Here is a 72,089-nt window from a genome sequence, read left to right as displayed (position 1 = left end):
GAAAAACTGAGAGCTTTTCCCCTAAGGTCAGGAACATGGCAGGGATGTCCACTCTCACCACTGTTGTTCAACATAGTTCTAGAAGTCCTAGCCTCAGCAGTCAGACAACAAAAAGAAATAAAAGGCATCTGAATCAGCAAAGAAGAAGTCAAACTCTCACTCCTCATAGATGACATGATAAACCACATGGAAAACCCGAAAGACTCCACCCCAAAATTGCTAGAACTCATACAATAATTCAGCAAATTGGCAGAATATAAAATCAGTGCACAGAAATCAGTTGCATTTCTATACACTAACAATGAGACACAAGAAAGAGAAGTTAAGGAGTTGATCCCATTAACAATTGCACCCAAAGCCATAGGATACCTAGGAATAAATGTAACCAAAAGGCAAAGGATCTGTCCTCAGAAAACTATAGAACACTCATGAAAGAAATTGAGGAAGACACAAAGAAATGGAAAAACTTTCCATGCTCATGGATTGGAAGAACAAATACTTTTAAAATGTCTATGCTACCTAGAGCAATCTATACATTCAGTTCAATCCCTATCAAAATACCATTAACTTTTTTTCACAGAGCTGGAACAAATAATCCTAAAATTTGTAGGGAGCCAGAAAAGGCCTGAATAGCCAAAGGAATATTAAAAAAAAAAAAAATCAAAGCCGGTAGCATCACAATTCCTGATGTCAAGCTATACTACAAAGCAGTAACGGTACTGACACAAAAACAGACGCATAGACCAATGGAACAGAATAATGAACCCAGATATGGACCCTCAACTCTAGGGTCAACTAGTCTTTACAAAGCAGGAAAGAATATTCAATGGAAACAAGACAGTCTCTTCAACAGATGTTATTAGGAAAATTGGAAAAATTGGACAGCCACATGCAAAAGAATAAAACTGGACCATGTCCTTATACCATACACAAATATAGACTCAAAATGGTTGAAAGACCTACATGTGAGACAGGAATCCATTAAAATCCTAGAGAAGAACACAGGCAGCAACCTCTGTGACATCAGCAGAAGCAACTTCTTGCTAGACCCATCTCCAAAGGCAAGGGAAACAAAGGCAAAAATGAACTATTGGGACTTCATCAAGATAAACATCTTTTGCACACTTAAGGAAACAGTCAACAAAACCAAAAGACAAACAACAGAATGGGAGAAGATATTTGTAAATGACATATCAGATAAAGGGCTAGTATCCAAGATCTATAAAGAACTTATCAAACTCAACACCCAAAAAAAGATCTAGTCAAGAAATGGCCAGAAAACATGAACAGACATTTCTTCAAAGAAGACATACAAATGGCCGACAGACACACAAAAAAAGCTCAATATCGCTCAGCATCAGGGAATACAAATCAAAACCACAATGAGATACCACCTCACACCAGTCAGAATGGCTAAAATTAACCACCCAGGAAACAACAGATGTTGGCAAGGATGCAGAGAAAGGGGAACCCTCTTATCCTGTTGGTGGGAATGCTAACTGGTGCAGCCACTCTGAAAAACAGTATGAAGGTTAATCAAAAAGTTGAATATAGAGTTATCCTTGACCCAGCAATTGCTCTAGAAGGGATTTACCCCAAAGATAAAAATGTAGTGATCTAAAGGGGCACCTACACCCCAGTGTTTATAGCAGCAATGTCCACAATAGCCAAACTATGGAAAAAGCCCAGATGTCAATTGACAGATGAATGGATAAAAAGCTTTGGTACATATATACAATGGAATATTACTCAGCTATGAAAAAATGCATTCTTGACATTTGCAATGACGTGGATAGAACTATAGGGTATTATGGTAAGCGAAATAAGTCACAGAAAATCAATTATCTTATGATCTCACTCATGTGGAATTTAAGAAACAAAACAGAGGATCATAGGGGGAAAGAGGAAAAAAATAAAAGAAGATGAAGTCAGAGGGGGAGACAAACTATAAGAGGCTCTTAATCATAGGAAACAATCTGAGGGTTGCTAGATGGGAGGGGAAGTGGGTGGGTGGAGTAACTGGGTGATAGACATTAATGAGGGAATGTGATGTAATGAGTACTGGGTATTATATAAGACTGATGAATCACTGACCTCTACCTCTGAAACTAATAATACATTATATGTTAATTAATTGAATTTAAATTAAAAAATTAAAATTTAAAAAAATTAAGAAGAAATAATAGATTACAAAGGAATATAGAACTGTTGGATTAAAAGAACATTATTGGAAACAAATTCAAAAAAACAAAAATTTCAATAAACATAAATGTATTGAATTTGCCATTTATAAGACAGTAGTCTCCACATTATAATTTATAAATATCTGAAGGTGTGCTATTTAGAATATACAGGAGTTGAGAGTAAACTTATTCAAAGCATATAATTAAAATCAATCTATTAATAATAAAATTAATATAATTTTTTTTAAAAAGTAACTTGGTCATTAATATCAAAGTGGTCTTTAACAAAACATTATTATGGGGGTGCCTGGATGGCTCAGTCAGTTATGTGTCTCTTCAGCTCAAGTTATGAACCTGGAGTCCCAGGATGGAGCCCTGCATCACACTCCCTGCTCTGCTTCTCCCTCTGCTCTTCTGCTCGCTCTCTCTCTCAAATAAATAAATAAAATCCTAAAAAATTAAAAAATAAAAAAAAATTATGGATAGAGAGTCACAATGTAATGATAAAACAATTCACAGGGAATACAAATGAATTTTAAAGTTGAATTATTATTTTATGGATTAAAATACTTTAATCAAATGATTTAATTATAAGCATAAATTTTAAAAATTTCAATCATAGTTTGGGGGTTCCAGGGACCACATTCAATCATTTATAGGTTAGGTAGAAAAAAATTAATAAAGCTTTATAATAATGTTTGAACAATATTTGATAAACTGGATTGAAAGAACATAAGCATACTATGTATACATATGTATATTATTCTAATAATATGTACATATATATAGTTTGTGTATTCAATTTAATTTATTAAATATGTTGTTCAAACATATTTCATGTTTAAGCTTTAGGTTATGTCTGTCCTATCTATCTACCTACCTATCTACCTATAATTAGCAATGAAGAAATGGGAAATGAAATGAAAAAATAATACTGCTATTATTAGACATAAATAATTTGCATTAATTAACTGTTGTACAAGAGTTAAAGATCGCATATTCTTCTCAACTGTGTGTTCAATATCTGTATAAGCTGGCTACTCCTCAATAATGAAGAGGAAAAAAAGACAGACAGAAAGAATACAAATTGCAGTTAAGCTGGAAGTAATAAAAATATAAATTAAATTATCTCCATGCATTTGTTAATGTAAATAAATGCTTTCGAATGACTCATGTTTGAAAATAAGATCATAAAAGAAATCTAAAATATTTTGATACAAGGATACAAAGTCATTAAACAAAAATAACTTTTTACATACTAAGGATGAACAATTGGAAAATGAAATAGGAAGCTAACCATGTACAGTAGAATCATAAGTATTTTGTAAGAAATACTTAGGAATATATTTAATGTAAATGTTTAGTAACAAATTATGTAATTGCTGTATATTACATCTTGGGAAATTGATCTGAAGGGATATTAAGTAGAAATTTATAGCACCAAATAGTGAGTTAAAGGTAAGTCAGTCTGAAAATTAAATGAAGTAGCATCCTTTTTGAGCAGTGAGGAAACCAAAAACACAGAAAAATAAATTTATAAGTCTATGGAAAAATAAGGTAAAATAATGATAGCATTAGAAAGTAAAAGTGAAAGAAAGGACAGCATAGAGGACAAAAAAGCAAGCTTGTATTTTGAAGAGTCCAGTAAAATTAGCAAACCATCTATAAGGTTCATGAAGAAAAAGCAGAAAACAGAAATCATCTTAAAATCACTAAATGGGAAAAAAAATTATACAATTCAGTGGAGGCTGTTATTATTAAATTTATTCCAATTATTTTGGACCCTTAGAATGGTCAAATACATAGGAAATGAAAATTTATTAAAGCAAAATTATTTAATAACATGCACACATCAATGTTCTTAGAACTGTTAAGAAATAGAAGAAGTAATTTGAAAGACGTTGTGGGAAAACCCTGCCTGGGTCCAGATGGTTTTATAGGCAAATTCTACACAATTTCAGTGAACAGATAATTTTAAGTACATGAAACAAACAAGCTAGAACACTTCACGATCATTTCCATTAAGCCAGTATAATCTTGATTCCAAATCTAGACAATGGTAGACAATGATAAGAAAACTGATTTGCAGGCCAATCTTGCTGTGAATATAGATCAAAACTCTTTATATTCAGAAGCCAAATCCTACAGTGCAAAAAATTATATCAATCATAAGCAAGTTGAATTTATCCCATGATTTAAGTTTGGATTAACATTAGAAAATTTGTGATGTTAATCTACCACATCAAAAGATTAAAGGAAGAGAAATATGTGATAATCACCATATGATAAATTTAAAAGAGGCAAAAAAATTTGACAATAATCAACAACTATTCATCATTAAATCTCTTAACAAGTAATCCATTAGAGATATCCACTAAAAAACCACAGCAAATACATTCTCAACTGAAAATATTTGAAGCATTTCCTCCAAAATAAGACAGAAGAAAGAAAGATGTCATTATCACTACTTTTATTTAATTGTATACTAAATGTTCCAGCCAGCACAGAAAAAAATTTTGAAAAAATGAAATAAATGCAGGCAAATGATTAGAATAAGAAGAAACACAGTAAATGCTATGATTGTTTGTATATACAACCCAGAATTGTTTACAGTCAAATTATTAGTAATAAGAGTATCTACAAATCCTTAAAATAAACATACAAAAATCTATGGAAGTTCTATTCAATAGTAACAAAAAACAAATAAAATTTGAAAATAAGTATAACTTACAATTAAAACAAAGACCAATGAATTCCTAGGAATAAATCTTAGGAAAGCCATACTGAAATTTTTGTGGAGAATTTTATAAAATACATTGGAAAGCACTAATAAGACAAATAAATGGAGATACAAATCAAGTTAATGAACAGAAGATTTCAATGTAGTAAAAATTAAATTTTTGCCAAACTGATACCTATTTACATAAAGATTGAGAACTAATTATAAATAAGTGTTAAAGATACATTTTAAAACTTAAGTAGATAATATAGGTAAGTTTTTCTATTATTTGAGGATAGGGAAGAATTTCTTAAATATACACCTGTATAACCATAAAGGGAAGTATTAGTAAGCTTGACCTCCTTAAGTTGAAAAAATTCTGTTCAACCAGAGCTGTCAAGAATAAAGTGAAAACAGGGATGCCTGGGTGACTCAGTCAGTTGAGCATTTGTTGAGCATCAGACTCTTGATTTCAGCTCAGGTCTTGATCTCATGGGCCAAGGGTGCGATTGAGCCCCAGGTTGAGCTTTGCACTGGGAGTCGGCTTGGGGATTCTCTCCCTCTGCCCCTCCTCCCACTGTGTGTCTCTCTCTTTCTTTCTCTCTCATAAATGAATAAATCTTTTAAAAAAGAATAAAGTGAAAACACAAGCATAAAAAGGGTAATCATATTTGTAATAATATAAATGAAATTAATTTATATCTGAAATATAAAAGACCTATAAGTCAAAAAAATGAAAAAGACAACCACTCAATTTTAAAATGATAAAAGATATAAACAGGTATTTTGGAGAAGAGGAAACACAAATGGCCAATAAACATAGGATAAAACACACAAACTCATTAGTGTTAAGGCAGTTGTCAATTATAATTATAAACAAAATTGATTGTAAAATTAAGAAATCTAAGAATATTAAATGTGACTTATTAGGAATTCCTGCAGTATTTGGCAAACAAGGAATATTCTATATGTAAATGTCAGATAATGAATAAAATGCAAATTACTACCAGACAAAAAAAGATTACCAATGCCGTACTAAATTTATTTGCCCTATAGATACTAAATGTTTGGGAAAATGATGTTAATATTAACAAAAAGAAGAGTCAGGAGAAAAGTCAAAGTTTAGATAATTGTCATGTTAGACATGTTAAGTTTGGGTTGATGTCATAATATATTGGAAAGTATAGAGGAGAAGTCTTTGGAAACTCAAGTCTGGCATTTGATAGAATTATGGCTCTGATTCATTCAATTGTACTCTAGTTATTTTAATTGAGTTGCTATAGGCCCCATTTTCCTGCACGATAGTCACAGATACATGACATCCTGTCTGGATACCATCTCCTTTGCTTTCAAAAGTGTCCCTTTTGGGGGGGAGGGAAAGAGTGTCCTTTTTGGGTGAAAAATTATATTGCCACCCTATATAAATTAACTCTGTTTCAGTTTTACTGTGCCATATTTTGATAAGGGCTTATAGATTCTGAAAACTGATATATGAGATCCTCAAAAGATTAGACAGAACACCTAGAATTAATCGGAAACAAAGCCAGACAATTTTGAAATGAAATGCCCAAGGGATAGTCACAATAGATACTTACCATGTTACTAATGATGCAGTATGTGACTTTTTCACTTGGATAATGATTTGCAATAACTCTTATAATTAATTGTGTGCAAACAGAGAGTGGAAAATTCTACCCTCTTTATCCAGAGAAAGCCTTGGTTTAGTTCTACTGTTGGAATAGATGAATATTTCAGAATGAAGATCGTGTGCTACAAGTTTCACTTGAAAGAAACATAGCTATAATATGCCATTCCAACATGTTATGGAATTTTGCTAAACTCTCCACATCCATTAACTATGGATTATTGTGTTGTAATGTATGATCCCATATTTGCTGGTATGTACTATAAAGACTTTTATATTAAGCGGTCCCATTGATTAACATGGACAGGAGGAGAAGGAGGTATTCTGACTGGACAGATTCCATCTTTTGAAGCCTTGAGTATTTGGCCCAATTTTCAATGTCAAGTGTAGACTGTAATTTATCCAGACTTGGCTTTTGTTCTTTCCCACCCCCAACCTTAAAAACTACAGGGTAATATAGGCATTTGAATTTATTAGCATTCATCAAAGAGTATTTTTGGCAGCATTGTATCACAAAGGCTGACATTGGCATATATAAAACAAAACATGTGCTAGCCTGCAAAGAAAGGAAATTTGCAGAGAATGTCCATTATATAACTTAAGCTGTTTTTTCTGGATCAAATAAAATTATAGAGGCGCCATGCATAGTACTGTTGCTGAAGGCCATCATAAACCCTGGTTTTCATGGGGTTATATGGTCTTTTCACCATGAAAAAAATTCTTTCTGTATTTAAGTTGCCAAAGTACTGAGGCAGTCTGGGAAAGGGGAGACTTTATTATTTTTTTTCCAATTAAAAAGAGTACCTACAAAATAAGTTCTTTGAAGACAGACAAAACTAAAATTTAGATGCCTTGATGACTATTCTTAGACCATGATTTATTTTCTTTTTGTAGTAAAGGTGTATTACGTGATTATAGTTGTCTCTAGTTAATGTGTTTGAAAAGCAAGGAGAGATATCTGTCTGATAACACTAATATATTTTTCAAATATTTTTATAAAAGTTAATATGCAATTTTCCAGGGCATGATAACAAATTGGTGAGCACTGTGTCACTTGTCCATTGCCTAGGATTCAAAACCGAAGTTTACTTTTATGTGAGGAGGAAAACTAATCTCAAAAATCATATGATTTGCAATTATATATTTGAAGCTTTTAAAAAAATAACAATCCAGGGAAATTGAAAGTTTGAGTCACACCTGGATTGATGTCCTATAGGGAACATCTGCATATTCAGAAATATCTAAATGTTTTACTAAAACTTTCAGTCAGAGAGGCAGATTTTGAATTAGAAAGGCGTTTTGTTTCTCCTGTAATTGTGAATCAGACAACATATACATGCCATCACAACAAAATAAGCATAATAAATTAAATCAGCTAGTTGTCCCATCTCTGAGAAACTTCTCAGACTCTGTTATGCTGTTGGCAATTGCAAAATAGATTAAAGTTCTTTCTTGAACCTGTTATTCAATTGATGCTATGTCCTTTCACATCAGAGGGCATATGATGACAGTTTGTCCCATTATTGGTGATGTTAAGTTTAATTATTTGGCTCAGGTAATCCACAAGATTTCTCCACTCACTATTTTCTTTTTATGTTAGTATGAAATCTATGGAATGATACAGTGAGACTATTTGAGTTGCCTGTTTATCAACAGTCTTTTACCAACAGTTTTAGCATCCATAGGTAGTTTTCATTTAAAGTAATCATCCCTATATTTGTGGTAATATGATGGTTTTCTATCATTTATTTCTTCCACATATATTAGTAGAAAGTGATCTATTAGGAAAAGCCTCCCACCTCATGTCACCTATTTTAATTATGTTTTTTTTTTAATTTTTTAAAAGATTTTATTTATTTATTTTAGGGAGTGAGAGAGAGAGAGAGAGAGAGAGCACGAGCACAGGAGCCGGGGTAGAAGGAAAGGGAGTGGGAGAAACAGACTCCCCTGCCAAGTAGGGAGCCCCATGCAGGGCTCCATCCCAGGACCCTGGGATCATGACCTGAGCCAAAGGCAGACACTTAACCAACTGAGCCACCCAGGTGCCCCAATTATTTGTTTTTGGTATCAGTGATGACTCATGGATCCTTTGCTTAATGAATGGTTTATATCTATTTCTGTCAATATTTGTTTTAGGGAAAGTTGTCTTTAATTTGGCCAAGGAAATAGTGTCACTTCTGGATGATTCCTATGTTCTTTAGCATTACAAAATGGTTTTGAGCACTTCTTCAGTTCCTAACATGAAAGAAGTAACTAAGTTTAAAGAATGACACCAGGTTAGATCCTTGGCTAAAGAAGAAAAAAGAAAAACCCAGCTGTAAAAGGCATTATTGGGACAATTAGGAAAATTCGAATATTGACTAAAAACACATATATATAAAATACAAGTACGTATTAATGTTAATTCTTCTTACTGTGAAAATGTAACTTTTTTCATATAGGATAATACTATTGTTCTTAGGAGACATATGCTTAAATATTGAGGAGTAAAATATCACCATGTTTAAGTAACTCAAATGTCTCAACAAATACTATAAAATGTTAACAGTTGGTGGGCCTAGGTAAAGACTACTTTTTGGAGTTGGAAGTATTTCTAAATTAAAGTTAGGGCAAAAAATATAGAAATTATATTTAGATAATCCTGAATGAGGATAAAAGCATAAACTTAACCAAGCAAATGGAAAACAGTGGATAGCTTTAAAAATTTTTTCACTAATGAGGACAAATAAGGACTTCAAGTTAGGAAACCCAGCTGCTTACTTTAGTCGATAAAGATTCAGTCCTAACACAGCTAAAATTGACACTGCTTAAAAGTGTAAAGTTGAACAAAAATCAAAAGGGCTGCATTAATGCTTCAGCGAAGCTGGATTTTAAAGTAACCTTTTTCCTCTCTTCTGGAAACTTACCCTTTTCCCTTCTTAGCCTTTTGCTTCAGGAACCAGGAACCACCCAGAAAACATGACAAATGAGGGTGGCAGCACACACAATTCCTGTCGAAACCCGTTAGATCATGTATTTTCCTGTAAAATCCTCTGGAGCCTTCCTTCAGGGGGGCTTGCAGTTTTTTGGAATCCATAGCCTGCTGTAGCCTACTTTGCCCTACAAAGCAATAAAGCTATTGTTCCTCTTTATCCCAAACTCTGTCTTAGAGTTCTGTTTTGGCTTCAAAGCACAAAAGTTGGTTATTGACAACAAAATCACATGTGTAAGACCAAAAAATAAGCTACTAACCAGATGGAAAAAGAAAAAATATGATTAATTGAATTTTTAGGTAGAAAATCCGTTTATTTAAAAATCGTATTACTATATTTGTAAAATTGTTAATAATAATCCCTGTCATTGTATTATCTGTATCTTTTCCTAACATATTAACTATATATGTGAAATACTATTGAACTTCTGTAATGAAGATCTAGATGATTCAGCTAAATATGTACATCATAAAAAAAGCTAAGAGAGTTTGTGTATTATCAGGTGTCTGTCTCATAACATTAGAATTCAAGGGCACAAAGATTTTGGGTAGCAGGTGCTAGTCAATTAAGGTGTCACTCAGTAATGTCAGCCATATATTATCAAGGACTGTTTAGCAAATAAAAAGACTTGAACATAGAAAAAATAACCCAAATATGCTGTTTTTAAAAGGTAAATTCATGCAATTTTCAAGTCATCTGTGGTTTTCTTCTAGAAGGAAAGCCTCGATTTCTATATAATGTACAGGAGATACTATTTATCTAGATGACTAAACTGCTTCCATCTGGTCAAGGGCAAGTAATCTAGCACATTCATTTAACAGGAAGAGCAAGCGCTACAAGATGCATTAAATTGTTTGGAAATATGTGAGGTGGGAAAAAGGAATTTATGAGCACTTATTATTATAATGCTCACTACTATTGAAAGTAGTCTGAAAAAGTTGTTTTTGGAATTCTAAGTCTTCCATTTCAGAAGCATTGATTAAATTAAATTTATTTAAATGAATCATTGTAAAGGTTGACTTTTTTAATTACAAAGATTTATAATTAAGGAGGTAAAGACAACAGGTTAGCAGTGCATATTGGATGTGCTGGAAATCAGAATGCATATGGAAATGAAAAAAATCAGACTAAGCTGTGCATGCCAATAAGTGGCATACTATTAGCACTTGTAAAGCTTCCCCTTTGTAAATCCAGCTAAACTATATTTAGACTTCTAAACAAGGAAATCTCTTCCTAGGGCATTGCTGTTTTGGTTGTTTTACTTTTTTATTTCTCTTTTTTACTGGGTGATTCTTGTTTAAAAAGCAAAGTCATGTTGTTAACTAATTTTTAAATTGTTTGATATTTCACAAAATGCTTAAATCTTTTACCTATGCATGTTTTTACATGATGGTTGGACATCATTCCTAAATATATGATGTAGTAAGTAATGAATAGCAGGAAAGAACGTGTTCAAAGGAGTAATTAATATAAAATTAACATTTGGACTTCTAGTGCAGATAGTTTACTAACTGCAATATAAAAATTGAATAGACACCTAACATTTGGTTTTTAGATCATCCCATTACCTAGGGTGTACATACAGCCTAGATACCATGGTAGTGTAAGTTATGCAAAATGTATGAACTCTTACTGTTGAATATTTTATACACACACACCCATATGTTTTGGATTGGCACAGTTCTTGCAGAATATTCCTGTTATTACTCAATTATATGTTTCTTAAAATATAGAAAAATATAATCTAAAAAAAATGATATTATAATGATGCACTTTGTAACACAATAAAAGACCATAACGATTTATTATTTTTTTCAAATAAATTAGAAAAAAAAAAGGACTAAAATATTTATGTAGTTTAACTCAGAAACTTTATCTCTTAAAATGAGTTCAGTGAAATTAAATGGTGATTTAAATATCTCCTCCTTTACGGTATTTTGCTAGTGATATACATATATAGGTATATATACACATATGATACGTATAGGATAGTATATGCATTTATTATATAAAATAAATCATATACATTAGAGTGTCTGATAAATAATAATCAATTCTAGAATTTGACCCAATTTATTAATTCCATTGGATTTAATAGTTACGTTTCATAACGATTTAATAGGTAATATGATAATATCTTAGGCTAACATTATCACAAACATATGAAAAGAAATATAATGACAGGTCAGATGATTTACTCTATATTCAGAACAAAAGTCAGAGTCATAACTAGGCAGAAGCTTAAAGATCTTATTGGAAGGCCCTGCTGTTCTTTGAAGTGAAAAGGTCATTATGCATTGTCTTCCACTGTTTGGCATTACAAAAGACTTGACTTTGTGAAACATTGCCAAATATTATTTGGTAAATATTTCCCAAATTTTCTCATTGTCATTCCACTGTTTACTCAGTTCCTGATTTCTGATTGGCACAAGTTAGCAGGAAATGAAATGTTACTTCTTTACCATCATACCAATTGTCCAGTTTTAACTAATCTTTAGGAGGTCTCAGGGTAATGAATCAGAGTATATGGGTTATGTGAAAAGTGACTAAGGGACTAAAACAGTGATTGATATTACATGGGTATTCCTTCATGTGGGAAGTTGAAAGATGGGGTGGTGGCTTTTGGTGTTGGGACCTATGTATTTCAGTGTATTTGCTAATGATGAAGAGGACAACATAAACAGGGAGACGGTGAAATATTCTGACAACACTAAACTATTTTGGTTAGTTAAAAACTAATGAGGTTTGGGAGATGCTCCAGATGGCTGTAATCATACTGGAGAATTGGGCAGCCCAGTGGCAGATGAAATTCGTTTTTGATAAATGTACAGGAAGGAATATTGAAAAATTATAATCTAAACTCTCCATGTATACCATGAGATTTTGAACTTGCAAATTCTCTGAGGAGCAAGACATTTACTGCTACCATTGCTGGTTCAATGAAGGTGTCCCCCAGGGCACATCTTTTTGGAAACAGCTGAGTAGATGCACGATGTGTTTAGAAAAAGGTTTGAAAATGCAAATAATAGGGAAAGCTGTTTTGAGACAGATAAAGAATGTTTTACCCATTGCAGCAGGATGGATTTCTTCTGGGTAACAAGTGAGAAGTGACAGAAACAAGAAAGTCACAGAAGCTTGTGGAAAGAGTGACTTATTCCTGAAGTAAGATTGAAAGACAGGCTGACAACTGGAGAACACATTTACATATGCCCAAACCTGTTAGTACTATAAAGCTTTTCAATTTTGAGCAAGATTGGAACCATGGAGAATTTGATCTCATTAACGGGGCAGCAACTGTGGGGCCCTGACAATTAATACATGAGTTTGAAGATTTGGCACATGAAAGTTAAAAACTCAAGGCTTAGCTCTATTTGGTACTTGTTGGTAGTAGATAAATCCTGACTATGTATAGTCACAGCCTCTTTGTAATGTTTATACCCAAGAAAAGAAAAGAGTAATTGTATTAGCATATCAAAAGGCCATGCTTCCAATTCACAGCTGCTTGAGTAAGAAATAGGTAAAAATAGTGAGGAAAGTATTAGATGCATAACAGAGATTGCCTTCAAACACAGGTAGTCAATAACAAATTGCTCACACTGTATTTTTTTAGTTTGTTCCAAGTGGGTAATCAGAAAACTGTCTCAAACTGTTACTGACTCACACCTGTTAAAGAAAAAAAAAAATAGAAGACAGGCCCCAAATAGAGTCACTTGTGCTAAGCTCCACATCAGTAAATCAAGACTTAATATCTACCCAATTGTAGTTTCAGCATCTCCCCAGAGTGTGATCTTTAACTAGTTGGTCTGGAATTACCTGGCCAGCACTGGTGAAGTAATCCATCTGATAGATCCCTGCTGTCCCCCAAAGAAAGATGAGGTAATTCTCTCTTTCTTTGTCCCACCCCCTTTTACCTATAAAAGTCTCCCATTTTGTTTTTTTCTTTGGAGTGCATTTCTGCTCCCTAGATGGGATGCTGCCTGATTCATGAATCACTGATTGAAGCTAATTTGATCTTTAAATTTGCTCAGTTGAATTTTGTTTTTAACCTACCCAACTACAATGGGGAGAAGCATTTTATAAGTTAAAGGTTCATCAGTGAATTTAACAGCTTTTTCTTTTAACTTAATGAAACCATTTACTTTGTTTAGTAAAGGAAATGTGAAAATATGTATTATTTTCTCAAGGGATTGCAACAAAGTCTTTTGATCTGTTAAAGATAAGTGAAAAGTGCCAGGATAAGTATTCCATAAATACAATTTAAGAATTCATGAGAAACTAGCCAAAAAGCCATGCTTTGCATGACATAGAAATAAAATTAGTCCTAAGAAATATAAATCAGGGGTACCTGAGTGGCTCAGCCGGTTAAGCAGCTGCCTCAGGTCATGATCCAGGGGTCCCGGGATCAAATCCTGCATCGGGCTCCCTGCTCAGCCGGGAGTCTGCTTCTCCCTCTGGCCTTCACCCCACTTGTGCTCTCTTTCTGTCTCTCAAATAAATAAATAAAATCTTTATTTTAGTCATATAAATTTAAAGTAATATAAATCAGCAGGTATTTAAAATTATAATAGATTTCATAACCACTGAACATGATTAAAGAAGTTGAACTTAAATATGACAAATAAACCTAATAGCAATTAAATACTATGTAATTATATATGTTTATATATAATGTATTTTAGTATGCATATTTCTTTATTATAATTGTGTAAATATAAAACTAGACTACAGTGTATATATCACTGTATGTGTGTCACTAGTTTTTATTCATAATTAGAATTTGCTCTAAGTCTCCTGTTCTTCTGATACATGATTCCTACAGGAAGTATCCAATAAAGTCTTCTTTTTGCTTTCCACTGGAGCAACACTGGGAATATAATATCTTGGTGGTGAAATTGTTTTCTTTTGGGAAGGAACTTTATTTGGGAAGCAGAATTCAAGAGGCATGCTTCCTAACGTCGTTATGTACCAGATGTGCACAAATCTATGTAAGGTTCTCCATATTTTAAAATAATTTTTTCAGTGAAACACAACCTGAACATTTGATTACAGACATGCTAAACAACTCTTTGGATTATTTTAGATATTTGCATAAGATTTTAGGGAAACTGCTTAAGAATTCGTTTGGATCCACGTTAGAACAATACTACCTATATGATGGTTTAGAGATCTAGGAGTGATTTCAAAATGCTGACATGTTGAAAATTGGCCAGGGAGGTGAAGTGAACCTGCTAGTTGCTGAAACAGTAGCAATGAGAAATGAATGAAACAGTAAGGAGGAAAGGGGCTGTTCAATAACACTTCATATCCTAAGCATGTCCCTCTGAATGCCACATGTTCTCTCAAGATGTTGAACAGACGGCTTCTATGGGGATGCCCCAGTCATCAAGAGTGTAGTGAAGGAAGGCACCTGAAACTGTGATTGAATCCTTCTGCATGCATCTGCATCGCCCTCTGGCTCTCAGCATTCCTAGAACTCAACCCTTCCTAGCAATAAATCTCTTCCAGCACACTATGCTGAAAATTCACTATTCAAACATGCTGTTTTCCTTTTACTGAATAATTTGTATAAGTGAAAATGAATAATATTGGTCACAGGAGTTACAAACAAAAGTGGTTCCATGTGTGCTTCGACAGGCAATTCACTTCTGCAAAGGGGCCCCAGGATTGTCTAACTCCACTGGCACTCTAAGAAAGCTATGCTGATCCTAATTCTCCAGATGAAGGGCCTGATTACAGATGGTGTTAGTTTGAAGTTGTAATTTGTTGATCAAACCTCTTGCAAAGTAATTGTTTCTAAGGGAGAGGACAAAAACCACTGAGTACAACAACCACAACAGTAACAGTTTGGGATACCTTTTTTATGTTATAGGATGTAGAGATTCATGGACACACTTTCAGAAGCAAGCCAAGTTTTTACTCTTTTTCCTTTTTTTTTCTTAACTTTTAATTCTTCCAGGAGCCCTGAGTTCGGGAAATGCGTAAGGAAATGGCTGTTTGATCTACTCAGTGGATTCTATTACCAAAGGAATAACCTCACTCTCTTATTTGGTTTTCCATGAAGTGAGCAGAATCTTAGTTTCAGGACATGTAGTTTGAGGGCAAAATGTAGCATGTTACATGTGAATGAATGAATAAATAAAATTTCACTGTCTAACAATGAAACGACAGTTAAAGAAATAGGCTTGGCAGAATCAGAGGAAAAATAAGACTCTGTTGAGCTTGAATGAGGTCTACAGTGAAAAGGAATGGAATTGAGAAATATTGCAACATCTTCAAAATCATTGCTTCTTTGGTTTGGGTCTCCTGCAGCATTTGCTTGTCATTAGATAATAAATTACTATGGATTTACCATCCTGCTTTCCCATGGCACACATTTATGAGAAAGAGTTCACCTATCCATGAGAACAGGAGTTTTCTGTCTTTAATTTTTATGATTGTACACAGTATCTAGCATATACCTTACCAGAAAGTATATGGCTAATTAATAAGCAAATTTATGAGCAAATGAATGAGTAAATGAATTATTTTAACGAAGGAGATATAGAGCGAGCATTAGATATGTGTGATGTAAGGGGAAAATATCATGGTGAGAGTCTGAGGGTGTGAAAATGGAGGCACCTCTAATTGCTCCCTTCAAAACTGCAGTATTTCAGGGCACCTGGCTGGCTCTGTCAGTAGATCATGTGACTCTTGTTCTCAAAGCTGTGAGTTCGAGCCTCATGTTGGGTGTAGAGATCACTTAAAATCTTTTTTTAAAAATGAAACATTTCAAGGAGTCTGTGTTACAATATTCTACCAAGTTATATATTTTCTCACAGCCATCAACCTATGTGTTTTTTTTGTTTTTTGTTTTGGTTTGGTTTGGTTTGGTTTGGTTTTTTAATGAGAGAGAATATAGAAGCTCTCTTGTAATTCCTGGTTCCTAGAGATAAGAATACAGCACGGTATAAGGTAAGGGCTCTATCATTGCTTGTTTGAAATGAAACTTTCTCATCTTTTGATATTCTTGATGTTGTCTTCCTTGATTCTCCACCAAATTTCATGACCACTCATATAACTCCTCTTCCTCCCATAAAAAGAGATATTCCCCAAAGCCGAGTTTGTGTCTATCTTCCCTGTTTCTTATCAAGCAGTAGCTTGAGCTCTCATATTTATACAAATGGCTCATCAGTCATTATATCAAGCTCTGACCTCTCTTTCATTATTCAAATCCTACATTGCCAATAAAGAATCAAATTCCTTATGCCCAAAATTGATGTCTTCTGTCTTATTCTCCCATTCCTACTTTTTCTTCTCAGTACCATATTTCCTCTCAATATCTTTTTTACCAAGGGTTGAAACATTGATAGCCATTAAATGGGTATCAGATATACCCAATCAATTCAACCTCCCTAACAACCACCCCCCACCTCAGCTTTTATTTCTTCACTTCACAGTTTTTCTGGCCATCGGCAGTTTTTACTCCCTTATCCCACATCAGTACTCTCCACTTTTGAATCAACTTTTTTTGCTTTCATGTATATTTCTACAATTACCCTGATTCCTTACAGTGAGATGTCAATGGATAGTATTCTCCCACCTAAAAACCTTTGATCATTTACTCAAATCTAGATAACTCAATATAAATTTTACCTCCCTAAATCCAAATGGTAGGATGCTCATATTTACCTACCCCTTATGCCATTCCTGTACACTAATTCTAGAAGGAAGAGGGGTTTGAGAATGAGACTTGAATTTGAAATTTAAGCCTCTCATACACTAGTAACTTTGGATGGCAAAGATAACCTCTTTTTGTTTGATTCATTATTATAAAATGGCCATTGGAAGTTAACCTCTAAAACATTAAGATAAAATTAGAGGAAGTATGCAAACACACGGAGTTTTTAGGATCACACTTCGTGGGCTTTCTCAAAAACAGCTCCCCTTTTTGACTGTTAAATTACTTGAATGTAGGAACAATTAATTAACCACAGTGGTGTAGATAGGAACAAGATTTTGCTGACAGAGGATAAGAAGTTTGAAACTGTCACTCACTAGTGTTGAGAAATTCAGCTTATTTATCAGAATGGCAGTTGTTCCATCTGTAAAACAATTCCTACTTCTCAAAAGTATCCTCAGGACCTCCTGTACATAGAAGCACGAATGTGAAACTTTTCCTACAAAGAACAAAGTTAAGTGTTTTCCTCCTTTCTCAGTGTTTATTATAGCGCATAGTGAGTTCTCATAGAAAATGATGGAAAAAAATATCAATCAGTGATCATTGGTTTAATTAATTGCGTTACAGCATTATTAAATGTGGCTTTTAGATCTATTCATTGGTCTACTTTAGGAATGAAAAAAAAAACACTTTACCCACTGGAATAATTTATTACTTATGGTTTTCCTTTCTGGATTATGGTTTCAGAGATTTCTAAAGCACCTTACCCTTTGTGACTCAGAAATAGTCAATAAAGGTTGATCCTTCAAACATTGGAATCTGATTTCCATTTCCTGGGCTTGATTGTGTTGTTGGATATGTTTTTATGAGTGAAATTACTAAAAAAAATCAGTCAACATAAAAAAAAAGATCTTTTACATCCAATTTCCAAACTCATAATAATGTGTGTCCACCATTACTTGAAATACGCAAATGTTGCATTTCATTTAAGCCACTGACATTATGTATAGTCAGAGTGGATGGGTTTAGTGAATTCCGACATGCAGTACTGTGGGAAACAGAAGGAAAGTTAATCATTATTCAGCATTTATTTCTCCACATATTTAATTTGCCGTAGATTAGGGAAATGTCTTCATTATAGGTATTTAGACTAGATCAGTAAATTCATTTGTGCTGATTGAGTCCACACTGATCTGTGATATTTGGCGCTCCATGTCTACATCTGCTTTGAGACCGAGGTGTTAGAGGCTTACTTCGCCGGAGCTGTCTTTGTGTTATAATTGCATGCCACGGGCTTACTACACTGGGCTATGTGTACGTTACTGCAATTGAACTAAAATGGGTCTGTTTTTCACCAAGCACAGTTTAGTCATGCATCAATACATTTTTAATTAAAAGTGTGTGACAGGTACAATAGTGGAACACACCAAATAATTTTCTCAAACGTTCCGTTTCTTCAAAGATAGGCAATCAGAATCTTGTCTCTGGCAGCCAGTGTGAGTGTATTTTTTATCTAGATGTTTGATTAAATATCTAAAAACTTTATGCTAAGCCACTGCATTTTGGTTGTAAGTACTCTACCACAGATACTTTATGCTGTTACATCAAAATAAAGCATTTGGTCCTGACAGAACTAAAATAAGTGTCAAACAATCTGATGGCGTTTTTATTTTTATTTTTAATGTTCATAATGAAGAGATGAGGAGTCAGCAGTGATATGAATAGTGGAATCAATTAGAAGTGGTTGTTTTAGGAAGGAAATCACAATAAAAAGGTTAGTCACAGAAAGAACAACTTCAGGATGCTTGTACTAAGATCCATGATTAACATGACAGAATTGCGATGTTGATATAGAGATTTTATACAAAGACTAATCTCTCTAAATGAATTGTACACATGAAAGTTGGGAGACTGACACACACTACAATTCCTTGAATTCTTTGCATATATCACAGTGCAAATTCCCCCAGAACAATAACTTAAATATAAGGTGGCAAATTCAATTTTGCTGAAAATAGTAGATGTAGTGGTTTAATCACTGATAGAACAAATTTAGGGCCTTTATAAAAAGAGATTCGGTTTTCTTTAATGGTCATGTATTTTCAGATTTGAATTTTTTTTACCTCAGTATTTTATATTTAAATAGTCCATTAGCTATTACAAACTCAAAATAAATTACGCTCTTGTAGTGACATTTGGCTTTGATGTTAACTCCATGTGAATTGAGGCCATGTAGAAATTGGTGTTCTCAATACTACCACATGATTCTGTAGAAGACAACTTTCACAACATATGAAGTGAACAGAAAACAGAAAGCTTTGGCTAACCCAGTGAAACTTGATGAACTTATTTGTACCGGTTGTGTGTTTAAAAGTTGTCTGACTCCTAAAAATACGAAATATATTTCTATATGAGATTTTTAAGAAATCATTTTTTATATATTCTATATTACCTTGTAATTACAAAGTTTATCACATTATGTTGGACTGTTATGGCCAATGTTTTTAAATATAACAATAAAATATTAAGGAAAACTATGGAAATTAAGGAAAAGTTAAGGAAAAATAAAAAAATACAAAGGAGATTTCTGAATTTTATTTTAATCTATTATATAATGACATTGCTAAGATTGAAGCACTAAACAGAATTAATGGCATTAAATAAAGAGATGGCATGGTGCATATTCTGAAAAAAAAAACCATGTAATTTTGTTTGGAAAACAATAATTTTACAAAGAATGCCACTGTAGAATAATGTTAGATATAAAACCATGCAAAAGGAATCTCAGTTTATTGGAAAAAAAGTAAAATTTAAATTGGAACACTTAGTGATTATATGTTGTCCCTTTACCTACTGTCAGTAATGTGGAACATTATAAACTTACTTAACTTCAATTTCTCATATATACATTAGAGTAAAATTGTAGCCAATCACATAGGATTACTGAGAAGAGCTAATTAAATTGTGCCCATTTCAAGAGTTTTATTAGTTGAAAAACTATACATCCATGATGTTTCATTCTTTCAAAAAATTTATTAAGCATTTGAGTTTATCACATTTAAACTGAGAATTGAAGAGTGGGTGGAGATAGTTAAGTAAAGGGAGAAAGATGCCTGGAAATATCAAGCACAGAATATATCTTATGTCATGGTCTTCACATACACAACTCCAGAGTGAGGGGGCAGGTATTGGCCAAGAAAATTCTATTTACGTGATACTGGAGTTATGCCGTATACTAACCTGAGTGACTATATACAGTAGTTCTGGTGAAACCAGGAAGAGCTTGGCAATTTTTAAAAGTGAAATAAGCCCACTTTAGTTTGACTTTGTAAATCTTGAGAATGTTGTACTTTCATCCTAGGAGCAAGGGGAACATTATGGTTTGAAAGAAAAACTCAGAGTTGTGTTATAAAAAGAATACTTTTGACTATGGTCTGGTGAATGGATCTGATGGGTGAAGTCTCTAGCTATGACAAATTATAGTATATTAGTTCAAAATAATGGTGTCCTTGGTTAGGGATGTGAAGATTGAGCAAAGTACAAATTGTGAAGAAAAACTGCGGACGTTATAAACAGGATTGATAGAAACAATGGTTAGCACTATTTAGACTATGTTGTATGAATTCTGCCTCAATAAATTATTAAAAAATAAACAAAAAATATGAACTGATGTTTAGGTATGTGCAGAGCTGCTATTCTTCAATTATGAATCCAACACAATATTTCCCAATCTATGTAACAGCTCAGAGAGTAACTCTAACGTGAATTATTATTTCTCCTGTAGCACGGTTGTCTGTGGTACACAGCACAAAAAGTAGCTGCACCCTTTTCCTCATACATATACTAAACAGCAGAAAACTCATCCCACTACAAAGGAAATTGCCAAAATAAACAGTTGAATTTAATTGGTAATCCCTGTTTGAAGACATTGATATCATGCAGTGTCCAATATAATAATCTGATTTTTTAAACGATGGCTTGGTTTGCTTTCTAAGAGTGAATTTTCACATCTCATTGATAAGTGGTATCTAATATTGGATGACATCTTTCTAGTTGTGTGATTTTTCCTGTCTTGGAAAGTAAATTTAATCAATTCTATGAAATTTTTCACTTGTTGCCTATTTTCTAAAATGATTTTGACTTATCAGAGAGGTCCCTATACTTTATTCAAAACACTGCAAAGTCTTCTATGACTTCCTGTCACTATTGTGTAAATTTGCAATTGGTGGTATATTGGCTTTAAAGGCAATGAGAAACAAATTGATCAGCTTTCTAATAAAAATCAATTTTCAGATATTTATCAATTTAATTACTATTTGCCTTAATGAACTACTTTTGAATGTTGATCTATTTTAATGAATTGCAGCTACAATGAAACATGATTAGAATAACCAAACATGCAAATTTAAAACTACAACATACAAACAAAATGTTAAGTAAAAGATTTTTTCCTATTAACTTGAATATTAGTTGAGACACACTAATTCAGGAGACATACTCATGAATAAAGTAGTTGTTTGAAAATATGGAAGTTTTTATGAAAATGAAAACCAATCTCGCTTTTCAAATATATGAAATGTATATAAACAAAAACAAGTATTGATTTTTTTCTTCTGAACATGATAAGCCTGGGAGCCTCACAATATGACTTCTAAGGCTGTCAGTGACTTATTGGCCATATTTCGAAAATTATTTTCCTAAATGACTTATGTGTTTTATAGAAAGTATAGGCAGGTTTTACTATTGCTATCAAATTTGGATTCCTCCAGTTCCTTACATGCTGCAGTTACAGACACCATGGACTTCCTACTACACATAAATGATTACCTTCTGATTCTGAGTAATTTTGTTTGTTGTTGTTGTTTTTAATAAGACTTTTGTTGAAAGAGAGAGCAGATTTCAGAAGTACTTACTCTGGAACATTTCAGTCTTTATGCATACTTCTCAAGATTCCCAGTGGCCCTTGTATCTCAAATGTATACTGGGAAATTTGATTAAAGAGAATCTTCATTTGACTTCTACAGTCTAGAACACTAAGTCGTATTTACTGAGCAAAGATAAATTGTTGCAGCAAAACCACCCTATTTAGTGACTCAACAGAACTTTTAGGTAAATTGACCTCCACCAAATCGGTGGCATTGAGTATGCATTCTATAAATGTATTTTTGTGCTTACCATGTGATGTGCCTTGTAATAACCATTCAGAATAGCAAGAGTGAAAATTATCAAACACTGATACGACTTTTCCAAAATCCCTAGGCTAAATTGACCTACAGTGTTGTCACCTGCAAAATCTCTTCCACTTCTTCTGACTTAATAACTATTTAAGTTTATAGTAATCACTTATTTATGTCTACAACTATAAATGAAGTCTGGGGGTCAGGCACAGCACTGCCTTATCCACAGCTAAATCCCCAAGACCCAACAGAATGCTGACTCAATGTAGATGCTCAAGAACTCATTGTTGAATAAAAAAACAGACTCAAAGAGTAAAATTGGGGGCGCCTGGGTGGCTCAGTTGTTCAGCGTCTGTCTTCGGCTCAGGGCGTGATCCCAGAGTCCCGGGATTGAGCCCCACATCGTGCTCCTCCGCTGGGAGCCTGCTTCTTCCTCTCCCACTCCCCTGCTTGTGTTCCTTCTCTCACTGGCTGTCTCTCTCTGTCAAATAAATAAATAAAAATCTTTAAAAAAAAAGAGTAAAATTGAATCAATTTTGACTTTTCTTCCACTTTGGGGTTTAAAGAGAGAGATGAGTCTAGATAGTAAAATAAATTAATTAATTTAGAATATGATAAAGGAAAATCAAGATTTTTCATTTTAATCCTTCACATCTAATCAACTCCTTGCCTTAATATCCCTGTGATTCATTGTTAATTTTCTATGATAAGGTCAATAGGTGCTGTATATCTATATCTAAGTATATATAATATTCTCGTTAAGTCAAGTGATGTCCTCATAGTTACGTTCTGTCTTAAAATATGTCAAATCCCTTATTAAATTAGCTGTCCAGACGATGTTTATACTATATGTGCTTGAATTTAGTTAGAGCAAGTGAATGAATCATAATAGTGTTAAAGCAGTTGAAAACCCTGAGGCACACAAAAAGTCAAATGGAACTATGTATATAGTAATTTTAATTTTATATTGAAACACGCACTCATGTTTCTAAAATGTAATAAATTATTTAGCTACTAATCTTATACTACACTTTTAGTGCTATTTCTGATATTCTTCCTAATAAGAAAATAAAGAGTTCAAAAATTATTTAGATTATTTTCAACTCAATTGTTTTCCTGTTCTAAGTTAAGATATGGAGCTAACCTCCCATTTCACTAGTCTATATTTCAGTTATAATCTAATAATGCAATATTGTATATCTTTTATCAGGGAAATAATTAGAATTAGGCAGAGAGGGCAAACAAAAATACAATTTCTAGATTATCTTTAGCTCAAGTTTATTTTTGGATGAGATTAGTTTTGAAATAACGAGGCTCAGAAGGGGGGAGAAGTAACCCTGAATATTGAATGAATCAGAATGACGAAGCCAGAAAATTATGTTTCTACCTACCCTTGATTACCTGTTAACCCAAGGATATGTTTGAGTCTGAAGTGCAAATCAACTACAATTTGGATAATTTTCAGTTTATACTGTTTTATAACAGAAAAAAGAAGGGGGCTCCATTTCTAAGAGGGTATAGAATGCTGCAAGAGAATATTACTCATTCTCTGAAGGAGAAAAGCCAAATAACCTACAAAATTATTCTACTTTTTGAGGTTGTAAGGTCACCAAAAGTACTGAGTCCAAAAAGTGACAAGCCCCTCTGAAGACACTTGGAACAAATGGACCCTTTAATCTTTGGCAGAGATGGGAAAAGAAGGTGACTGTTTTGTAAGTGAGTTGGAACAAAACATCTAAAATTATTAATTAATCCTTAAATATCAAGTATGGTCTAGTGTGACAGACTAGGAGCCCCGGAAGTTTGCAACACAAGGTTGAATTGGCACTCATTTCCATGCTCTTTCACGCTGGCCTCCACTGATAGTTATTAGGAAAGATTAGGGCAGAGTAGGAGACTGGGGAGAGCCACACCCAGGGTAAGTCATAGACATGAATTTGCACATCTCTTCTAGATCCTTCTGTCATACAAAGAAAAGCATTAAGCTGCTGTAGGAGAGTTGGGAAATCTGTCAGTCCTCATGCCCAGAAAAAGATCCTTGGCTTCTAGTTGGTGGGAGTAAACGCAAAGGTCTCTGCCTTGGAGGAGGTACAGAAAATCTGCTTGGGCCGAAAATCTGCATTAATTTGAGGCAGGGGACTGCTTCCACTGGGCAAGGAGCAGAATCTGCACTATTACAAGGCAGGGACTGCTCTAAAGTCCTTAGAAAAATACTAGTAAAACAAATCCAGAAACATAAAAAAGACAGTTCGTTATGTCTAAATTGTATTTTTCCCAGGAATTCTAAGGTCACTCAATACATAAAAATTAATCAATATAATTTCTTATATCAAGAGGCTAAAATAACAACTTCATATATTCATCTCAATAGCTTTAGAAAATCATTTGGCAATATTTAAAATCTATTCCTGACTTATGGGACACGTGGGTGGCTCAATTGGTTAAGCATCCGACTCTTGATTTTGGCTCAGGTCATGATCTTAGTGTCATGAGATTGAGCCCCATGTCAGGCTCAGTCCTGGGCATGAAGCCTGAATAAGATTCTCTCTCTCCCTCTCCACCTGCCCCTCCCCACCTCTATCCCTCTCTCTCTCTCAAATAAATAAGTAAATAAGTAAAATCTATTCATGATTTAAAAGAAAGGAAGAGTAGAAAAAGAAAAGAATAGGGATGCCTGGGTGGCTCCGTAGGTTAAGTGTCTGCCTTCGGCTCAGATCATGATCCCAGGGTCCTGGGATGGAGCCCCCCATCAGTCTACCTGTTCAGCAGGGAGTCTGCATCTCCCTCTCCCTCTGACTGCTGTTCCCCCTGCTTGTGCTCTCTCTCTCTCTCTCTCTGTCATATAAATAAATAAAACTTAAACAAAGAAAGAAATAGAAAAGAATAGAATATAAAAGAACTCCCTCAACTTCATAAAAGACATTGATGAAAAACTAGAGCAAATGTCTTACTTAATGGTAAAAGATTGAACAGTTTCTCTTTAAGATTGGGATTAAGGCAAGCATGATTTCAATATTTCTACTCAATGTTGCATCGGAGGTTCTAACCAGTGAAGTTAGACAAGAGAAAGAAATGAAGCATTATTACTGGAAAGAAAGAAATGAAACTATCTTTATTTGAAGTCAACACAGTTGCCTTTAAAAATGTACCATGAAAGAAAATTTAAAAAGTAAAAAGTAAAAAAAATAATTTCCCATGATAGCAATTCAATATGTTGTACACCTTAAACTTACACAACATTATATGTCAATTATATCTTAAAAAGATGTACCATGGAATCTTCAACATTTATTAGAACTCTTGTGTGGTTTTACCAAGGTTTCACAATACGAGATCATATACAAAAAACAACTTTATTACAATGCACTACAGCACACATGTGGAGATTGAAATAAAAATAATACAAAATTGAATAAAAATGAAAACTTAAATATATTATAAAACATCAAATTTGTATAAATCTAACAAAACATGTGCTAGTGTTGGTATACTAAGAACCGTATAACTTTGCTGATGGAATTAAAGGAGACATAAATAAAGGAAGAAATATACCATTTTCAGAGATCAAAATGTTTATTATTAGGAAATTAATTGCCTACTTGACCGATATATTAAATGCAAATGAGTAAAAAAAATCAAGCAGATTTTAAGTAGAAATTAACAAGCTGCTTATAAAATCTAGGCAAATAACCTAGGAGAGGTAAATAATACTGAAAAGAAAAAACAAGTTGAAGGACTTATATTACCTGATATCAGGATGTACTATACAGCTATAGTAATCAAGACAGTGTGAATAGACATATAAGAAATGAAGCAAAATAGAAAGTAAAAAAATAGGCCTATCAATATGTGGTCAGTTATTTGTGAAAAAGGTGCCAAAATCGGGCACCTGGGTGGCACAGTGAGTTAAGCGTCTGCCTTCAGCTCAGATCAGGATCCCATGGTATTGCGATCAAGACCTGCACTGGGCTCCCTGCTCTTTGGTGAGTCTGCTTCTCCCTCTCCTTCTGTCTGTGTGCTCTCTCTGTCTCTCTCTCTGTCACATAAATAAATAAAATGTTAAAAAAAAAAAGAAGGTGCCAACATGGGGAAAGGATTTCCTTTTCTTCAAATGATGCAAAAATTAGACATTCATTATGTGAGAAAAAATATTCCTCTACTTTCTTTTACCTCAAACCACATACAAAAATTAACTTGAACAAGATCATAAACCTAAATATAAGAACAAAACAAACTATAAGAAAAAAATTCCAGGAAAATATCTTTGTGACATCTGACTAGATAAAGTTTTCTCATCTAGGCACTAAAAATCACAAATCATAAAAGAAAAAAATGAACTTTATTAAAATTAAAAATTTCTGCACTTTAAAATGCATTGCTTAATGTTAACAAGTTGGATAATGTCAGATGAAATGGGCAGATTCCTAGGAAAAACACAATCTACCAAGACTGAATCATGAAGAAATAGAAATTCCGAGACCTGTAACTAGCAAGGAGATTGAATTAGTAATCAAAAATCTCCAAACAAAGAAAAGCTCAGGACCAGATGGCTTCACTGAAGAATTCTGCACAACATTTAAAGAAGACCTGACACCATTCTTCCTGAAATTCTTCCAAAAAAATTAAAGAAGAGGAAACACAAATTTATTCTACGTGCACATTATCTGATACCAAAGTCAAACACAGACAGTTCAAGGGAACTATAGACAAATATTCCTGGTGGATATTAACACAAAAAAAACCCCACAAAAAATAACAGAATATTAGTAAACAGGTGTTCCACATCCATATTAAAATAATTACATGCCAAAAACCAAGTGGGATTTATTTCTGGAACACAAAGATGGTTCAACATATGAAAATCAATCAATGTAATAATACAACATTACCAGTATGAAGAGAAAAACACTCAAACACATGATCATCTCACCTGATTAAGAAAAGCATTGACAAAATTCAACAATTTTTCATTATAAAACATTAAATAAACTAAGAATAGAAGGAAACTACCTTTACATAATAAAAACCATATATGCAAATTTCACAGCTATTATTATACTCAATTGTGAAAGATGGAAACCTTTCTGTCTAAGATCAGGAACAAGACAAGCATGCTCACTTTCACCACTTGCATTTAACATAGGAGTAGAGAAATTAGGGAAGAAAAAAATAAAAAGCATCCAAAATAGAAAGGAAGAAGTAAAGTCTCAGGAACCATATGATCCTCTCAATTGATGCAGAAAAAGCATTTGACAAAATACAGCATCCTTTCCTGATTAAAACCCTTCAGAGTGTAGGAATAGAGGGTACATTTCTCAATCTCATAAAAGCCATCTATGAAAAGCCTACTGCAAGCATTATTCTCAATGGGGAAAAGCTGGAAGCCTTTCCCTTAAGATCAGGAACACGACAAGGATGCCCACTCTCGCCACTATTATTCAACATAGTACTAGAAGTCCTTGCAACAGCAATCAGAAGACAAAAAGGGATCAAAGGTATCCAAATCGGCAAAGAAGAAGTCAAACTGTCTCTCTTTGCAGATGACATGATACTCTATATGGAAAACCCAAAAGAATCTACTCCCAAACTATTAGAAGTTATAGAGCAATTCAGTAATGTGGTGGGATACAAAATCAATGCCCAGAAATCAGTTGCATTTCTATACACGAATAACGAGACTGAAGAAAGAGAAATTAGGGAATCCATCCCATTTACAATAACACCAAAAACCATGCGTTACCTTGGAATTAACTTAACCAGAGACGTAAAGGACCTATATGCTAGAAACTATAGATCACTTTTGAAAGATATTGAGGAAGACATAAAAAGATGGAAAAATATTCCATGCTCATGGATTGGAAGAATTAACATAGTTAAAATGTCCATACTACCCAGAGCAATCTACACTTTCAATGCTATCCCGATCAAAATACCGAGGACATTTTTCAAAGAACTGGAACAAATAGTCCTTAAATTTGTATGGAANAGACACATGAAAAAATGTTCAAAATCATTAGCCATCAGGGAAATTCAAATCAAAACCACACTGAGATACCACCTTACGCCAGTTAGAATGGCAAAGATAGACAAGGCAAGAAACAACAATTGTTGGAGAGGATGTGGAGAAAGGGGATCCCTCCTACATTGTTGGTGGGAATGCAAGTTGGTACAGCCACTCTGGAAAACAGTGTGGAGGTCCCTTAAAAAGTTAAAAATTGAACTACCCTATGACCCAGCCATTGCACTACTGGGTGTTTACCCCAAAGATACAGACGTAGTAAAGAGAAGGGCCATATGCACCCCAATGTTCATAGCTGCATTGTCCACAATAGCCAAATCATGGAAGGAGCCGAGATGCCCTTCAACAGATGACTGGATTAAGAAGCTGTGGTCCATATATACAATGGAATATTACTCAGCTATCAGAAAGAACGAATTCTCAACATTTGCTGCAACATGGACGGCACTGGAGGAGATAATGCTAAGTGAAATAAGTCAAGCAGAGAAAGACAATTATCATATGATTTCTCTCATCTATGGAACATAAGAACTAGGATGATCGGTAGGGGAAGAAAGGGATAAAGAAAGGGGGAGTAATCAGAAGGGGGAATGAAACATGAGAGACTATGGACTCTGAGAAACAAACTGAGGGCCTCAGAGGGGAGGGGTGTGGGGAAATGGGATAGACCGGTGACGGGTAGTAAGAAGGGCATGTATTGCATGGTGCACTGGGTGTTATATGCAAGTAATGAATCATCAAACTTTACATTGGAAACCGGGGATGTACTGTATGGTGACTAACATAATATAATAAAAAATCATTAAAAAAAAAAGAAAGGAAGAAGTAAAAATATCTCCCTTCACAGATCACACACACACACACACACACACACACACACACACTGTTAGAACTAATAAAAAAATTAGCAAATTTGCAAGATACAAAGCAACACACAGAAATCAGTTAATCAACACACAGTAGTAATCAGTTGCACTTCTCTATACTAACAATGAATAATACAAAAGGGAAATTAAGAAAACATTTCCATTTACAATAAATAAAACCACTTAGGAACAAACTTATCCAATGATGCAAACACACTTACACACTTAAAAATAGTACTGAAAGAAATTAAAGAAGACACCAGTAAAAGAAAATACATTCTATGTTTTCAGATTAGATGACATAGATGTCAATACTAACAGAGCAATCTACCCATTCAGAGCAATCCCTATTGAAATCCCCATGATGTTTTTTGACGAGATAGAAACATCCATTCTAATATTCATATGGAATCTCAAGAAACCCCAAACAGCCAATACAATCTTGGAAAAAGAAGAAAGTTGGAGTCTCGTACTTCCCAATTTCAAGCTTACTACAAAACTGCAGTAATCAACACAAAACGTTACTGGCATAAAGACAGAACTATAGGCCAATGGAATAGAATAGAGAGGCCAGAAATAATCCTTCCATATATGATTAAATCATTTTTGATAAGGGTGCCAAGAGCATCTAATGGGGAAAGGGAACTCTTTTAATCAAATGGTTTGAGGAATACTGAATATTCACATGCAAAAGACTGGAGTTGGACTCTTACTTTATATCATATAGAAGAATTAACTCAAAATGGATCAAAGATCTAAATGGCAAACCTGAAACTATAAAACTTTTAGGGAAAAAAAAACATAGGAAAATAAACTTCATGACATTGGATTTCTTTCATATAACGCCAAAACTACAGGGAACAAATGAAAAAGTAGATAAATTGGGCTATATCAAACTGAAACTTATATGCATCAAAGGATACAATAGAGTGAAAAGGCAACCAATGGAATAGGAGAAATATTTGCAAATATTCTCCTAAGGAGTTAATATGCAGAATATATAGAACTCCTCCAACTCAACAATAAAAAAAAACAAACCAATCTAAAAAGTGATCAGAGCTTAAATACACATTTTTTCAAAGAAGATATATAAATAGTCAATAAGCACATTAAAGGATGTTCAAAATCACTCATAATTAGAAAAATGCAACTCAAAATTACAATGAGATACCTCATACCTCTCAGGATGGCTGCAATCAAAATAACAGAAAATAACTGGTGTTGGCAAGATTGTAGAGAAACTAGAACCCTTGTGCACTATTGGTTAGATTATAAAATGGTGTTACTGCCATGAAAAATAGCACGGCAGTTCCTCAAAATATTAAAAATATGATCTGGCAATTCCACTGTGGGTACATATCCAAAAGAATTGAAAACAGACATGGATGGGTATTTGTATACCTAAATTCATGGCGGCATTATTCATAATAGCCAGAGGTGGAATGTTTATCTATGGATGTCTCTCGGATGTCTATCTCTGGATGATGAGTAAATAAAATGTAGCATATACATACAATGGGATGTTTTTCAGCCTTGAAAAGGAGGGAAATTCTGACACATGATAAAACATAGATGAACCTTGAGGACATTATGCTAAGTGTATAAAGTTAGTCACAAAGGAAAAAATACTGTATGATTCCTCTTAGATGAGGTACTTAGAGTTGTCAAATTCTTAGAGACAGTAGAAGGATAGTTGCTAGGGGCTGGGGTCCTCCCCAGGAAATGGTGAGTTGTATTCGATGGGTATAGAGCTTCAGTTTTTCAAAGTATAAAAAGTTTTGGAGCTATATAGTAGTGATGGTCACACAACAATGCGAATGTACTTAATGCCACTGAAATGTACACTTAAAATGATCCAGATAGTAAATTGTGTAAGTATTTTGTACTAATTAAAAATAATGAGTACAAAGGAAGAAAATTAAAAGGCACATTAGAAGAAGATCTTTGCAAAACATCTGATAAAGGATTTGCAACCGGATTACATAAGAATTCCTGCAATCCAATTTTATGAAAACAAACAATCCAATTTTTAAAATGGAGAAAAAGTTTGAATAGATACTTCACCAAAGAAGATGTACAGATGGTAATTAGAAGATGCTTAAAGCATTAGTCTTTTGGAAATTGCAAGTTAAAATCACAATGGAATATTATTACATGCATACAAAAATGTCTGTAAAATAAATAAAACAAAAAACCCAACCTGACAATACCAAGTATTGCCAAGGATGCAAAGCAATTGGAAATCTTATATATCCTTGGTGAGAATTTAAGTTGTACAGCCACATGGGAAGGTAGTTTGGCTGATTCTTACACAGTTAAAAATATACTTGTCATATGACCCCACTATCCTATGCCTAGAGATATAAAAATATATGTCCACATAAATACTATGTTTGTAAATGTTTACAGAAACTTTATTGATAATTGTCCCATCCTGGAAACAATACAGTGTCCTTCAATTGATGAATAGCTAAAGAGATTGTGGGACATCCATAAAATGGAATACCAATCAGCAATAAAAAGGAACAAACTGCTTGTTCACACAACAACATGGATGAATCTATAAAGTGATATTTTATGAAGATCCAGATACAAAAGGCTAGTATTACATGATTCTGTTAATACTATAATTTGGAAAAGGTAATATATAAGGACAGACATCAGATCAGTGGCTTCTAAGGACTGAAAATGGTGTTGGGAGTTGACTGAAAAAGAGCTTGAGGAAACTTTTGGGGATGATGGAAATCTTCCATATCTTGATCATGGCAGTGCTTACATAACTGTGGAAATTTATCAAAACTCATTGAAATAAACACTGATAAGCAGGGTGTATTTTACTAGTTGTAAATTAATACATCAATGAACCATATTTTTAAATTGTCCCAAAAACATGGGGGAAAGGGGAACTACTGTGAAGAAAGGATTCTCACTATTAGGAGGAAACTTGGAGCTCTCTGAATTCTAAGTGAGCTAGCAGACCCCATGAAACAGAGAGATGATAGTGTGACCCTTTAAGAACACAGCTCTCAAGTCCAGAATCAGGCGTTTAGATGCTAGTACCTCCACGCCAAGCAATGTGACGTTGGACAAGTTGCTGACTTGTTCTTCTTTGAAACAGGGATAATAATAGTGTCTTCTTTTTTTTTTTCTTAAGATTGTATTTATTTTAGAGAGAGAGAGAGAGTGCACACAAGTCGGGGGAGGGGTATAAAGAGAGGGAGAAGCAGACTCCCTGCTGAACGGGGAGCCCCACGTGGGGCTCCACCCCAGAACCTTGAGATCGTGACCTGAGCCGAAGGCAACTGCTTAACCTACTGAGCCACCTAGGTGCCCCAATAGTGCCTTCTTCAAGGATTGTTATGAAGATCAAACTAACATGACACTTAGAGCTGTCTCTGACATATGGGAAGCACTACATAAGTTGTTTTAACAAAAATATTATGTACTATAATGAATCATCAAGTCATAAATATATCCATTAATTTATTGAATAAAAGAATAAAAATCAAAGGCCACCCAAAATATTGGGACTTTTAAAAGTAATGGTTTGTTTTGAGAGTAGAAGGAAACCTGTTTAATTTTTTTTCTTTTGACAACCAAATGTTTATAAGGACTATGATGCATATTTGAGTTACGCAGTGCATTTCAATAACCATTATTACTTACAGATGATGTGGTTTTGATTAAAACAATAAACGGAAATGTGTTCAACCAGTCATTAAGCCAATATTTACTCTTCTTTCCTAGCAGTTTGGCATAAAGTTATGTTTTGGGGATACAAAGACGTGTGAGGTTCCAGCACTGATTGTAATATGTTCCCAGTGTAGTGGGGGAGAAAGATAGGTACACAAAAGTGCTGGAGGATAAAATACAGGATACACCATGAAATGGGAGTTCTGGAAGGTCCTGAGATTAAAACAGAAGAGGAAAAGAAGCAGTAGGCCCTAAGTTAAAGGGTTTAGGCTTGCTTGTCACACAAGTTGTTGGGTTAACTCTGACTTCTGCCTGAGTGACCTTGCGGGACTAATTTAATTCTTTAAGCCATGTGTTCCTTATCTTGAAACATGGAACATAACACTAAGTATATCAAGGGTTGTTGTGATGATGAAATAAAAATAATACATGTGAAGTGCTTAATTAAGTGGATAAAACTAGCTTTAAATTAATGCTAACTATATTACTGGTATTAGTGTTAGTCCTTAGTTCTACCTACTTAACACGTCATGCCATCACTATGCCAGGAGTCCTTACTATTTACAAAGTGTTTTCACATGTGTGTGGTTTTTTTCATACTGCATCCTTAGTAGTTATCCATGTTAGAATGGCAAATTTTACTGTCCTCAATTTATAGATAAGAAAAACAAGATGTCGGTCTATACTAAGATATAGATTTTTCTCATGAAAACCTATATTCATTTCACTATATCAGACTGAAAATATTTTCTTAATTTTTACTATGATGTTGTACTAATAAATTTTCCTTGATCTACTGTGCAATGCTGCCTAAAACATTCATGTATTCTCTCTCTCTCTCTCTCTCTCACACACACACACTCTCTCTGTCTCTCACTTATAAGACCCCCGTTTATTTTCAATCTATTACATAGCCTGTGGTTCTTTAATATAGCTTTTGATTAATTTGAGCTCCTTTTATTCTGGCAAAGTCCATTTTTCCAGTTCTTTATACTTTTAATTGGGTATGTTTCATTACATTAAAAATATTTCTGTCAGAAATAACAGGAACAAAAATAGCAAAATAACTTTGAGCTGTAAACTTGAGGCTTTATACCCAAGTCTATTTCTAAGGGCATAAAGATAAAAGAAATACTTCATAATAACAAAAAAATGTTCTGTTACTGGTTTATCATGCCTTATTTGCTTTTTAAAAAGACTCTTTTATTTATTTATTTTTTAAAATAAAATATCCATGCTCCTCGACTAATGAGAAAGGGGAGACAAGTATTATGCAATTTTACTTCTTAGATACCTGGCAGAGAAGAATACTGTACACATGAAAAAACAGCAGGAAGGGGAGTAGGTGAAATATGACATGAGATTAAGCTCTTACATTCTATTAAAATTTATAAGACACAGACTTGAAAATAGTGTTCATAACAATTCACTGACTCAGTCAATCTAGTTAATTTAATCAACTTTTTAAACATATATGGCTTTATGAATTTAGCCACCAGCTGTTAAAGTTGGACTTAGGATTTTGATTTTTTTGCAAATAATTTTGAAATAAAAAGTCTAAGTAGCATAGGGTAAAAAAATAAGCATAAAAATAATAAAATAATTGGGGTCACTTTGATAACAAATTTCTGTTATCTAAGCAGTGTAGGTAAGGTATACAGTTAAGTAATTATCACATCTGAAATCCAGATATTCTGCCACTAGGAAAAATATTTGTTGGGAGTGAAAAAATGACTCCATGTGTTATTCATCAATCATCTAGTTAGCTTCCTGCTGGTAGTTGTGTAGATCTATTACCGTTGTGAATATTTTACCTGTGAAATCAGGGAGAAAAGATAATTAAACACACATTAACCAGACCTAGGGGTTTGAATGTAGCAATCTATTAATCAATATTGATTGAATATTATAATAAGCATCATGAAGGAGATGGGTTTTAGCTATGTCTTGAAATATGAATAAGGTGGGGATGGCAAGAAAGCAATAGGGTGACAAAAAGATACAAGAGAAGAAATTTCAGCTGGAGGAAATAATAATATTTCCATAGTTTCCTTATCCACTGTAGAAAACTGTACGTCTGTTCATTTTTTTCAAAATCAAAGAACTGAATTCACATGCCTTCTTTTTCATCCTATCAAATGTTATAAATATGAGTTATGTTAATATATAATTTTGAAATTATTTTTTAAATGTGACTTAATCTTAAAATAGCATCCACCAATATTCGGTTAGTCGTATATTCTCTTAGTTCAAAATTCCCACCTACTTCTCACTTCCCACTTCCATTCCCTTAGTCCAAGCTTTCCTTGATCCAGCCGGTATTTTTATGTACCTGTTCTGTGCCTGGCACTGTGCTGGGAGTATAAGGATTAAAACATGACATGAATCCCTGATTTCAGGAGGCTTCCAGTCTGGTGGTGGAGACAGAAATTGATCAAATGGTTCTGTAAGTGAATGTAAATCCGTACCTGAGTTTGGTGCTAGAACAAGAGGTACATGGTGTGTTAGTGCATATGAAAGGGGATATTGACCAGGTCAGAGTCAGGGCTTCCCTGAGGAAATGACAATTGAATTTCGATGTGAAGAATGAGTAGAGATGAACTAGAAAGAGAGATACAGTACTTATGGAAGGCAAATCCTATGCACAAGACTGAGAGGACATTTGGCAAGAAGGAAGATCATAAGGATGGAAGCATGCTTTGATCAGGTAGAACAAGGAGGAGTTTAGTGTCAGGTGAGGTTGGTTGTTTCTCTGCTGGATTATTGCTGCCCACCCTTTTGTTCAGCCTAATACTAGTTTCTGTCCAATCCAGTCCTACCATCTATGTTTTACTAAGTAAATATGAGCATATCACTCCCGTGGTAGGCCCCTTCCAGCATCCCCCATGGAGACACTTTGCTCTTAGGCACTGTGTGGCTCTCACTGTTGCCAGAATATGTTCTGCCTTTAAATGGCCTTTGAATTTGACACCCTTTCTTGATCCTGGAATTCCATTTGCCTGGATTGTCCTACTACCAGCCTGGGGATCTAGTTCTCTCCTCAGTAGATGTCAAATATCCCTCTAGTGAATTGAGCCCTTGGGAATCCCCCAGGGGGGAGTCTTTCCTCTCTGTGCTTGCATCACTTCACGTGCCTGCCCTGTTCGCACTTCTGTTTTCAGGGCAATCTTGGAAGCAGTGAGCTCCTTAGAGTTGGGGATTTATTCTCAGGCTTTTGTGTACAGTAGTAAGTGTCCAGAAAGTCCTGGTACTCAATAAATGGCTGGGTTTTTTTGGTCAAATTTAAGAATCATGTCAGTCCTTCAGGCCTCATTCTGGTCATTTAGTCAGAATGATTTTGCCTGATTTGTTGATTCAAATCAATTAATCTTAAACTGGTTCATTTTAAAGGTAGTTTGTTTTTTCCTCATTAATTATTACAATGACTGAATGGTTAACGCTTTATTGTAAACCCAGATGGAACAGTAACTTCTCATATCTAATTTCTTTAATTAAATTTGAGATGAAAAAATATTTTTATTACATTAAAACATAACCTTGAACAATTTACTTAATCTCTCCATTGCCTCAGTTTTCTCATTTTTAAAGTGAGATAGTAACAGTTTCTATTTCCTAGTGTTGTTATGAAAATTAACTGGTTAACGTTTTCCAAGTGTTTTAACATATCTGGGAACAAAGTAGTTCCCTCTACCAATGTTTGTCAAATGAATAAACAAACACACATGTAAATAAATCATTCACTGATGGTATTTCTGAGCAATTTCTGTGATCTGTAAGGAGGATGAAGGTGAATCCATTCTAAATATGTTGATTATGCTTCTATATATCACTTTCATAACTACCCATATTTATCCAATGTAGTTATAGAAACACTACCCTTTTCCCCAGGAAGACTTTATGATTCCAGAACAGAGAGAAGCTCCATGTCTTCATATTCTTCTCTTGAATCCATAGTACTGTTGGACCTGGTGATGAGTTAGGTATTTTCCTTGATACTTTTGCCACTGTTTACTATTGTTTCTTGCCTTTGCTGGAAAAAAAAAAAAAGTTTTAAAGCTCATGCCAACAAAGAATACCATACTCCTTTTCTTTTATCACCATTATTTGTAGGACTCTGACCATTCTATCCTACTCATTTAATATTGTAACCTCTGGTTTATTATCACTATCTCCAATGCTATTGCTGTTGTAATGCTTCAGATTTACCCATATAGGTGATTCTTTCAATTCCCTGACTTCAATTTCCTTGACTCTCATGATGCCACAAATGTGTCATTGATCCTACTTCAGCCCCACAATCCTGGTTTTAACTGAGACATCAGCACTGACCACATCTATCACCTTTCCAAAGGTCAGTCTCAAGCACAGTGACCCTGTCCTTTCTGGGCTCCCTCTGGTCAACCATCTCCAGGAAGTTCTCTACCCACGTCTGATTTATACCTTACCAATTCTGCTACCTTTTCACTCTCTTCCTCTCTGACCTTATTTCTTACTTTCCTCTTTTACCAGCTAGGGCTCCTGGTCTACCATTTATTTAAACGACTCAACTGCCTTGCCTGCTCTCCATTCATTGTACTCACCTGGCAAAATCCAAACCTTGGTTCAGTCAAAATCAATATAAATCTCATGCTCATTCTTTTACAACTAAACAAATTTAGAGGAAAACACTGACTGGGTTTACTTCAAATTTATGACCACGATATTCAAGAAGAGAGCCAGAAACCATACTATATTTCTTAATTGTTTTATTCTACCACTTTCCTAAATAGCCATACTGTGTCCTCATTTCTCAAATTTCCGACATCTTCCTCCTTTCATTCTCAGCAAGATTATTAGTTGCTGCTTCTAATTTCAGTGAGAAAATATGAATAATGAGGAAACATTACACATCCCCCTATCAGAACTAGCTTCCTGACAGCAGGTGCATCTTATTCTTTCTTTTCAATTTGTCCGTGTCATCATAAGGCCAGTCCATCTGTCTGTGCATTAAATTTCATCCCCTTTCACATATTCAAAAACACCACTTGTTATGGGCTGAACTATGCCCACCCCCCAATTCATACATTGAAGTCCTAATCCACAGTACCTCGGAATATAACCATATTTGGATAAGATTTTTAAAGAGGGGATTAAATTAAAATAGGTTATTTAAGTTGGGTCCCAATCCAATATGACTGTGTTCTCAGATTAGGACACAGAATCGCCTGCCTTGTGCACTCAGAGACTGAAGAGCAACCTTGTGAAGGCACACAGCAATAAAGCAGCCATCTACAAGCCAACAAGAGAGGCCCCAGAATAAACAAAATCTGTCAACACCTTGATCTAGCCTAGCCTCCAGGACAGTAAAGAAATTAATAATAATAATTTCTGTTATTTAAATCACCCAGTCTGTGGTATTTCTTATGACAGCTACAGCAACTAATATAACACATTCTCACCATTTTTTCTTCAACACCAGTTGTTTCTCTCTCAGTAGAAATTTCCCATCAGTATACAAATATCTGTTTATTTCTTCCATCTCTAAGAGAAAATCTTATTTGCACCACACATTCTTCTCCAGTTATTGCCACATTTGTTTCCCTTGTACAGTATAATCCTGCCTGAATTTTTACTCTTTCTTTCTTGAACATAATTCAGCCAAGCTCCTTGTTGCTAAACTACTCAATATTTATTTGTTATGCTACTTGATCTGCAGATAGCGTTTAATAGGAAGTCACTGCCTCCCCGTTTCTGTGACAGTTTCTTCATTTTGTTTAGGACCTTATTCCCTCTTGATTTTCCCCTATCTAGCAGATTCTTCCTCATATTTTCAACTTCAAAAACATTAGCATGTTCTAGAACCCCATCCTTGAGACTCTTGTCTACTCTACCTGTTCCATTTGTTCCAGTCTCATGCTTTAAATAACATTTGAAGATCCTCAAATGTCTTTTAAAGATTTATTTATTTATTTGAGAAAGAAAGAGAGAGAGCAAGCACAGGGAGGCACAGAGGGAGAGGGAGAAAGAAACCCCAGCAGACTCTGCAGTAAGCATGGAGGCTGAGGCAGGGTTCGATCCCACAACCCTGAGATTATGACCTGAGCTGAAACCAAGAGTCAGATGCTTAACTGACTGTGCCACCCAGGGGTACCTGAAGATACTCAAATTTTTATCTCTAACCAGCTATTCCTGCTTAACTCCAGAATCATATATGTCAAAATACCTACACTTGGCTAGCTAATATGTTTCTCAAATTCAACATGTCCAAGACAGAACTCTCTTTTAACTTGCTCTTTTCAGTCTCCTTCATATAACTACATGACAACTCCAGTCCTCCAGCAAAAACAAAACAAACGAGGAAAAATCCTTATTGCTAAACATGAATCCTTAGAATTCTTACTCCCTTTATCAAATTCATCAGCAACTCTTATCAGCTATACTTCCCCAAACTCCAGAATCCATCAATTCTATCTCTGTCTCCCTCTTCTAATCCAGTCTCTTGGTTGGATTGCCCCAATATCATCTTGCACCCTTCTTCACTTCATTCTCAACACCACAGACAAGGACATCTACCTTTCTTCCTTCCTTCCATTGTTTCTTTCTTTCTTTCTCCCTTTCTTTATTTTTCTCATTTATCTTTTTTGTTACTGTCAAATATTTTATTTCATATTTAATATTTAATTAATAATTTATTATTAATGAGGAAATCAATAAGGTGTTAAAGCTGGTTCAAAGAAGAATTTAAAGCAAAGACATATATATGGGGATATAAAACTGCTAAAATGAATTTGCTAATAGTTGAAAACTGGTTAATAACTTAAAATATAATGTTTGAAATTATCTTTTCTATAAAATAGAAATGAATTATATTTCGATAGGACACAATTTACTTGTATTGCTATGAATGAGAATCATTTGAGAAATATCAGTTTTCTTTTCTTTTTTTTTAAGATTTTATTTATTTATTTGACAGTGAGAGAGAGAGAGAGAGAGAGTACAAGCAGGGGGAGTGGCAGGGAGAGGGAGAAGCAGGCTGCACCTGAGCAGAGAGCCCAACGTGGAGCTCAATCCCAGGACCCTGGGATCATGACCTGAGCTGAAGGCAGACTCTCAACCAACTGAGCCATCCAGGCGCCCTGAGAAATATCAGTTTTCTACAACATAATTTCTACCCCTACAGTATTATAAGACATAGTCATAGAGAGACAGTCATAGAGAGAGAGTCAAGGGTGTACAACCCTGTAATATCAGATAATCCCTGAAGGGAACCCCTAACACTCCTTTAAAAGGACAATCATCTGTTTTGTTTTTTTCCAAATCTTTGAATTTTTTCTTCACAAATCTAACATTGATTATATGACTATTCTATTTTCCTATATAATATCCCTATAGAAAATGTTTTTTTTTTTTAATTTGAGTACAGTTGACACACAATGTTACATTTATTTCAGGTGTACAGCTTAGTGATTTGACAAATTTATGCTTTATGCTATATTCACCACAAATGTAGTTACCTTCTGACTCCTTACTTCACTATTACAATATCATTGACTGTATTCCTTATGCCCCAATATCATCTTGATATTTGATTTTGATTCCTATGATTTACTCATTCTATAACTGGAAGCCTTTATTTCCCTCTCCCCTTCACCCATTTTGCCCAATCTGCCACTCCCTTTCCTCTGGCAACCATCAGTTTGTTCTCCGTAATTTTAGGTTTGCTTCTGATTTTTTTGTTTATTCATTTTTTAAATATTCCACTTATGAGTGGAATCAAATGATATTTGTCTTTCTCAGTCTGACTTACTTCACTTGGCATAACACCCTCTAGGTCCATCTGTGTTGTCTCAAATGGCACAATCTCATTCTTTTTATGGCTGCGAAATACTCCTCTGTGTGTGTGTGTGTGTGTGTGTGTGTGTGTGTACTACATTTTCCTTATCCATTCATCTGTTGATGGACACTTAGTTTGCTTCTGTATCTTGGCAGTTGTAAATAATGCTGCAATAAATATAGGGGTGCATATATCTTTTAGAATTAATGTCTTCATTTTCTTTGAGTAAATACCAAATAGTGGAGTTTTTGGATCATACATCTTTCTATAACTTAAGACAGATCACCACAGCACTGCTCTAAACTCTTCAGTGGCTTCTCATCTAACCCAGGGAAAAAGCCAAAGGTCTTGCAACATATCCCAGAATATTCCTCTCTCCTTTGGTCTCTGTTGCTTGAACACTCCAAACACCCTTCGTGTTAGAACTTCTGAGCTTATTAATTATGTCAGGATCTATTTCATCCAGATATCTGCAGGGTTTCCTATCCCACCCTACTTTTACCATCAGATAAACCACAATCTTCTCTTTTCTCCTCTTCTATTCCACTATATTTAACTCCATGAAAGTAGAGATCGTAGGCTTGTTTTGTTTACTGCTGTATCTTCTGCCTAAAACAGTGCCTGGCATATAATAAGTCCTCAGTAAACATCGTGAATAAATAAGTAAAAATTTCTATTAATATGAATATGATAAACTCCCTATTTTTTGTAATATGCTTATGTAACTAATTAAATAGCTTTTAGTCCCCCTTTTACTGACAACACTTCCTCAATAGCACTGGTTGAATCTTACTTCCTGTCCTGGGCTTCATGATAAAGAGGTGTGAAAACACACTTGGGTATTCTGATCCATGGGCAAACTAGGTTTCTGAGAGAGTTAACACCCAGTAGGGCAGCAGTTGACCAGTAGAGGATGGCTGCTGGTGGATAAATACTCCTGCTTCCATTCCATACACTTGTAAATCACAGTCCTCACTGTGCTTCAGACTATTCTCAGCATGATCAAGCCACAGTTGCCCATGATGGTAACTTATTGATAATGCAATCCTGTTTTCACTTTAAGATCTCTTTCTAAAATAAACTGCCTGCACTGAAGCCCTTGTCTCACGTTCTGCTTTCTGGACAGAACCCAGGCTAATTCAATTTTCCTGTAAAACAAAGTTCCAAAATATTCCCTAGTATATAATAGGTACTTTACAAATATTTTCAGAATAAGTGAATTGGAGAATCCATTATAAAGGCAAGAACCCTTATTATACATTTTTAGATAAGTCTTATGAGATCAAATTAGTCTTATTTATATCATCTCCTACTGCTTCATTTATAACTGTATATCAAATACCAGAAATACAATGTCCCAGGAGTCAATAATCTTTTTAATATATATATTTTAAATTGACTAAAAGGATCGTGGAATGTTTATAATCAAAGCTTTAGAATACCTTATATTTTAATGGGGGAAAAAGACAAACTACAGTATGAAAAATTTCACTAGTGCTTTTAGTAAAACCTACTCCATTGGAAGCTTAATGACATTCTGCAGTTTGACTCTAAAATTCAAGAAACTCTTTTAATTTGCACTTTAAGTAAGTTTTCTTCCTTCAGAATGGTGTTTATAGTCATTGAATTTCTATAAGCTTCTCAATGGGTAAAATTTAAACCAAATGGTAGTAATGAGAAATAAATGACTTCATATATCTTGGCAAAAGTAAGGTAAGGGACCACAGTTTGAGTGGTTTATAGTGATTCTTATTCCACATTTATTTACTTTCCTCAGCAGTAAAAAGTTAACATCTTTATTCCCCAGAGTACTTCTGGCTGGTGGAAGATGACATGAAGATTGTCACTTTCCGGTTCTAGTTTGGTTAAACTAGGCTTATACTGTAGACATAGAAATAGAGGCAGAGTGATTCAGTGCACAGAGCAGACAGTGCATGATGCTTCATACAGCTCAACTTCTTCCTCAACCCATCTTCCTAGGCTTGCAGCATCATCAGTTTCTCATACACATCCTAATATAAGTTTGTAAGATGTACATGTAATAAAAGAAAATGGATGCACTTGGATTTGCCTTTCTGGTATTCAAACAAATTTTTGCAATAGCATGTGTCTTCACTTGGCTTATTGAGAGTGTTTGGAAACGGAAGACATAAAAAAAGTTACTTTCTTGGGTCCACAATGATAATGACTAAAGCCTCACTTCAAATTACCCACTGAAAATGTTACTGATTTTTTTCTGAATGTTTTTTGGGTTTTATTTTGAAGGCAGTTCAATGATAAACTCTTACAATATCTATGAAAATTTTAGCTCTTATATTCTCATGGACTGGGTCTAAACAGGCAAAATGGGTAGGTACAAAAACTAGGCTAGCACATATTTTTGGTAATCTATTATTCCAAGTCTATGCATTGTACATTGAAATATCTTGTCAGTCATGAAGATAAAATTAGGTGTTACAAGGGAACTGGCCAATTTATATAGTCAGGTGATTTTATTTAATGAATGATTAAGTGTTCTGTTGTAATGAAAAATGAAATAGTACCTTTTTAAGTGTTTAGGAATATTTTATAACATATTGATAAAACAATAAGCTGCATTGTAGAACTCTATCTCTTTCAATACACTTTCCCATACATTAATGCTTTTGAACTGTCTAGTAATCCCTTTGGAAAGCTAAGACAAATGGATTTATCCCCATCATACACACTATAGAACAAGGCAGTTCAGACCTGTTAATCAAGTTGCTCAAGGCACACAGTTTATAAGTGATTGACTCTAAGCTTAGACTCAGGTTATTTTTGAATTTTTAAATAAACCAAATACTAAAAGAATGAAAGGATAGCTGTTTTCTTAATGGAACCCAGGCTTTGTTTTCCATAAAACTTTTAAAAAGAAAATATAACATATTAAAAGTCATTATTATAATATTATAACTTTGCAATCATGAAAAATGACAAAACATAGCACAAACTATTAATCAGATCTTATGAGAGTAATGTAAGATGGATTATCCAAGTCAGTAAAAACTATTTTTTTCTCCCAAATATCTATTGCTATCATTCTAAAAGACCCACTAGGACCCTTTAAACTCCTATCTGTACACAGAAGTACGTGCGGCCATCTTAAATTGTGCGGTAGCAGCAATACACATATGGGTATAAATAGTACAGCATTTGTTTAATGTAACCAAGTTTTCTTTTGATTTTCCCATTTGAATTAGCAGCTGAAATGTTCCCATTTTTAATTCGAGATTATAAAATCGCTGCTAGCATTGGGTTTAGTAAAATCATATTTTAAACTCAATCAATCCAATATTTTTATTCTCTCCTATCTGCTTCTTCCCTTCTCCTTGTGGACTGTTTAAATTTCTGGAAGCTGATCTGTCCCCTGTATTGAGCAAAGGGTCATGGCTTTGCATGATTCTTTCTGGCCACACTGGTCTCGGTTTCATGGTGGCTGGGGTCCCTCCTGATCTTGGCTATCATCATGCGCTGGCAATCACCAGTGATATCTTCAGTTCTTCTCTAGCCTCTGCTTTCTCAGTGTACACTTGCAGCATCGTTCAAATCCCAGCTCTTGACCTCTTCTTGTTTGCCAGCACTTTCAAGTTCCACTTGCGAATCAAACCAAAGTTACTTTAGCTTGCAATATACCTCCGAACTCAGTTTTGTTTTTTTATCTCTCTTCTGTGTATGTGATAACTCCTCAGATACTCACAAGTGCTTAAATTATAGTCATGTTTCTTACAATGCTTTGCTTCCTTCAAGTTGGTTAAAATCTTCTTTCTCTTTGGGAAGTAAAAATTAATTTTTTTTTCAAATTTGTCACATTTGCCCCATGACATAACTTAATTTTGTAATGCTTGTCCTCACTCTTACATTTTCAGTTTTGATCATCCATCAGAAAGTTTAAGAGATTTTTCTCTATCATGTACAATCAAAAGCCATGGATTTAAGATAATTCTTCATTCAAGAGTACATCTACCTACCTATGAGAAAAGTACATAGAAAAATTGACTATCTGTAAGGTAGGAGGAAGAGCAGTGGACCAAGATGCTCCAAGAGGACAGTGAATAGGGAGAAGGGAAGAGACCACAGTTACACCCCCAATATATTATCTCCCTTTATATATATTTTTCCTGTTATTGTTTAGAAATTTATTTTATATGTTGATTAGTAGTATAATAACTCTTACATTCCTCTTAAAACAAGTGTCTACTGAATGCTTGCAAAGTGAAGATGCTATGCTAAATTTTTTTGGTTCCAACCTGAAGACCATATAGTCTCTGTCTTCAAGGTCTTCTCAATTTTATTAGAGGTAGCCACATAAAAACATAACTGTAATACATAAAAAGCTATACAAATAAATAGAATACTATGAATAGAGTGTTCAACTTAATATAGAGAATTTCAAAAAAACTACATAGCATTTGTCATTTGATATTGTGTAAGAGAGATGAATAGGAATTTCAAAGATGTATCATTATAAAGTGAGAGAAATAATTACAGAATTACTGGACAGTCACTATTGTATGATTAGATTTCTGTGTACCCATAGGAATTTGTGCACTTTGTCAGGGACATAACACCTTTACTCCAGCTTTAGAAATTTTCGAATCAGAAATAAATCATTGAGTAAATTTCTCTAGGTAATCCTAACACATATTTTGACACTTGGCATTTGTTAGCATGAACTGATCAGCTGACAATATTATAGAAGTAAATAGTGAATTCAGTCAAACTGGCCATCAGATTAATTGACTAGCCAAATCAATTGTTTTTATTAGATTGAATAATGAATAGAAATTTTCAAATTGCACATCTTATTGTAAAGGCAGGAATTTATTCTCAAGTGTTATGTTTCTTATTTAAGATATGCCTGTAGATTTCTGAAAAACTTGAAATGTTTACATTTTTACACTGTACTTTGAGTTTTTACAAAACCGTAACGTTGGTGAGTGATGAGTCTTTGACTCCACTTTGCCAATGGAAAGATTAAGATTTATCAAGGTTAAGTGACTGTTGATTGTAGCACTGCTAATAAATGTCATGTCTAGGATTTGAACCCAAGGACTTCTGACTCCAAATCAAGTATTCCTGTTCTCTAATTAATGCAGAGAAACGGAATGTTGTGTGGAGAAATTTTTGGAGTTGTCAGTAATTAAAAGATATTCTGATTGCTATTTCACCACAGAAACATTTCTTCACCTTAATGAGTAGAGTGGGGTAGTATTGATAGCTTTATGGTTGAGAGATAGTTAAGGCAGATGGATGACTTTGCACAACATTATTGGAAGTAAAGTATTACCATGAAAAATATATGTCATCAATCGCTACCATAAAGTTTCTCTAAAATTAATTAGATAAATATTTATAGGATCTCATGTGAGTTTCATTATGATATTAGGGCAATATAGAATCCTAAGGTCTATATTATTTCCTGTTTAACCTGTTGAACAAGAGTATTTATTAAAGTACCTACAAAATGACTAAATCAAAGATGAATTTTCTTTTTGAAATATTTTCTTTCCCTCCCTCTGTCTTCCTTCCTTCTTTCCTTGCTTCCTTCTTTCCTTCCCTCCCTCCCTCTCTCCTTCCTTCCTTCCTTCCTTCCTTCCTTCCTTCCTTCCTTCCATCTTTCTTTCTCTTTCTGCCACAGCATTGATTGAATACTAGATCGGGCACTATTGCATGAACATTAATAACAAACAGTGTCTAAAATATGGTCTATCTCCTGGCAAAGCTAACATCTAGTGATAGAGGCAGATTTTCCCTATTCAACAATGAGAGAATTACATTCTGACCTCTAAGTTTCTAAATAGAATTGTAGAGTCAATATAAAAATAGAATTGTACAGTCAATATAAAAATTAGCTGATCAGTTTAATTCATTACCTGAATTTGAGCAGAACTCAAATCTCTATGGATGAGTGAGAGAAGTAAACCCAGTGGAACTATGATACCTGGAGATCACATACTGTCTAGCCATGTTCCTTACTCCATGCACTGTGGAAGAATATTTCTATGCAGAAATTCAAGCTCAGCACTGCCAAATTACTGCCACCCCCTGGTTTTCTAAGAATGTGGAAATTAAAGGTATTGTGTGAAATATCCCAATCTTTAAAAATGGCAAGTAAATAAGACTTTCAGAAAAGATCATATAGATAAAACAAAATACTTGTGGCCATCAGTTTTCAAACTTTTTTGTTGTTGTTGTTGTTGTTTTAAGATATACATAAGATAGGAATTGCAACATGTGATAACACTCTTTAACAAGACCACAAGTCTGATCAAAATTGTATTTGTTTCTGGACCTAGGAAAATTGTGAAACTATGAGTTGAGAAGTAAAACAATAAAAAGAAGAGAGGAGATGAGGAAAAGAAGTTGAGGAGGGAAGGAAAGACAAAGTAAGTTAAGGGAGGAAAAGAAAATTATCTCTGTTCACACTCTTTGTGGTGGCTACATTTTCACTTTCAAATTTATAAAAGGAGGAAAAAAGTTTGTGTTCATTTTTTAAGGAATCAATTAAAGACATACTCTCAACTTGAAATTTTCTTATGAGTGGTTAACAGATGTTTCCCCAAGTTAGTGAGTTTACTTAAGTGTCAGAGGCTGGACATTTGTATATAAAATCTCTTCTTAGTCAAAAAGAAGCAAATAAGAGGAATCTCTTACCAGTGTAAATATTTCAGACTATAGTGAGCTCCATAATGCTATGGCATAAAATGCTTGGCCAGAACGCATTAACTTGTTCTCTCTAATTTCAGTAAGAGTAGTATTTTCCCTTTTGAGTTTGAAATAACAAATCACACTTAGCACAAAAATTCTCTAAACGTAGGAATCTTTTTAAACTCAGCCTCTTTAGCATGTGAGCCTCATTCCTAAATAGTAAAATGACAGACTATTAACTTTGTTTTCCACTTCCTTTGAGTCATGACTTGACTTTCAAAACATTTTGGTCAAGCAGACTCAAAGTCTCCTTGCAGAAGAAACATTGAGGAATCCTGTACTTCTCTCGTTTTACAATTCCCCTTCAGGGCAGGGCACATACGAGTGACCCTGCCTTTTGACAAACCTTAGCTGAACAAAATGTAACAAGCCCTGTCTGTTTTGAGCAGAATTTTCTATTCTGACAGATACAGCTCAGGAGCATTTGATGTCTGCTTGCTGGTCATAGATAATGGTGCATCTTGGGACCATTGTCATTCCTGTCAATAAGAAGGCCTGGGGGGACATGCAACAAAGCTACCTTTTGATTCACCGTTTTTCTTTCCTTCCCAAGACATTTGTAAGCCTGTGGTCAGCTAGGTCATTTTATTTTATCCTGATGTGCCTTGATAATAGCATGATGTCTACAAAAAATTTGACAGGCCATCGATGTCTGTTTCTCTGACTCCTATGTTGTTTTTCAGTCCTTCTCAATGTCAAGCATACTTTGAAAGCTACTGATTATGTTGGTTGGGACTGTATTTGACAAGACATCTATTCTTTGATAAAATTAAACTCATGGGGGTTTATCTTGGAATTTAAGGTAATTTTTCAAGCAACACAAGAGACTTGCTTTACTGCTGGCACTCAAGAAATGTTTGAAAAACTGAATTCTTTTTGTTCAGATAAACTATGTTTTTTGGTATGAATTTTGAAGAATGGAACAAGAAGAAACTAGTAAGTTAAAAAAGGACAAATTATTACTGTGTCTCATTCAAGTGAGATCTAATCTCCCATTTATTGAACTAGGAAACTCTGGTACAATCATGGATAATAAAATGTGCAGGAATATCTATATATAAAAACAGGATTTTGCATATAGGTTAGTCAAAGAGAAGAGACTGGCCATTGTTTTCTATTTTTAAAAACTAGTTGGGAGTATATGTTTATAAGAACATACATTTGCATATATACATACACACACACGTGTGTGTACACATATGTAAATATAGACATATGTAACAAAATATATGTCATGAAATAAAAATATTGCATGTAATGTGAATATCAAAGAAGAATATACAAATGTCATGATGGCAAGTCTTCAAAGATAATATTGTATCAGGTTTTTAGAAGGGTTTTCATATCTTGTTTCTTGTCAGATTCTTTGGATGTCATTTTCCCCACTTTATAGATAAGTAAACAAAGGCTTGGAAAACTTGTGTGGGTTTTCCCATTGACACATAGAAATTGACAGAGCTGAGAAATAAAACCAAGTACTTTGCATCAACTCCAAGATTCTTTCCATCACAACAAAATAATGGGTAAAGTTCTTGGCACATAGTAAGAGCTCAATAAATGTCAGTTTGTGTTATCAGAATTATTTAGCATATGTTGAAACATTCCTGATTCACTGTATTATTTCACATCTCCTACTAGGAAAGAATTTTTTTTCTTAAATATTATGAAAAAAATATGTATTCATATACAAAAAGCAGTTTTTAGTGCAGTTCCATCAAGATATTTAAACATAAGAATTTACTAACTTAAAAAATCAAATCTAGGGGCACCTGGGTAGTACAGTCGTTAAGCGTCTGCCTTCGGATCAGGGCGTGATCCCAGCGTTGCGGGATCGAGTCCCACATCGGGCTCCTCCGCTGGGAGCCTGCTTCTTCCTCTCTCACTCCCCTGCTGTGCTCCCTCTTTCACTCGCTGGCTGTCTCTCTGTCACATAAATAAATAAAATCTTTTTAAAAAATCTAATCTAAATAATTATTGGGTCAGAAATAAATATTGTTTAGGTTTCTAATGGTGGAACAATACATTATTGATAATGACTTCAAATGCTAGTTGATTCTCAATCTTTATATGGTATCATGGTCTTTGGATAAGAACCAGGAAATTATTCCTGGAGGTGAAATATATCTTTAAATTCCATCAAAAGGAATTTTATGTATCTCTTATCCAAATATGAGACACTTTTTGTCTGATTCCTTATCCTATTTTGTTTTGATCAAATCTACTGAACTTGTCAAATCATCGTGTTCTACAGAAGGATCCCCTTGTGTCTTTGGTGGAGTATACCTGTTTGAAAGGAATCTAGAGAAAAAGAACCACCAGAATGGAGTAGATAGACTCCTATTGAAAAATAGGTTATGATCCCGCAAATCAGCAGGGCAAAAATTTTGTAATAAATGTTGCAAGTAGAATCCTCAGAATATCACCTTAGTAGTGGGGCAAAATTAGCCGTGGACCAAAGGCTTCTCTGTCTTGCCCCCAAAACTTACAATGAAATGTCAAAAGGAGCCAACATACTCCAGGAACTTACCTGTTACCTCCAAGAGCTTACCTGTGAACTCTTGTTCACAAAAATGAATGCTATTTTTAAAAATACAGTGAAACTCAGTGACCAACAATGTAAGATTTACTTTTTTTTAAGATTTTATTTATTTATTTGACAGAAAGACAGCCAGCAAGAGAGGGAACACAAGCAGGGGGAGTGGGAGAGGAAGAAGCGGTCTCCCAGCAGAGGAGCCTGATGTGGGGCTCGAGAACGCCAGGATCACGCCCTGAGCCGAAGGCAGACGCTTAACGACTGAGCCACCCAGGCGCCCCAGCAATGTAATATTTAAAATGTGTGGGTTTATTTCCGGAATGCAAGGTAGATTTAAAATTCAAAATCAAATGAGTTACTTTATTAACAGATTAAAATAAAAAAGAGCAGTATTTGATTATCTCAATAGGTGTGGAAAAAACATTTGACAAAATTTAGCCGCTTTCCAGTTCAATTTTTAAAGTTTTTTAAAAAGATTTTATTTATTTATTTGAAAGAGAGAGCCCAGGAGCAGTGGGGAGGGACAGAGGGAGAAGCAGAGCCTCTGCTGAGTAGGGAGCCAATGAGTAGGGAGGTTTAATCCCAGGACCCTGAGATCATGACAGGAGCCAAGAGCAAATGCTTAACCCACTGAGCCACCCAGGTGCTCCTAAAAATTTAAAATTTATTATATTGTATTTTATATACTGAAAATGAATTTAAAAGTACTGTTTCAATGGAGTGAAAAATACTTAGGGATAAACTTACAAAATATATGTAAGACCTATATCCTGAAAATTATATAAAGTTTCTAGGAGAAATTAAATGAAGCCTAAATAGAGAAAGATACCAGGTTTATACATCAGAAGAATCACCATTAAGATGTAAATGTTCTATAGATTTAATGAATCTATATATGTAATTTGCCATACATTCAACATAATCCCTATCATTTCCCATCAGTTTTTCTTTTCTTTTTTTTTTTTTTTGTAAACATTGATAAGGTGATTCTAAAAGGCAAAGGATCTAGTATTGGCAACATAATTACATTAACTTTGAGGAAAAAAAGAACAAAATTGGAGATATTGGAATACTTGATTTCAGGATAGTTTACAATAATCAAGAGAGTGTGGTATTGACATGGAGAGACATATAGGTCAATTAAACAATATAGATTCTATACATAGATGCTCAGTTGATTTTCAATATTAGTGCTAAGATAATTCAGTGGGAGAAATTTAGTCTAATTGATGCTTATCCTGAGCTTAATTTGTTTCAGTTTTCAGATCCAGGCTAATCCCCCCATCAATTCCAAAGACTTTCTAGAAATCTGCAAACTGAGAAAACTATCCTATGTGGGCCTCCCTTTTCAACTCTTAGATTTGACTTTCTCCTACTCTGCTAAGGCATTTACTATTTTCCACTCTCTCTGTCATGAGATATTGTGGGTTAAATGTTTAAAAGGTATCTCTTAGCTTAGACAAACTCAAGTTTTCAGTCCTCTTTCTTGTTCTCCTGGTAGTTTTAAGATGAGTTTTGAAAGAAGGAAAGGGAAGAAAAAGGCATTTCTAACATATTGAGATTTATTTTTATTCCTGGTCCTGCTTTGTCTCCGAATTCCACACAGTAATTCAATTTAGAAGTTAAATATTTTTACCTGTTTATTGGAAGATGATATCAGGGTATTTTTACACTCTTTGGAGCTAAACTGCTTTGGATTTCTGCAAATCATCACATATTCTATTTCTAGGGTTTTTTTTTTTTTCTTTGAAATAATCACTACAATAGTCAGGGCTTATTGAGCACTTAGAGTATTCCAGGCAATGGTCTATGGACTTAACAGACATTAACTCTTATGTTATTTGAGGGTGTGTAATATTATCCCAGCTTAACTGATAAAATTAAAGAAACTGAGCTTAAAGAAAAAAGAAGAGTTTAAGTAGCTTGCCCACGGTAATACAGTTTGTAAATGATGGCACTATAATTTGAACCCAGGTAGTTTAACTTCAGACTCTGCATCTTTTAATTACTATTCTATACAATATGGTGGAAATGAGAAGTAAGATATAATCACCTCACACACGTACACACACACATACACACAGAATTCAACTTTACATGTGTTTTCTCTGTTTTCTTCTCTGACATCCCACTTAGAAATCTAAATTAGAATTTATAAGAAACTGGGAGAAAACAACACTTAACCGCAGTTGAGTGAATTATATTCTTATACCCTGCATACTAATCTTGTTTCTTTAGAATGTAAGAATATCATTGAGGAGCATGAGCCCTAATGGAACGCTGAGGAGAGAAGCTACTGTGTATCAGATAAATTTGCTGATGACAAGAGGACAACCTGCAGTTTCCCAGGTAATCTTGGTTGGTTGGACTAGAATATAGTCCTGATGTTTCCAGCAGAGGCTTCTTTCCTTCTTTCCCTCCCTCTTTACCTTCCTCCATTCCTTCGTTTCTTCCTTCCTTCCCTCCTTCCCTCCTTCATGCTTGACTGGCTTCCAGCAAATGCTGGGAATAAATTAATAAAATAAGCACAGTCTTTGACCGCAGGAAGCTATGTGGTGTGAGAAGGTAGATAACTAAGGAGTACACACTTGATTATATAATTACTAAAGTGGTATACCTATCCTACAAAGGGAAAGTACAGGTACAATGAGAATATAAAACACGTCAGCTAACCCAGTCTTGACGACCAGGGAAGGCCTGCCTGAGAAAGTGACATGTAAACCGAAAATGAAGGATGAGACGGAAACTCTTCTTTTGAGGATTTGTGAAAAATTCCTGGGTCCATACAACCTAAGTCAAGTAAAATCTTTAAAAGAGACTTTATGTCCTTTCAGAGAGTTTCAGGGGAAAATGAAAATGAATTGGCATTATAGCATAATTTGTGAAAGCTTTTATATACTTTAGGAAAACGACTTAACCTTTCTGAGACTCAGTTGCCTCATCTGTAATTGCTTTTAACAAAATTCCCCACACGTGTTTGCTGAGAGGATGAAATGAAATAGCCTTTCAAAGGCAAGAGGACGGTGCCAACCACATAGCAGGAATGTATAATTGTTTATTTCTTGTTCCGAGTTAAAAAATCAATCGTTTTTTAATCTAACATAAGGACTTGTCATCTCAGTCAACAGTCGTGCAAATTAACTGTTATCCACGCCCAAACTACCAGCACAGCAGCCCTGTTAAACAGCCAATCCCTACACGGACCGACAAGAGTGGGCCTATTTCTTTATAATGAGTTTGCTCACTTTGCGCTAGCAGGGTTGTTATTTTCCCTCCTCTTTAAAGAACGGGAAGAAGAAAGTAGTGAACTTAGGAAAGAATAATAAATGGAGACTGAGAAAATTTGCAAGTCAGGGAATGTAAACCAACCCTGTTTCTTCTCATTGTGCGTTGCCATGAGTCTCAGGATACGCATAGCTCACTTCCCAGCCTTCCTCACCTACTTAGGCTTTCACTTTGGAGCCATAAGCTCCTGTATGTCTTTCAGGTAAGCCTGGTCTTCTTGTAACAGAGGTTCAGGTTACCCTATATTTTTCTAAGCCTCTCACATCTTTTATTTATCAGGCACATTCTATGGTTATCTCGTGTATCTCCCAGTTCTTTCTAACATGTACTTCTTGTGACCCCACACCATGTTTACCTCCACTCTCATGATCTACCCTGTGTGCTAGTGCTTTACAACGGCTGTGTTTGTCTTCTGCAAGGTAATAGTTGTCTAATGAAATGAATCCATGGTGAGAGGTTAATAGGAGTAGACTCAGGATTAGGTCAACTGTATCTTTTAGCAGTAAAGTTCTGCTTGGTTTGTTCCCATAAAATATTGCCAGATTCTGAGTTCAGTAAAAATGAAATGATTTTATCAATAGATGGTAGTGGTATCTTTCTTTTCACATGTATATAATCTTTTATTGCTAATATTTTCCATTTTATCTCTTAGAGTTCATCCATGTTAACTTTGGATAACCCTGGATTATAAATAAGATTGAGGAAAAGAAGTCCAAAGAATCACATACTTTTTCAAAATTTTATAGAATAACATCTTAATGTCCAAGGTAGACTAGGTGTTTGGGAAACATCTGTAACACTTTTCCCTTTTCGGTCATCTCCTTGGTGTTACCTCTGATACTGGTGGTTCTCATTAATTCTTCCTGATTGTTTGAAAGCACTTCTGTTCACAATCTGGTCTAAATTTTTGCTCTCAAACAGCATCTCTTAGGCCTTTTACTTATATACAGTAAGTTAAGATTTCTCAACAATTTAGCATATGTAAACCACGTAATGGACATTTTCAATTTTATCCAAATTAAAAAAGAGTTTATCATGATGTAAACTTATCAAAATAAAGCATGATGTTGTATCACAGATTTGTTATAAATAGTATTAATTATTAAATATCAGGATATCAGGAGCCAGATTATTTAGTTTTCGCTCCTTCATGGAAGTATCTACATCTGGCCTGTTGACAGCTTAGGCTATTTGTCAATGTCCACATCCACTTGGTTTCTTTTATCACTCAGTTTGTTTATTCAACAAGGCAACCATAACTCATAGTTATAACTCTTTGGTAACTAATCAGTTAAGTCAGCAAAAATATTTATTAAACATCTATTATTTGCTTAGAAGCATTCTAGATACTTGGATACATCAGGCCCATAGAATATAGCAGACAAAATTTCCAGTCCTTGAGGCAAACCTTGAAGTAAGAGTTTCAGGCAAGTGGGTATCTGGAAAAAGTGTTCCAGGCAAAGTGAACAGCTAGAGTAAATGCTTAGGAGTGGCAGGTCTAAAAAACGTTAATGAGGCCAGTGAGTCTGGATCGAAGTGAGAAGGGGGTAAATAATAAGAGAACAGACATTTGGATGAAACATGGAATTTTCACCAGAGACTCCTTTCAATGCATTAAATAAATATCATTCACATTTTCAAGATTAGGTTATGGAAGACAACACTGATAGAAATCACAATTGACATGTAATTGACGTGAAAATGCCTATATTGAGAGACCTTGTATTTTCTTAGCTAGATTTTTGTAAAGTTAAACTGATTAGTAAAATTCTTTTATTAAATGGACAACCTTTGAGAGTAGTAAAGCCCAGAAGATAGCAAAGAATGAACATAATATAGTTCCATTTAGTACTGGATAACATCTCTTCATATGCTGTGGTTACATTTTCAATAGTACATAATTAATTTATTTTTCCCAGTAGGTAAAGAATATCCTAAGTGATAGTAAAGTTTAAAAAAGGAACAGTGATTGTTACTTGTACCGTAATGTCCTAAGTAATAGTGATTGTTCATTCTCAAGTTAAAAATCTCATACCATGTCCGGAAAACAATAGCTTCATGCTATTTATAACTATTTGAACTTTCTTCTTGAAATCATAGTAGGTATTTTTTCTGCCATTTTCAATGCCTTGAAAGGACTTACTTCTGTCTCATCCCTGATGCACAACTTTCCATTCAAAATAAAGATGCTCCCTTCCCCAAGTATATGTAATTGTACATAATTGTGCCATTATGCATAATAACAAGTTTGTATGTAGTCTCAGTTTTCAAAATCCTATTCAACATGGAATCAAACTTCTAGGTATATTGTTGAAAGCCAACTGACTGCTGCAAAGAACCTAATGGAGGAGTTGTGATTCAGGTGTAAACTTTTTTATTGATTTAATGGGCCCTTTCTTGTCATACTTGTCAGTGGTCCATCAGTCCTAAACCCAGATCACTTTTTGAACTCATGTGACATGTAAGAATATCACCTTATTGTAAGTGAAATATCCCTTTCCCGTAGCATGATTTTTAGTGATGAATAAAACAGAGACCTTCTTCCACAAGCTTAAACATGTCATCTGCACATTTCATACAGTGAACCTCGGGCTTTTTCTTTCTATAAAGCAAGGTATTTGATGCTATACCACCATGATAGTAATTACTCTTCACACTATATTCCATTGGAACTATACATTACCTACTAAAAGGGGTGTGTGATGGAGAAAATTTTGCCAATGTCTCTTTCTGTTTTCTCTCCTGGAATAGTTTAGTCTTTAACTTTTTTTTTTCTAGTTTATGAAAGCTCACAATGCTCTGTTAAAGGAAATAAAAGTGAAAGCTTTGAAGGCTTTCTGCCTGTGTTTCATAGCAGACAAGGCAGTGACTATTAGAGATTGGCGGGCTGATGGTCCTATAAAGTCTGGTTTTCCAATATATATCATAATTCCTATCTTTAGTTTTCCATTTCATCATACTTGCAGGGCTAGTTGTTTTAGTACCTAACAGATTTCTATCATTTGCTGATACCAGTGCCTATTCATGATAATGCTTTCTTGTATTAACTGTTTTCTTCCTCACTTTTAGATCTCAATTCACCATTTGAAATCATTGTTCCACTTTGTTTAATCGGTGATGCGTAAAAACACAATGGTAACAAAAAATTAAATCAAACAATAACATAGAGATGACATAAAACCTCAGGTAAAAGAAATTGAACCGTATTCACTAAATGCTGGTTGAGAAAATAACCTTTGTACGACACAACAGTCCTTAAAAATGTAAATATTATTAAGAACTACTAATATTTCTGCAGAAAGCTTAATTCCATATCTACAACATATGTATTTCACTCAATTTTTAAATTGCCAGGAAAATTTAGCATCACTGAGAAGCCACTGGGAATTACCATAGTAAATGTAGTAAATACTACAGATTTTGAAAACATTCTATGCTTTGTTGAACTAGACTCTTCTGATTACTAAATAATAGCTTAGATTTTCCTTTACTGATATTATGGACTCAATTTGAAATACCTCTATTTCTGTCCTCTTCTCTCACTTTTCTGATTACTGAAATTTATCATTGCCCTCAAGGCCCAGTTCAAATGCTATGAATTCTTCCCTATTCCAGAAGCGGGAATAAAACAATGCCTTGCATGTATCCTCATAGCAAACAGTTGGTGTTGCTCTTATAGCACTTACCACGTTTTGTATTGCTTTCTTTCATTCACCTTTAGAGTAAGAAAAATCAAATTTTCAGTATTCTAGTTACTTATAGAGCAAGGATTTGTTAACTCTCAATCCAGTGCTCTGTCTACTATTATACAAAGCTGCTTCCTAATTCTCATCAAATTCAGCAGATATTCCATTTTCTATCATTCTTATTTTTTATTATTTTGTTTAAATTTTTATGTTTTTTCTAATCCAGAGCCCCCTCAGATTGTAGTTTACAATATACACAATGGGAAGAAGAGGTAGTGCTTATTATTGTATTTTGTGAAGACCTTAAAAATACTCAACTCCACACGCAGTGAAGTGTGCCTAAATGATGATAAAGAAAAGGAAAATGGATAGGGGAGCAGAAGAAGGAAGAGGGGCACCTGGGTGGCTCAGTTGGTTAAGCATCTGCCTTTGGCTTAGGCCATGATCCCAGAGTCCTGGGATTCAAACCCTTCATTGGGCTCCCTGCTCAGCAGGGAGTCTGTTTCTCCTTCTGCCCCTCCTCCTGCTCCTGTGCTTTCTCGCGCTCTCTCTCTGAAATAAATATTAAAATAAAATCTTTAGAAGAAGGAAGAGAAAGAGAATGAATAAAATAACAGCCATTAGAGTGGATCTTAATGGCATTTCAAGTGAAGAAAACACATTTCAAGGATAAAAAGAGGTTCCATACTCCTACCTTCGTTCTGGAGGTAGGGAAGGGAGGATTATTAACAAATCCATAAGAGCAAGTAGCACTTGTCACCAACTGGGAATCATCATTAGATGGAATTAGCTTCCTAATTACATGGGTGGGAATGAGGGACAAATATTTGGCAGGGTGGGTGATGTTAGAAAATAATTCTCAAGTGACTGAGACAAACAGTCGCTTCCATCAATATCCTCTGAACATCATTCAAAGCAGTGTCTTGCAGAACAGTAGCTAGTGTTCCCCTTTTTGGGCTTTTACCATTCTCTCAATTCCAGTTGTTTGCGCTTTCCTGTTTATTCCAAATATGAAACTCAAAATTTGTTCCCTTTACAACTGTGATTGCATTTGTTCTGTTTAGTTTTATTTTCTTCACTTGTAAGTCTTCATTCGATTTTTAAGCTCTTTAATGGAAGTTTCTAATTAGTTTCAAAGCGGCCAGAGGGCAAGGCAGTTGCTTGATTCTTCACACATGGCACTGTTAACCCCAGAGAGCTGGATGAAAACCTAGCACTATGCCATGTGTTTTGAACAATGCAAAACTTTAAAGGACTACCATATTTGAAAATTATATCTGTGCTGGAGTTTACTTTGAACTGACACTGTTTATCCTCTGCAGTTGCAGAAATAAACAGAAAAACCTTTAAATACTAACAGTTGCATTTGATTCTTGATATTCCTTGGCAACTAATCACAACTCCTCTGCAAGACCTTACTCGTGACATGTAAATATTTGACAAGAAGGTAAAATATAGCTATCTGAGCCTCTTATACATTTAATGATCCCCACATACAGAGCCAAAAAGTAGACAGAGAGTAAAATGTCAATGCAGAGAAAGGGCAATGGCTAATGAGGTTTATCAACCAACACGATGGCACTCTTTTCATGGCCTACTGGGTGTGCTGCTAATAAGGAGATTCCATATTGATAGTTTCTGCTCATGATGCTATTTACTAAGACATTTGGAAAGACACAGTTTTTATTCAGGCTATGCAGCCAAAAGAAAATGACACAAATAACCTCTCTGATCTCTGTTACTTTTCTTGTATAAGTCATGTCTGCTTTTGGTTTCATAGTGCTACATTAGTTTGAATATCGATATAGAGGACTTTTATAAAATCAAAGGAGCTTGCACTGGGAAGGGCTTAAAAAGCACAAATTGCAAAGTAAGATCTCACAAGTTAAATCCAAATCGAAATGTCTGTTGTTCAGCTAATAGACTTATTAAAAAAAAAATGAATTTGCACAGTCTTCAGCTGGACTTGAGCCCAACACTTACCAAATCCCCATACCCTTTTGTCGTGCACCTCACTTGAATCACTTAAATGCATTATCTGCATGTCTTCTTCATTTTATGAGGAAGAAAACAGAGTTAGTGTGGGTAATTAGCATGCTCCAAACCATACAGCTAGTCATGGTAGAACTGTAACTTTATAACCTAAAGTTCTCAGTTTCTAGCTTTTACTGGATTCTAAAAGTTTGAATGTGATGGAGTAAGTGTCACATTGGGTGGCGTGATGATTGTATGTAATTAGATTTCCTTCTCAAAATATTGGCGCTCTCAGAGTATGTGTCTGTGTATATTGGTAGAGAGCCTGTCTTACAGAACGGTGAAGCTGACCTTCTGGAATGCACACAGGGGCACAGCTTTTCCCTCAATTAAACAGGATTAATAAGGTATCACTGCACCTTCCAGCTATATCTCTCTTCCTACCAGAAATGTCAGTGAAGCACAGAGAGAGTGAAGAGTTTCCAGCCGCATCCACCCACCCATCATCTGGAGAAATACGCAAGAGGCCATGATAGACACCGGTAATGTGTAAATATGTTTACTTTCTTGATGGGAGGAACTGAGAAGTGAATTTACCAGCACTCAAAGAAAACCTAGGGATGCGAAAGGAATACACAGACCATCATTTCGTGAATGTGAGGGACAGTGTAAACTATAAAGTGCTTGTGGGACTCACTTCAGAGAAACAGAAGTGTGAAAACCAAAACTTTGTTTGGCCCATTGGTTTGGTTTTGGTACTTTAAATAACAAAATCAGATTTAAGAAGGGTGCGTCCCATAGCATAACATGTAGGTTAACCAGAGAAATCTCTTACCCGTCATACTTTCTGATACAGTGGAAGCAGCTTTTGGAAACAGAAGCACCCTATTAAAATGGTCTGTTCATTTAAATTTATTTTCTGTTGTTAAAAATTCCTCCTCTGGATTGCAGTTTCACTAGACTCCTTTGGCATCAAAGAAGTGTTTAAAAGCATAAAATTGAAAATGAAAGACAAGATGCTTAGTAATCTGCTCTGTGTGCCAGGGTAACAGTGGACTGTCAAAGCCAAGTGTTTCCCTGCATGTGATTCATTGACAAGCAGGGCCAGCATAGACAGAGAAGAGCCAGAATTTGAAATACTTAGACCCCAACTATTTTACCAGTGAAAATGGAAATTTAAATTTTTAGGTGTCTTTTCCATCCCCCTTATCATCAGCAATTAATGTTTATTTTCCTTCTTCCTAGATGTTTCTGCCACTGTTTGTTTAATGGTGTGTATATGCTTTTATAATAAGCGTGTTATCACTTTGTATAATTATTATGTGTGATTAATCCTGCATGCTCTGGAAAACTGTTAGGTTTTCTTATTTAACCAGAGGGAATGTCTTTAAGTCTTTGTGTTATTCACATATAATGCAAGTTGACAAGAACTCCTGTGAATGGAACAGAGTATGAAAAGTCTGTATTTAAAATCTGTGCTGAAATAGATGAGAAGACAGCATTATTTTCCCCTATTATGCCCATCCCTGTGGTAGCTGGTAAGTACAGAAGAATTTTACATGTGACACAAGAATATTTTGGGTATCAGAGTAACAGGCATATTGTATTTTACAACAGAGTAAATTGCAAAACATGATAGTGCTTCTGATAATAAAATGTGGATGCTATTGTAATCAAAATATTTATGACATAACTCTTGATGCATGGATACCAGTCCAAGAACTGTGAGATTGGATGGATGGATGAATGGACGGGTGGATGACAGATAGATGAGAGAGACAGAGAGAGAGAGAGAGAGAGGACTGTAATATATCCATTCAAGACAAATAATAAATTACTAGTTTGACGAAAAAGTTATCCCCCCTCAGATTTTCATCTTATAATTTGAAAAATTGTCTCACTTAGTAAGCATTAGGACCTGACAATGACAAATGCTGCTTGCTAGATTTCTGTTCAAAATTACATTGGACAAGGGTGTCTGGGTGGTTCAGTCAGTTAAGCATCTGCGTTCAGCTCAGGTCATGATCCCAGGCTCCTGGGATCGAGCCCCGCATTGGGCTCCCTGCTGCAGGGAGCCTGCGTCTCCCTCTCCCTCTGCACCTCTCCCCTGCTTGTGCTCTCTCTCTCTCCCTCAAATAAATAAATAAAATCTTAAAAAAATAAAATAAAAGTAAATTACATTGTACAATAAAGCCCAGCACATGGACAGCAAGATATCAGCTTCTGTTCTGACCGCGGCAGAAGCATACACCTTGTGAATGACATCAGAGGCTCTACTGTAAACTGCTACCTCTCTCCACAAAGACAGAGCCTTTGTCTCCAGTTTATGGGATGGCGAGGAGCAAACAGGGCTACTCATCTCAGATCCAAAGTGAGAAAGTGAGGGAACAGAGCTTCAGCTTTAACTCTCTTACCTCAGACTCACCAGTCAGATGTCTCACTGTTTCTTGGTAGGAAACCAGGACTTAAATTCTCCTTCGGAATCACTTTCCAGTTTCGGACTCCATTCTTCCTTGCACTTGAAGTCATTATTATACAGTGTCTTCATTTTTGTCTAAATTTTATTTCATCATGATGATCATTTATGCTGACACCTTTTACTTTTTAAATTTATTTTGATTCAAATATTTCACTTTTACAAATTTCCAAATTCTACTAATTGCTCCAGCTTCTTAGAATAGCGTTTTTAGAGACACTTTGTTTAAACTCTTCTCTAAAAAGTTTTTTGGTTTAACAGCACTAAAATGAATTTTAATAAATAAAATCAGAACAGAAATACTATAGGAAAGAAATGACAAAACCATGCACATTGTTTATCAACTCTCTCCCTCTGTCTCTCTCATCTGTCTGTCATCCATCCGTCCATTCATCTGTCCATCCAATCTCACAGTTCTTGGACTGGTATCCATGCATCAAGAGTTATGTCATATAGGTAATGATACCGGGAATTATAGTTTCACAACAGCTAGTCTCCCTCTTAACGAGGAAACCTCTTAGGGATAAAATATTGACTCCCCCGTTTTAGATGCTAATAGGTAACCCTGGGTGAACACTGTTCCACCAATATTGAAAGTTTTAACGTGACAAATAAGTTCACTTTTTGCTTATTAACTTCTCCAAAATAGGTTGGATTGATGGCAGTGCTACTCATAGGGGATAATGCATAGCTAAAATGTTTCTAGGTTTCGTTTTAATAGCACTCCGAGTATGGAAACCAGTCTTACTGAGCTTCCTCTCCCAGAAGCTCTATTATGGGAAAAAAGAGATTTTAAAATAACTTCGGCAAGCTAAGGATATTCATTTTTCATGATTATTAAAAATGAAGGAAGTTATGTTGTGCACTTCAATCCTTCATTAGTAGCAATTCTAATAATTTATGTTGTAGAGTTATGGTTTAGTTTATATTATTGTTTAATGAAATAAGTGGATTCTGGATCCACGAATTTCCTACGAGCAAATATTCTGGATGGAAAAAATCCAGGATTTCTACTAAATGTATATGATGTTCCATGTTCAATTTGGCAGACGCATAATAACAGAATCATCCTCTGCCTCTTGAAAACCAGTTAAATGTGTCCTTACAATCTGTTGAAAGCCTCCAACTTCTCCCCTTTCTTTTTTTCCCTTTGACTTTTTCTTCCATTGGAAAAAATGTTGCATTTCATTCTTGCAAAAGCCATAGGATCATTAAAAATGACCAATGTTTCAGACAAATAAACAAATATGGCTGCTTTGTTCACATCTGGTTCACAGAATCAGACTGATTCCTTACCTGACAAACACGTCGTGAGATCTTTTCTGAGTGCATATGTTCTTGATAGACCCTTTAACTTCAATAAACTTATTAGCTCAGCCTACCCTTCTAATTATTTATAATCACTTTGTGTTTTATCACTTAATGATACTTAAATGAAAAATACCAAATTAACCCATTAGCCTTTACATAATTTATAATTTTATTATATCACTAAACACACTGTTTAATTAAAATGACTACTTTTTTTTAACATAAGGTTTTCGATGAAGGAAGCGCTGTGCTGTTTTACATTCTGGTACAAGCTCCTTAATTAGGATAACGACTTCAAAATGTTTTTCTGCCATTGCAGCTGCACCATTAGAATATCCTCGTACCCAGCGTTTCACTTCCGAACTGCATTTGTCATCAATGCAAGGAGTCAGTTTTATATAGTGCAGAGGTAGTTGTGTTTGTTAAAAAAATAATAATAATAACAATTAAGCAAGAGAGAGAGAGAGATAGATCTTCCATCATAAAATCAGACTTAAATTGTCCATATATTAAAGGAAATACCGTTTCACAATATTTGTGGCATCAGTCAAGCTACAGTGAAAAATACTTTGCTAACATTAGTCCCCACTGCCTGCTTGGTTCAAACACAGTGTGCCGTTGAAAAATGGCACTTGCGTTACCTTCTTTTTTTTTTTTTTTCTTTTTTAAGATTTTATTTATTTATTTGACAGAGATAGAGACAGCCAGCGAGAGAGGGAACACAAGCAGGGGGAGTGGGAGAGGAAGAAGCAGGCCCATAGCGGAAAAGCGACGTGGGGCTCGCTCCCATAACGCCGGGATCACGCCCTGAGCCGAAGGCAGACGCTTAACCGCTGTGCCACCCAGGCGCCCCTTGCGTTACCTTCTTTGCAGCAGTCATCGATCACTTCCAGGCAAACACATTTACTGCAGTATTTCACTAATGCTTTTGCAATTGTTTATGTTTTTCTGAGTCTTAGCAACCCGAAGTGCTACTTTATAAGAAGCCTGCAATGTACTCATGTTTATATGTAAAATTATTGAACATCTGCTTCTGTTGACTTTTTAAGTTAATAATCTGTCTTTCAAATAGTTCTTTGGTTTTGAACTTAATTCTTTATGCTTTTTATGTTAATGCCATGTAAGTTTTTGAAAGTTTAATTGCCTCATTAGCTATTACATTTCCACAAATAGTACAATGTTGTTTTAGCAACTTTACCATCAATTATGGTAAATCTATGAGAGGTCATACTTTTAAGTAAAACTAGTATGAACTCATTTGATCCCCATTTCTTCAGAATCATTTTTATTGTCGTTATTGGGTTTATTTCTGCTGCTGCATTCATAGAGTTGAAACTTGTTTCATCAAATGCAAATTAAGGTTAAAAATGAATAATACAATGTTTACTTCCCTAAAACAACTGATATTAAACTACAATTTTTAAAAAAAAAATTGATAAAAATTTTAAATGTGTAAAATTTACAATACATTGGGTCCCTGAACTTAGATATCATATGCTGTGTCATGTTTCAACTATGCTTGAAAGAACATGCAATTCGCCACACAACTTTGAAAGCGCCCACGGTCCGTTATGCTATCTGACACCAGCACTGCACTGGTAACTCACTTGAATGATCAAAGCACTGTAAAATTTTCTAAATATTTATTCTGATTCCTGCATTTATCTCCCTGTAGACTGGTAGCAAAATGTGGCCTGACACCGCTCCTGGACCATTGCTCTCTGAAAGGCATGATCGTTAGCGGGAATTTCAGACAGAGGTAAATGCGCCAGCAGGTTTCTGCTTGCCTTCCCTCTGCTCAGCCTGCACGCGGCTCTTCTTTCTGCTGACCAAGGATAACCGTACGCCCATCACCAGACGCTCGATCAAATTCAAAATAACTCTAGATCCTGGCAGCTTGCTTCCCATTCCCCCACTCTTTTGAACAGGTGTGTCTATCATAGTCACTCTGTCTCCATCTCACTGTGATATGGTGCAAGTCAGGGGACAGATGCTTCTCCTTTCGCTGTTTTAACAAGTCCGGATCGCTAGTTGCCGCGGCTGGGGAGCCCCAGTGTTAATCAAGAGCTGATGCAGATCCTGAGACGCTGGCTTACATTTTGTTTGAACACTAGGATTTTATAGATAGTGATTCACCAATTTCTGTTCACTTATTCTACTCATTACACTCTGTTCTCACCCTAGTCTTTAACTCTGTGATCCAATCCATTTTCAATTTACTTCACTTTCCCGAAGTTTCTTTGGGGGGGGGGCAAACACACACACTTCATTATTATTATCATTGTTTTTTTCTCCCTCTCTCCTTCTTTCCTTCCTATCTACACTTGTTCTTTCTTTTTTTTTTCCTTTTCCTGTATCACTTGTAGGTACGTAGCTAAGACTTTTTTCCCATGACCCTAAAGACTGGCTAACATACCCATGTTCTCGTTCCTTCAAGTGTCTTCCTCCTGCGGCTGGACATTTATCTTAGAGCCTCCTCAAATCTTCAGCAGTTATAAGGCTGGATTCTTCAACCTGGCCCTAATGGGACTGTCACCATTTTTTTTTTTAACATTGCTCTGTTCAATTCAGATAAGTGTGATTTTCTTTGGACAAAGGACAGATCTTTTCCTTTTTATTTATTTACCCCTTTGTAACCTCTTTCTTTTGTCTAAAATATTTTTTTTTCTGTTTAGACATTACATACAGAAAAGTTCTTTATTCTTATTTTTTCTAATAGATTAGCACACACATATAAAGTTGCATAAAACACACATTTTAGAGTGTTAAAAATAATTATGAAATGTACATCCATGTAACCATGAACCAAATCAATCAACAGAACGCTTCCAACAGAGATTCCCCCTTAGTTCTTCTGTGATCGTACACACAATACACGTCCTTGTAGAGAACCGACATATTCTGATTTTGGTGGTAACCATTTCCTCATTTTCTTCCTTCTAGTTTTAATATGCTTATAAATATAGATTAGTTTTTCCTGTTTAGATCTTTAGGTGCCCAAAAACATATTGTGTGAATTTCCAGTGTTTTGTTTCTTTGTTAAACATATGTTTCTAGGATATTACAGTATGTAGATACATTTTGTTCATTTTCCTTGCTGTATATCAACGTCACGCAGAGTAGTTGGGTCTCAAATGACAATTCCACAAGGAATGTAAATGAACACAAGAATGTAAATCAATGTATTGCATCTTCATTGAGAAAATCTTGCTAAAACAAACAAAACCTAGTGTGCTTAGTGAAGTAGTTGAGTTTTTTATTCGGGTACAAATTCCTGATCTCTTCACAGACCTATATCAAGCCTGTCTTGTACCACTGTCAGTCAGTGGACCACATTTTAAGTAGAACTGCTATGTAATATTTTATTGATTAACATGCCACATTCTATTTTTCCATCCTACTTTTTATCAAAAATTATGTTGTTTCTAGTTTGGGGCTATTAGAAAAAAGTTACAGCTACTTCCTTAGTGCCCATTCAAAAGTAGATTTGCTACTTTTGGGGGGGGCACCTGGGTGTCACAGTCAGTGGAGCCTCTGACTCTTGGTTTCGCTCAGGTCGTGATCTCAGGGTCCTGAGATGGAGCCCCACATGGGGCGCGGAGTCTGTTTGGGATTCTGTCTCTCCCTCTGCCTCTACAGCTCAGCTCATGGGCCACCCCTCCCTCAAATAAATAAATAAATCTTTTTTAAAAAAGTAGATTTTCAGTTTTCTCAAATATACTGGATATATTTTCAAAAAGCAGTTGGATGAATTTTTATGGCCAGCAACAGGGTATGGAAAATCCATTTGCTCCATATCATCAACAAACACTCGTTAATGTCAAATTTTTAAATGTTTGCCAGTCTGGTTGGTATAGAAAACACTTTCATTATGGTTTTAATTGGCATTTCTATATTCTTATATACGGTATCTTTGAAGAACAAAAATTCTTAACTTTGTGTTGGTTTAATTTGTTAATCTTTTCTTTACTGTTTAGTGCTTTGTTTTCTTGATTAAAAGAACCTTTTTTTTTTTAAAGATTTTATTTATTTATTTGACAGAGATAGACACAGCCAGCGAGAGAGGGAACACAAGCAGGGGGAAGTGGGAGAGGAAGAAGCAGGCTCATAGCGGAGGAGCCTGATGTGGGGCTCGATCCCATAACGCTGGGATCACACCCTGAGCTGAAGGCAGACGCTTAACTGCTGCCACCCAGGCGCCCCAAAAGAACTTTTTCCCATCCAAAATAGAAAGGTATTTTTCTGTAATATCCTCAAAAAGTTAATAGTTTTGCATTTCACCCTTAGGCCCATACCTGCCTCTGAATGATTTTTGTGCAAGCCAGGGGTTCACTTTTATTTTTTCCTTTAAGTTTCCCTCCCTCTCAATAGTCACACCTTTGTTACAAATCAAGACTTCATACATACAAAAATGTGTTTCTGGGTTCTCTTTTCTGTATTGCTCTTTTTCTATCCTTGTGTCAATACCATAATGACTGTAGATTCAAAGTAATCCTCGCTATCTGATAATATTTTCCTAGGGATTTTTCCATTTTTCTAAATTTTCAAGTTTAATTGCATAAAGCTGTTTATAATATCTTGACTATCATGAAGGTTCTGTTGTGGAGACTCTGGATACTCTTCGAGTCCTGTAAGAGGGATGACGTTTTTGCTTTAGGAGAAAATTAACCTGGTTAGACTCAAACTGAAAAATTCACCCTTGCCTAAGTAGATAGCATATTGAATCTTCATTTTTCCCAGTGTATTTCAATCTTAGCCCAGAATATTTTCAGTTTATCTCATGAATACATGTTTCAAAGGTAAGCCAGAAACATGAACAGAATTTATACACAGAACCTTTGAGTCTTTTATTTTTGGATCTCTCTCTCAGCCTTCCCAAATTCTATCCAGGCTGGCACACTCATTCCCTATTCTTCTGGCAAGAACAATGAGGGGCACTCTGCTGGGGTATGTGTACCAGTGCGGCTACCCTCAGGATAAAGCCCCCACAGCGGGAAACTCACCCAGACCAGTAACCTCCTTAGATTTGAGTCCTCTTCAAAATCAGTCTGCTTTTCTTTACTTTCCAGATCCCTACATTTTGCCTAGACATTGTAGTTGCTATCTGTGAGATGTTGGTTTATTAAGAAATCAGTTTTCTATACTGAAAGTAGAATTCCTCCTTGCTCTCTCTGAAAAATTAGCAGATGTCTTCTAGGTTCTCATTTTTCCTATATTTTGACTATATTATCATTATTTAATTTGACTATATGTGTATATATATATGCATATAAATATATATAGATCTGATATTTAAAAAATTGGTGGGGGCAGTATGTTTTTAAAAATTCTTCTGTGGGAGAGTTATTGGTCCAAGTAACTTGATCAGCTCTCACCGAATGGGTAAGTCATCATATGATTTCCAGAGTATGTTGGCAGCCTGTGTAGTTCCCTAGATTAGCTAAAAGCTCTTTGTCTCTCGAGGATATAGACTACCCAAGTAGTAAAACCATGGAATCCCAGACTTCGTTCTCTTTGGTATATACGATTAGACTCCAAACTAAGAGGAATCCTCACTAAAATAACAATTGTCTAAAATGGGTTTAATATAATTATCAGACTGATCCTGTGCAACAGTTGAGAGCGCCCTTGAGTGTGGATGAGGTTCAAATCCATTCACGTCTCAACCTCAGTGTGGTGCCACCTGGTGGTGCTTGTCAGATTCAATGTAAATATTAATAAGAGATTTTTGGTTCAGTGGGTTCTTAGAGTTTCCACAACTCTAGTGTCAAGTGATTCATTCCACGAGTCTTCCTGCTAATGGCCCATATTTCTAGGCATAACAGAAGAGACCTGCATCGAACACGGGAGATCTAGGGCCTGTTTCTGTCCTACTTCTTCCTGACTCTGGGTTGCCTTTTGTTTACCCACCTGTACTGGCCATCCCCTTCAACTACCCCTTTATTTCCCTCCACAGAAGTTAAAAATTGTAATTTCCCCAGATTGAGAACTGGATGTGGGCTGAAAGCAGAAGTTTATCTCCAATCTTGTCATGTCAAAAACTTTATTATAATAAGATTGATGATGGGGGGGTTAATTTGATATTCCAAATCCAAACTCCAAACTTGCAATGATAAATTTACTAGAAATGATGCTATGATTGTAATACTTCCTTAGGGAAATATTCCTATTTAAAAAATATAAACAAACTTGACTCATCTAAAGTTTACTTTTGCAGAATGACTAAGCATTTTTCTCTCTATTAAGTCTCCAAATAAAAAACCAACTAAGTCTAACTAACAGATGTTAGGTATAAGCTTCCACTTATCCCCAAGAAAGTTATATGACCTATGGGGTCATTTGGAAGATGATGAACAAAACAAAGTCACCATAACTGGCCTTTTGCCTAACTACTCACAGCAAATCTCCTCTCCACATGCCCTCTCCCACCCTCCTAGCCAGTTAGAATATTCACGGATTATCAGGTTTTCTCTTTTATTAACTTTTTCTCTTCCTGTTTGCTCCTTCTCCCCAACTTCTATTTTCAAGTAAGAGCAAAAGGACTCCACACACTGAGTTAAAAGTCAGTGAGAAAAATTCAGGTCACTGTAATTTTAACCACCTGTGCTGATCTTGCTGTTGTTATCACTTGGTTTAGACTACTCCACCCTTCTCTACCTGTGCTTACCTTACATGTAGCAGGCCGTCAGTGTCCCATCTTAGCTTTCTTTGCCACATTATCAAAGGTTATTTCAACTACTAGAATATCCTCTATATATGCTCACTCCTCTGAAACCCTAGTAAACTGATTTCTTTTTTTTAACCACTATACATGCTTCCTGCTATTGTTTAAGACAACTTTATATTCATGTTTGTTTAAGGCGATGTTGAGTGGTCAATATTGGGAAAGAGCTGACTAATGCAATAGACATGCAACTTACTTTCATCTATGAAACTCCTGGTATAATTAGAAGAGTATATACATGAACATTATTAAAGGATGTTATTTTATATGAAATAATCAGAAATATTTTCTGGGTATAGAAACATTTCTACACTTTGCATGTTTAAGAAATAATACTCGTATTGTCATCTTTGAAGTTAAACCAGTATCAAAATCCCAGTGTTAAGCTTAAGTGATATTTTTATAATACAAGCAGATTTAGTAAAAGAACACTACATTCTGACAATTTATTCTTCTGGGATGGAATAGTAACTATGCCTAAAATTCTCTCCCAAGTACCGAGATACATTACCTGAATAGAAGCTGAATTGCAGTAGTATTGTGATAATTACACTATATAAGAAGCAGATTCGTGTAGTGTTTTAAAGCACAAAGTCTGGGAGCTAGACTTATTGTGTTTAAATCCCAGCTGTGAGACACATTGTAGATTTTAACTGTGAGATCTAGACCAGTTATTAATTTCTTTGTACCTCATTTTGATTTTTCTCTGTCCAATGTGCCAAATAAGGGCTGTTGTGAGGATTAAATGACTTAATGAGTAAAAGCATTTAGATGACCATGCCTGACATTTAATAAGTATAATATATATGTGCATTTACTATTATTATTATAAAAGATAAAATATAATGTATGTGTTCCTAGTTTTGTTATCATTATAACAATGTTATTGCTTTATATAAACATATTGTATATATAGTAATAATACTATAACATATGTAATTTTATGCCAAAGTACACAATGCATTGAACCTTTTTTTTTTTTTTTTTTTTTGAGTTCTGACAGTACTTGAATAACACTTCTCTAGGCAAGAGTGTAGTGCACTTTCTCATTCATTTATTCGGGATAAGATGCCATTGCCTTGCATCGGGACCCAGAAGAGCACAGGACACAAGTGTCCCTCCACATGTAAATGTGTACATTCTCACAAAGTCCATTTGTAGCATTTGATAGCAGGTATTTTACTTCTCTGCCTTTTTGACAGAGGACAGTATGTGAGTGCCTGAAGTGGTTGTCCCAGGTCACTCAGTTAATTGGAATAAAGGCCCCTCTGTCTTGTCATAATATACAGTTTGCCAGCCACAATCCCTGCTACTTAGTGATCAAAAGCCTTTCTATGGAGAAAACACCATCAGAATTCCAAAATATATTACCATGGAAATAGTACATCAAAACTGCTCTATTCAACTGGATTTGAGCAACAGAGCTGTGATTGTAGGAGCCGTTTATGGCTCTTGGGAAAAAATCCTGATAAATTTCAGAATTTCATCAATCATGTTCATATTAATATTTGGTATCACCAGAGAAAAGTAATCAATGTTTTTCATCATAGTAGATATAAAAACAGCAAGGAAATGCATGCAATGCTTATCAGATTTTGCAGTAAAAATCAAACGGGGGAGAAGAGCATTAGGAAATGTGTGAATACTTATAATATGTTGATTTGCATTTATTTATTTTTTATTTTTTAAAGATTTTGTTTATTTATTTGACAGAGACAGCCAGAGAGAGAGGGAACACAAGCAGGGGGAGTGGGAGAGGAAGAAGCAGGCTCCTAGGGGAGGAGCCTGATGTGGGACTTGATCCCAGTGTTCTGGGATCACGCCCTGAGCCAAAGGCAGACGCTTAAGGACCGCACCACCCAGGCGCCCCTGATTTGCATTTATTGACCACTTCTTTTGGGGATGATCTGAAAAGTGAGGATTTTCAAGTTAGGAAAAGTAAAGTGTAATAGCTTCAGAGTGGAAAATAATTTTGAACATTTACAGAATAGGATGAGGAGATTCTGTCATTTGAATTAATTTTGTACAAAGTTCAAGTAAAAATTTAAATCTAAAAATAAAGAGGAAAATAATTTTTCTATTTAATTATCATGCAGGTAATTTCTATATTTTATATAAAGATATTTAAATAAGCCAAATACACTCAGCTTTACCTACTTAGTGCAACCTTTCACGAAACCTAGTAAAGAGGCCCATTATTGTGTGTGAGAGAGAGAACACTGTCTTGGAAATTACCCTGGGATTTATATAGCTTGTAAGTAAACCACAATTAGGTAAAAACATCAAAGGATAGAATATTTATGTTACAGTGACGTCTATTAATAGGATGGCAATTTTTCTGCTTATGTGATCATTACTAAACTTGATAAGTATTTTGCTTACTGAGATATTGTAGGGATTATAATTGGATTATTTGGAATAGTAGTACTATGTAAATTTCAAGAATCTTAATCATAATTTAAAAAACATATCATGTAAACCATTTCAGAAATTAACTTATTAAACCTGTAAGATTAACAGTAATTCTAAGTAAATAGAATAATACAGATAACAGCTTTGTTACTCAGTCTCTAGCCAGAGACATTCCCAAAATTTCTCAAGCTTTTTTTTGTTGAGAATATTTCTAA

The sequence above is a fragment of the Ailuropoda melanoleuca genome, chromosome 2 (genome assembly GCF_002007445.2).
Source record: "Ailuropoda melanoleuca isolate Jingjing chromosome 2, ASM200744v2, whole genome shotgun sequence".
NCBI classification, from domain to species: Eukaryota; Metazoa; Chordata; class Mammalia; order Carnivora; family Ursidae; genus Ailuropoda; species Ailuropoda melanoleuca.
Note: the sequence above shows the minus strand (reverse complement) of the source record.